Below are 65,003 nucleotides of genomic sequence, written 5' to 3' on the forward strand. Positions count from 1 at the left end.
ACCCTATCAGTGGCAGAGCATAAGCGCTGCACGCAGAAGTTCCAAGCGTCATTTCCTGGCATCTCCAGTTAAAGACCTGCATCTAGCTAACTAAGGCCTAAGAACCTTTCTCTGGCCACTGATCCCAAAGAGCCACTCTGATATTCATTTAATTAACATTGTACCCTGCTTTTCTCCCTCAGCAGCTTACATCATCATTTCCCCCTTCTCTATTTTATTCTCACAACAGCCCTGTGAGGTAGGCTGGATTGAGAGATAGAGTGCGTAGCCCAAGATAACCCAGCAAAATTTCACAGCTTCCACCCAGGACCTCTTTCCTTCTCTTTCTCTCTCTCAGGTACTTTAGACCTCATGGCCTACAAATTTTCGCTGTGGGGATCGAGACCGTCACACTGTCATGTGGGTCCAGAACAGAAAGATGCCGTAGAGTCACCAGCAGGGGCTCCTGCCCTCCTCTGAACAGCAGGAGATCCTCTTATACCTTTCGATCACTTCCTTGGCACACTTGTGAAGGCAGCCAGTGGCCAGAACTGTTCACAGCAGGCACCCACTCCCCTGGCAGATCGGTTTGCTGTGGGACTCTCTTTGGTGTGCCCATCCATAGCAAAGACTATTTTGGCAACATTTTTGACACCTTCAAATATTGCCGTCTCTACTGAGGGGCCACTCAGAAGTACAAAGGCCATGTTACTTGCGGGGGGGGGGGCAGACATGCTGCTGCCCAAGGAAATATTCTGCCCTTTGCGAGGACTGCTTTCCCATTCATTAAACATCCGTTCATCCAAGGATGTTTTCCTCCTGACAGCATTTCCAAGGACAGAATTAATCCCCCCCCCATTCTCTCTCTTTTCTCAGAGCCCCCTGGCTATTAAATATCACTTGAACAACCAGGATATCTTTGTCTGGCGTTTTCTTAGTCCAATGAAACCCTTTCCTATTGCAAGCATTTTTTTACAAAAAAAAGGTTTGTGTTTTTGAAATTCAGCCCGATGGTCAACTTCAAGTACTCTCCAAGGCCGTAGATCCAGAGGAGTTAGCCGTGTTAGTCTGTAGTCACAAAATAGTAGAGTCCAATAGCACCTTTTAAGACTAACCAACTTTATTGTAGCATAAGCTTTTGAGAACCATAGTTCTCTTCGTCAGATGTATCTGACGAAGAGAACTGTGGTTCTTGGAAGCTTATGCTACAATAAAGTTGGTTAGTCTTAAAGCTGCTACTGGACTCTTTACTATTCTCCAAGGCCGGGATCCAAAGATCCAGAGATCAACTTCCTACAAGCTCCAGGCCACCACCAAGCCCTGGCTCATATGCAGGGTGGTGGACGGATCTTTAGAGTGGCCAGTGGGGGCCCAACTTAGCCTCCACCATATGCCTGGCGGAACATCTCTGTCTTACAGGCCCGGCAGAAAGATAACTGTAATGATTTCAAGTAAATGGGTGCATGATGTGTCTTTAAATGCTTGGTTTGAGCTAGGTGAAGAGTGGGGGTGAGAGAGGGAAGAGTGAGTGATGTGATCGGTTGCTGACTGAGAGTGTGGGTGGAGTGAATGCAGTTTAGACTGACAGTGCAAAGAGAAAAGTCAGTCAGAAGAAAGCAGGCTAGCTGTGTGCTGCCTGAATATGTTGAAGTGTTTTATGACAGAAATATAACCTGTGTGGAACCTGAACTGAGCATGTTTGTGAAGGGACACTCAGTCAGGGAAAGGGAGGCCAGCTGTGTGCTGCCCGAGCAGGTTTCATATTTCTGTGAATGAGAGTCAGAGAAAGAGAGGCTGGCTGTGTGTGGCCTGAGGAGTTTAAGCATTTCTGTGAGAGAAACATTGAGTTAGAGAAAGAGGCTAACTGTGTGTGCAGCCTTAGAAGAGATCTGTGTGAATGAGAGTAAATGAAGTAACTTTAAGAACCGAGAACTACATTTATGAAACCGATACGCTTCTTGACTAAAAAAAAGTTTATTTTTGTTTTGTTATATCCCAGTGTAGCTGTCGTTGCTATATCCCATTCTATCCTCAGGGCCACATAGAACCACGAAGGAGCCTGACGCTTAGGAACGTTACCAAAAGGGAAAATTTAAATAAAATATCTTGGAATAATATATTCCTGGTGGCAGCAAACTACCCAGAGGGTGTTAAGGGAAAGATTAGAGGCAAAATCTACCCCAAGGAAAGTAAAGATTGTAACAATAACAACTGCTGCCGGGCCCTGGTTTCCTCAGACAGAGAGTTCCACCAGGTCAGTGTCAGGACCGAAAAGGCCCTGGCTCTGATCGAGGCCAGGCGGGCTTCCCTTGGGCCAGGGACCACCAACAGTTGTTTATTTGTTGAACGAAGCATCCTCTGGGTTACATATGGGGAGAGGTGGTACTGCAGATATGCTGGGCCCAGGCCGCATAGGGCTATATAGGTCAACACCAAAACCTTGAACCGGACCCAGAACTCAACTGGTAACCAGTGCAGCTGGCGTAGTATAGATGTTAAATGTATGTTCCCTAATCGGGACCCTAATCGGGATGTGATGCCTCAGCTGGTATCAGACCTTTTCTATATCCCTTCCTGCAGCCCTCCGTCCAGTTACTGTCTGGTTGCCAGGCAACCATGCTCCCCTCTCAAATCTCCAGGACTCTTTCAACCCAGAGTTGGCAACCCTAAAGCCACTGCCCACCCCTCTGGATTCTCTGTAGTGGAGGGTTCCATGGCAGTTGGAGAGTGGAGGAATTCAGAAGACACCGTTAAGAGATATCTCACTGAGCAGTCATTTCCCTCAGAGCTTCTGGCTCAGACCTTTCCCCGTCGAGCCCTCTAGGTCTTAAATCTGGTGTTCATTCAAAGGACCGGAGAAAGGCAATCCAAGAAAAGCCAGCCCCATCATGAAATGCCCAGCGTTTCCCCACAGGCTTATCAGCTGTACTCTTTCCTGCATCATTCTCTTACTCCTTGTGATTGTCCATGTATCTGCCGTATGGGCAACGTATAACATTTCAATACGTCCCGTTTCTTTCGGTATATGGACCATGTGCTCAGAAGAAGAATGCCGTTTTCTGAAAGTCCGAGAAGGTACAGTAGCGTGGGCTGAGTCTGGGCTTAGAATTTCTCCTGTGATGGCCAGTGGTCCATCTGATTCAGTATCCTGTTTCACACCGAGGCCAACAAGTTGTCCTAGAGGTAGGGTTGCCAGCTCCAGGTTGAGAAATTCCTGGAGATTTGGGTGAGGTTTGGGGAACAGAATGACCTCAGCTGAGTATAATGTCATGAGTCCACCATCCAAGGCAGCAATTTTCTCCAGGAGATCTGATATATATTGCCTGGAGATTAGGTAGGGATGCCAGACCCCCGGTGGGGGCGGGGGATTCCCCGCCCTTGCCTCCCACACCCCGCCCCCACTTACCTGGCCAGCGGGGGGGCATGCACCCTCTGTGCGTGCTCCCCTGCGGAGCTGCGCGCTCCCGCCGATCGGGCCCATTTTGGAGTGGATGGGGCCCGTTTTGGGACGCTGCAGAGTGCAGAAGCACTCCCGCGCTTAACAGCGCCTCAAAACAGGCCCGATCCATGGGTGCATTTTGGGTCACTGTGGCGTGCAGGAGCATTCCTGCCCTCCACAGCAGCCCCCAACATGAGCCCTTGTGGAGCGTGGGCGCTTGGGGGGGGGTGCTGCGTGATGACATCACTTCCCAAAAGTGACGGCATCGCGATTTGCGGGAGCGTGTGCACACCCCCCTTGGAAGAGAGGTAGGAGTCAGGCCCTGATCCCCCGCTGGGAGATTGAGAGGGCCTGGCAACCCTAAGATTGGGTGTCATTCCAGGAAATCTCCAGCCACCACCTGGAAGCTGGGAACCCTATCTAAAGGGCCAATGAATGGGGCACAGCCCCCCCCCCAGCTGCTGCCTCCCAGCATTGGTATTCACAGGTTTACTGCCTCTGAATATGGACGTTTCTTTAGTCACCGTGGCTAGCGGTCACTGCCTTCTCCATGAATCTGCGTAACCTCATTTTAAAGCCATCAACCCTTGAGGCCGCCGTCACTATGTCAGCTGCTGGGGAATGCCGCCATTTCATTACTCTTTGGAAGAAAGAAGTATTTCCTTTTGTCTGTTCTGAATCTATTGTTCACCAACTTCATTAGGTGTCCCTCCCCCCAAGGTCTAGTATTATGGGAGAAGAAGATAAAAGTTCTCTCTGCCCGTTTTCTCCACCCCGTGCGCTACTTTATAAACCTCTGTCATCTGCCTCGCCCTGTGATTGTCTCCATTCCAAACTAAAATTCCCAGATATTTTAGCCTGTCCTTAAAGATTAAAGCTAGGGTTGCCAACTCCAGGTTGGGAGATTCCTGGAGATTTGGGGGGTGGAGTCTGTGGAGGTTGGGGTTTGGGAAGGGAAGGGATCTCAGCAGGGCATATTGCTGTACAGTTAACTATCTGAAGTAGGGTTGCCAGCTCCAAGTTGGGAAATTCCTGGAGATCTGGGGAGTGAAACCTGGAGAAAGTGGGGTTTGGGGAGGGAAAGGACCTTGGCGTGGCATAATTCCATAGAGTCTACCCCCAAAAGTAGCCATTTTCTCCAGGTGAATTGATCTCTGTGGCCTGGAGACCAGTTGTAATTCCAGGAGATCTCCAGCCACTACCTGGAGGCTGGCAACCCTAATCTGAAGTAACAGATATCTCCAGGGGAGCTGATCTCTGTTGCCTGGAGAGTTGTTGTAATTTCAGTAGATTCCAGGCACCACCTGGAGATTGGCAACTCTTGCTCCAGTTCCTTGATCATTACTGTCCCTTTTCTGCAACAGTAACCCCCACCCCCAAAACGCAGAATTACAGACTCACTTGATGCTGATGGGAGAGAACCATCATCATTAAAGAGGGTTCCAGGGTGCCTGCTAATGGAAGGCTATCATCTGGGAATCCCTGCCTCTGGCCTTCAATCCTCAGCTGACTGGTGGATGGAAGCAGGCTAGAAAAAGGTGGGGGGACACGTGCGAGGCGTCTCCCCATGATGGCATCACTTCTGGCATGACCTGGAAGCGCTGGCATCATGCCAGAGCTGATTCTTTAGCCCTCAGCCAAAATCATGGAGTTTGGGGCCAAAAACTTTATGCAAAAATTTTTATGTTTTTGATTCTGCACACGTTGGATAATGCACTTTCAATGCACTTTATCAATCATTTGAGGTGGATTTTTTGTTCCACACACAAAAAAATCTGTTCCAAATGATCTATAAAGAGGATTGGAAGTGCATTATCCAACGTGTGCGGAATCAGCCGCTGAGTGCTAAAGAATCAACCTTGGCAAAACACAGACATTTCCAGGAAGTGACATCATTGCAAGGGGACACCTCTCACTCCTCCCCACTGGTAAATTTTCACCTCCAAACTGGAAAAGCAATGGCTGCACCAGTGGGCAGAAGAAGAAACAACCAGGTCCATAAATGTAAATGTATAGTTTTTAACGAACATGAATTTTTCATTGTATTTTTAATATGTTGTTATCCGCCCTGAGCCCGCTTGCGGGGAGGGCGGAATACAAATTTGAAATAAATAAATAAAATAAATAAAGGTGGAAGAGTTTATTAAGTTTTTTTGATGCCAAGTTTTTACCTCCCCATCTCCCGCCGATTGCCAGGGGGATCTGGCAAGCCTAACAGTCTCCTGTTTTCTTTAGTGAACCTGGATTTAATCCGCAGCTTCATGTTGATCGCTGCAATTTCATGCTTCATTGCAATCCTGTGCTTGGTTCAATGGGATTCCTTCTTTAACTACACCATGGACTATCTCCCCAAAGGCCTGATTGCTGCCATCTGCAACATAATCACAGGTATCGTAATAGATCAAGACGGGTACCTGAGTTTCTACTGTCTGTAGCATTAGAAAAGAGCAAGAGTCCAGTATCACCTATAAGACTAACAAAATTTGTGGTAGGGGATGAGCTTTCGTGAGCCACAGCTCACTTCTTCAGATACAGCTAGAATGTGAGGGCCAAGCTACACATGACGAATGACACTTGAACAGCAAGTGTATTTCTCCATGTTCACTTGCCCTCCACTCAATCCACTTGCCGTTCAAGTGTCATTCGTCATGTGTAGCTTGGCCCTGAGTCTACCTGTCCTTCTGTCATGGAGAGTGGAATGCAGAAGACTGAACATTATGCCAAAGGGAACTGCTAAATTACCACGGACAATAAAGCTCAAGACAATGCATCCACCTGGACTGAATGGAGACCTAGGCTTCCTTTCTCATTACTAATGCTGATTTCTCCACACCCACTACCCCTCTGTATACCCCAGCCTATTCAATCACACTTGCCATTGTCATTCACCGGCTATTGTCATTCAGCTTTTGTAATTACTCCACTCTCCAAGATAGAAGGACAGATGGATTCGCATTCTAGCTGTATCTGAAGAAGTGAGCTGCGTCTCACGGAAGCTCATACTCTTCAATAAATGTTGTTGGCCTCTAAGGTGTCTCTGTCTGGACTCAAATCCTGCTGCTCCCCCTCCAACACAAAAATTCCCTTTAAAGGGAGTTTTCCCACAATCCTCCCCCTTCCATACTCCCACAGTAATTTCACCAGGAAAGGAAGAAGAGAGATTAGTGTTATTTGTTTACTTTGATCTTGATGGCCCCTTTAGCATAGGTGCACCAAGCAGAGTTGCTATCCTCCAGGTGAGGACTAGAGTTACAACTCCCAGAATTACAACTGACCTCCAAACTACAGAGATAGGTTCCCCCGGAGGAAATAGCAGCTTTGAAGGGTGAACTCCTGTCATGTCACATCTCTGCTGAGCTCCCCCTCCTCCACAAACTCACCTCTCCTCTGGTTCTGCCCTCAAGTCTCCAGGAATTTCCAAAGCCAAAGTTGGTGAGCCTAAACAAAGCCTACCAGTGCTGTTTCTGTGCACATTTTCATGCTAATGGCTTTATTGCTCCAGGATCTGCTGTTTGAAATTCAGAAAGAATTGAGATAGGAAGTGGAGAACTGGAACTTTCTTTTGATCAGACAACCAGTTTTGGTTGCCAGCACCTCAGTAGCTTTGGCGAGATGGGGCATGTTGATTGGTGTTGGGCCAATGCCATGGAAGTGATAAATTTGCAGCAGGGTGGTCCTTTAGGATTCCACCAAAACTCTCTAGTTTAACCATACAAGTTCTGTGGAATCCTAAAATAGAGATTGGCATGAACCAGGAAAATTCTGAACTGTGTGGTTCGTGGTTCGTCACGAATCACGAACTTTCACAAACTTGCCCCGATTCACTAACTGGTTTATGAAAATGTCACTTTCGGGTCAGCAGAAGGTCTGCAGAACGCTCATCCCCCTCTTGCCTAGGAAACTGATTTATCGGCTCCAGGCTGTCTGCAGTGACAAACTGAAATATGAATCAAGCTAAGAAAAGAGCTCCCAGAAACTGCTGACCCGGTTCATGGCGAACTTTGGTTCATATTTCGGTTCGTGCCCGTCTCTGTCCTAAAGTGTTGCCCCTACTCGATCACTTCATGATCGTGCCAGCAGTGATGTTGCAGCATCAGAGCAATGCCAATAATCCCGGATTCTTCTCTGCCACTCTACTGAGTGGCAGCAGCTGCCAAGGGAGAAGTTTTCTGCTGGAGCAGGAAACCTGTAAAGGCAGTTGGAGCATAACCCCTGAGCATTCACAGAGTGAAACACAACATTCACAAGGCACAGTGGAAAATTCTTATTTGGAGACTTGAGAGAAGTATCACGACATCGCAAGCCCAATCCTCCATTACCAGTGTTTCAGAATGCATAAATGCATCACACAAAAAGACTGGATTCAGCCATACGGATTGTATTTTGCAGTTTTGTCACTGCGTATGAATGAGCGCATCGATGTAACAGAGGGAAGGAAGATGCACACAAACTGAATGCTCTATGCAAAATTGGGGAGGGGGGGCAAAGAAGAATAGCTTTTGCTGGCTGACAGCTGGAAAACCTTGGGAGAAAGACAGAGAAGAATTTTAACCATAGCACTGTCAGGACTAGACACGTTCTCTTGACAGATCTAAATGATCACTATTCTGTCTTGTAGGAATTTCAGTGCTGATTGCTGTTGTGATATTTGACATCTCTGTGGTTTATTCAAAACCTCCTGAGAAAAAGAAACTTCCCAGACAATGGGCTTTTTACCTGACTTGTGTCATCTGCGTGCTGAGCTTCCTGACAGGTACTGATCGGGCATGGGATTTTTTTTTTTACCTTGCAAACAGAACACAGAACCGGAAATCGGAGCTGTGATTGGCCCTGTGATGTAGATTCAGGACCGGATCTAGGGTTGCCAGCACCCAGGGCAACCCAAGTCTGGCTCCTCATGTGCGTGCATAGCGCGCGCGCTCCCGGCACTGCGTGATGATGTCACTTCCCAGTGTCTCTGTCCCTTGTTTTCACCCTCAGGTATCTACGGCTTGATCGTCTACAGGCTCTCCCTCTGGAAGGTAATGAAGCCAAAGCCAGCCTCCGAAGCGGCTCCAGAATAGCAAGCAACCTGGAAGAGAGCCCTTGTCTGCCCCCCCCCCCAACTGCCCTCTCTCCTTTGAAGTAAGCACCAGACCCTGTTTTTCCTGTTCACATTCTCCAGGACAAAAGTACCCCAACAACAGAGGCAGCTTCCTTCAGACATGAGTCCGTTAAGTGGCTCTTTGCCAAGTACCCGCCAACCCATTAGACTTACCGAGTTCTGCGCCATTAGGGATTGGGATCCTTTCTTTGGGGCTCTGTGCAGCTCAGCAATATTGCAAAGCAAACTTAACTTGGTGGAAGTCGTCAGTCCATGAAAGTAACTCTCTTCCTGCACCTCTCCCCCCTAGTGTTATTTCTCTCAACAGAATATCGACAATGAAGTTTTGTTCCCCTTCCGCACTTACCACTATTAAAGATCGGTTGTTTAGATCTGTTGATGTATTGCACGTTATCTGGTTCATTTAGTGTATTTATTTATTGGCCTTGGTGAGTATTATGGAGCCATCTGCTCCCTGCTGGAGAAACATTCTCTGATTTATAAGGCAGCCTTTTGTGGGGTTTTCTCCCCGGCACAGACGTCGCCACTGAATTTCTCCTGAACTCAGATATGAGGTGAAGCTGCAGTCTTAGGCTCCCACAAAATACCCCAGGAGGTCCCCAACCAGTTTACGACATTGTTCTTCCCTGCATGACCATCCAAAGGTCACCCAGAGAGCTCGCGTGGCAAAATGGGGATTTGAATCTTGCTTTTGAATCTTGCTTTGACACTTGAACCACGAAGCCATTGCAGGCTCAGAGAAATTTACCAGGAAGTCCAAAGACTTCTGATAAAGCTCACAAAAGTTTTCAAGGAGAGATGGTTCATGAAGTATCATTTGAAGCACAATTGCTTCTTAAAAGGAATTTTGCCAAATGTTTTGCATTAAGCCCAGCTTTGACAAAACGTCTGAGGAATTCTGAGGGAAACCAGAAGAACTTGGCTCAGTCTCGTAACATTTCCAAAGAGCGCCCCTAAACAGTATCGTATCAGAAATCACTTTTCCAAAAACATTTGTGCTTTCACAGTGAATTAAAAATGGCCAACCCTCGGCCACCCAGCCATGCATCAGAAACAGATTCATATAACTTGAGAAATGCCAGATTTCCCAACATTCAGAAAGGTGAGGGATCTCACGGCATGCGTAAGGTTACCAGGTCTCCAGTTGTGGGTGCCGTTCATTTCTGGTATTGTGGAAGAGAGTGAAAATCAACCAGAAGTGAAAATTCTGAGACATTTGTGAACTTCCAGTTTTTCTAAGTTAGAGTGATATGAGAGAGAGAGAGAGAGAGAGAGAGAGAGAGAGAGAGATTAAATAATTAAGCGCGATATAATTCCATATGGGACTGAAACAAAAACATTCATCCAAACCACTATTTTTTAAATAGGGGCAAGGTAGGTGTAATCATCCTAGCATTGAGAACAAACTTAGCAAAAATGGCAAGTTATTTAATATTGTAGAAGATAAAATATCCTAATAATGGATGGGAACATTAGGTACTTCCAAAAGGTTGAGTCTGGCAAATGGCTTTTCAGAAGGGATAATTTGCAGTCTTGGGATCTTGGGATCTCACAGGGCCTCACTGAAGCTCTTCCACTTCTCAGTTGGCTCCTGGATAAAGTGATGTCACCTAATAGAACATCTGTTGTCCAGTCAGTTCCCAGGGCTCCAGTTCTAGCTAAGAAAGTAAAATGACTGCAATTGAGGATACGGCCAATTATATGGGAGGCTCCGTGTAATCCACCAGTGTTGGTTCTTTCACTTGTATTGAATTCATCTGCATGCCCGTTTTTTCCTGTTCTGAGTCTAAGAGTTGATTCCAGACCAGGCTGAGTACACCTGGTAAAGAAAGTGAGGAAAATCAGGAGAGATCTTGACTAAAGCTGAAAGATTGCTCTACACGAGACATCTGATAAGTGAAGAACATGTGCCAGGAGATGCAATGTTAGCCAAGAAGGGTAGTTTAAAAGACAGATCCAGCAGCGAGGCAAAGGCTTTGCTAAACACTGGAGCTATGTGAAGGGGTTGTGAAATGCCAGAAGGCTGTTATAACCATTTCAGATCCAAGCCTGGCTCTGGAAGGCAGCTCGAGCCCATTTCCATTCCTCACTGCCCTCTGAATGAGATCCCAGGGTTTTAGACAGAAGAGGTGAAATTGACAGAGCCTTCTGAGAGGGGAAAATGAAATTGACGAACCCTCTGAGGAGTGATCTCCACTGGCTCTGTCTTTTTTAACTGCACTTCTTGGCTAATATTGCATCTCTCTACACTTGATGAACACATGCCGAGGCATCTCGTGTAGAGACTCCAAGAGTCATGGGATAGTTTCATAGCTAGCAAAGGCAAAGAGGGACCAATGGAATCGTCCCCAGAAGTGTCCGCTCATGGAGCAGAATGGTGGCTGGCTTGGGAATTTCATGGAGGTTCGGTGGTGGTACCTGCGGAGGGAAGAGTTTTGGGAGGAAAGGAAACTCAGTAGGAATTTGGTGCCATAGAGTCCACCTTCCAAACCTGCCACTTTCGCCAGGGTAACGGATCTTTCTAGTTTGGTGATCAGTTCTAATTTAAGTAGCTCTCCAGGCCCCATTTGGAGGTTGGACCTTGATGAAATGTTGCGGGGGGGGGGGCTGACACTTGACCATTTCTACTAGGGTCACATGGATTTTGACACTGACTTTGAATCAGCTCTTTGTTTTGGTTCAGCAGTTTTCCCCATTTCTGCAATTCCATGCAAGAAAAAAAAGCAGGAGGTTTACTGGAGGAGGTGGCAATTAAATAATTGTATGTGCCAGGGCTTTTTTTCAGCTGGAACACGATGGAACAGAGTTCCAGAACCCCTTGAAAATGGTCACATGGCCTGTGGCCCCGCCCCCTGATCTCCAGACAGAAGGGAGTTTAGATTGCCCTCCGCTCAGTGGCTCAGAGGGCAATCTAAACTCCCCTCTGTCGGGAGATCAGGGGGTGGGGCCATCGGCCATGTGACCATTTTCTCCGAGGGCAACCCACTGAGTTCCACCACCTCTTTTCCCAGAAAAAAGCCCTAGTATGTACTATGCATGTCAAAGGCACAAATTCCTTTGCTTCCAAAGAATTAATACTGCTAGTTCATAAGATATATAATTAAAGACACATAAATAGTGGGTGTATTTTGGTAAACAGTGGGAGTATTTGGGGGGTGGGGACTTGGGAAGTGACTTTGCAACATCACTTTCAGTTGCATACTTGGAAATGGCATCATGATGCTCTAGGAATATGACCAGTGGAAGTGATGTTGTAACAATGACTGATTCCGCACATGTTGGATAATGCACTTCCAGTCCTCTTTATAGATCATTTGGAATGGATTTTTTCATGCGCGGAACAAAAAATCCACCTCAAACGATTGATAAAGTGCATTGAAAGTGCATTATCCAACGTGTGCAGAATCAGCCAATGTTGCTTCTCACCTCCCATTTTTGCTTTTTTGAAGACCCCAGAGGAGCTTGGAGCCCAGGGCTGGGAGATTGCCTGCTGCCTCCGGACAAATTGCATCCTTACATACACCTCTGCCTGGACTGGTTCCTCTTGATTATTCAGCTTTGGCTCCTCTCTTAACTGGATAATTTTTTCCTTCAGATTACTGACCCAGTTTGCGAATTTTGGTGTTCTTTCCCCCTGTACGATCTACCGGGATACTTACCTAACATGAAGCTCAGAGAACAGACAATGCCACTTAGGGCGAAAGCCCAGTTTGGAACCAGTTGCAGAACACCTGTGTCACTCAGAAGCCTAAGCCAGAAGTACATAACTACTGCGGTACTGAGCACGAAGAATCCTGCAGGCAAAGAGGGCAGCTTTATCAAGGACATGGAAATGTTTTGTTAAAAATCAGAACTCTGCTGTCCAATTCAGCAGAGAACTAGAACTCTGCTGTCCAATTCAGCACCACGAGAACTAGGCCGTTTCCAGACGGCCCCCCGCCTCGCGAAACGTCGCGCGTCGTCGCGCGTCGTTGCGCAGAAAACGCGAAATATCGCGTTTTCTCGCGCGAGTTTTGCGCGACGTCGCGCAAAACTCGCGCGAGAAAACGCGATATTTCGCGTTTTCTGCGCAACGACGCGCGACGACGCGCGACGTTTCGCGAGGCGGGGGGCCGTCTGGAAACGGCCCTAGTCTGAGTAATAGCTGGAATAATTTCCCTTGTTTCGCATATTGGTGTCTTGTTTTGCTTTGAAGGAGAAGAAGCTATGGAGGATACTGAGGGCCGTCCCTCAGCCCTGAGAAACATTTCTTGCAGTTCTGAAATTAATATTAGAAAATTCTTCTAGTTAAACCTGACCTAAAGATAGATCCCTTGAGAGAAAAATTTAATAGGATAGCCTACTCAACCAGATATTGTCTGTGCAAACAAAAACGTGTGAAGTCAATTACACATGTTCTTCTGCATTGTCGTTTGTATGTTGATTTAGGTCACAGGTATTTAAAATCTGTTCTAGCTAGTATGACGGATTGTCCTGATTCGCTGAAAGTTTATAAATTGTTGAATGATTCCTTTCCTACCGAGATGGTGGCTAAGTTTCTCCATGCTGCTTTGAAGTTGGATCAAAGGTTATCACAGAATTAAGTTACAAGGGTGTTTTTTTTAAAAAAAAAATCCATCTGTATTTTAATAACCTGTATTGTTGATATGCCAATAAAGACTAACTTGAACTTGAGAAAAAATCCCATTAGTAAAGCAACAGAACTAGGGGAAACCTGCTATCCACTAGGACAGGGGTGGGCAAATTGTGGCCCGCAGGCCACATGCGGCCCGCTACAGTTTTTTGTGGCCCGCCAAGACAGACAGAAAAATCCGCCTTGAACCGAGATTTCCTTCTAAAATTAAATGTGCTTGCAGCTACAGATATGAAATTAGCACAATAAATAAATTGAATAAAACTACCACTATTTTATTTAATTTATATTTATTGATTTTTATGATACAATTTTTATGATACCTTTTCTGAAATGCAAAGTTAACTAATGAATGCAATCATTTTAAAAGGTGCGGCCCTCCGCTAACCTCCGCTCCCACAAAGTGGCCCCCAAGCCAAAACAATTGCCCACCCCTGCACTAGGAAATAGATTCAAATAATTAAATCTGCTATTATACTCCATAATTTTTTAAAATGTATATGCTGTTATTTCATCCATTGTGATTATAACCATATCCCAATATCCTGCTGTTTCAGGACTCCACCATCACAGATATTCAGTCATAGGATGCATTTATTTTCAAATATTTATACCTTGCTTTTTATCCCAGTAGGTTAGGCTGAGAGAGAGTGACAGGCCCAAGGCCACCCAGTGAACTTTTGTGGCAGAGAAGGGGTTCAAACCTCAGTCTACACTGACTTTAACATACAACATACTCATATAAGTACAGATATGCCATTTTGTGGGTATATCATCTTTCTTTCTCCATCCTTTTTAACTCCCCCCTCCCAATCAGGGGAAGAGTTCTGCAGAACTTGGAAGCAATCTCATTGTATTGTGAATCTCAGCAGATGCTCATAAACGTATCTATGTCAGGGCTTTTTTTTCTAGAGGTGCCGTTCCACCGTGTTCTGGCACCTCTAGAAAATGGTCATGTGGCCGGTGACCATTAAACTTTAAAATCCCCCACTTGCTCCAGCTGACTGGCGCCAGTTAGCTGGAGCAAGGCGGGGAGTTTAGATCACAAGTGGTGCAGAGGGCAATTTAAACTCCGTCCCCTTGTAGGAGCACTCCTGGGGGTGGCTGTTCCCTGTGTGATGATGTCACTTCCGTGACATCATCATGCGGTCCTGGGAGCATGTGCGTGCTTTGAACACACGCATGTGGTACCTGCCAGGAGTTGCCATGTGTGCTCCCAACCCAGTGAGTTCCACCCCCCCTTTCCCACCCCCCAAAAGCCCTTTCTGTTACTACAATTAAAATGGCTTCTACTGCACCTGTGATGAAGTTAGCCACAGAAGAAATCAAGTTCTCCCTGATCTTCCGTTTCATCAAACGAGTTAAAAGTCTCATTGAAGACATGAAGGCGATGAGACAACTACCAAGAGCTATTATCAGCATAGCTCGAGCCATGTTCAGACTTGCTGAGGAAGATTAAACAGAAATATATATATATATATATATATATATATATATATATATATATATATATACAGAATCACATATAAAATCATACAGCTACCATATTTATCGTATGGATGAGCTGAAGATTCCTATTTCTTGTTATGAGTTGGATCCAACCAGTTTTTCCACTGTCATAATGGAAGGAAGGATGACCAAAAAATTGCTTTATTTGGGATCATAAGACCTGCACAGAGAAAAGCCGGGTGGGATAGCCAAGCTTGAGCGAAAAAGCTGCCTGGATCCAATCTGATATTATTTTTTCATCTTTTTTTTGTTAATACTTTCAATTCTCTGCTTCTTTCTGTGGGTATTGTAGATTCACCTGTGTCCTCTATGCATGCCACAGAGCTTTTACACACCATGTACATGTCATTTTTATGCACAATGCGATGGAACCAACCGTTCTCCAAGAAATCTTCCTGCAACCTAAGGAGCTCTTCTCTAAATTTACGTGGTTCCTCCTCCAACTGGAGAGCTACTTAAGTTCGAGGCGGGCTTTTTAGGCTGGAAGAAGTTTTCAAACTTTGCTTAGTGGAGTGGGAGAACAGAATCCCCCCCAGTGTATGCCCATTCATATTAATCATATTGTTTATTTATCTATTTTATACCCTGTGAGGTAGGTTAGACTGAGAGGGTCACCCACCAAGCTTCTACAACAGAGCGGGGATTCAGACTTGTACCTCCCAGATCCTGCTCCTGCATTCTTACCGCTACAGCACCCATATTGCTGATTTGTTGATATAAACATAATGTTAGTTTCAAGCGGGTAGTTGGTCTGCAGTAGAACATCATGATTCAAGTCCAGTAGATTCTTGAAGACCAACACAATTTCCAGGGTATAAGCTTTCAAGCGTCAACCTCCCTTTGTCAGATACCGTAACTGACAAAGGGAGTTTTGTTTGATTCTTGAAAGCTTGTCCGCTGAAAATCTGGAAATGCATATGTAAGCCTGTACTGGAAAAAGGGTTTGGGGCCTAGGACCTAGGCCTGAGTAATAGACTGCAGATACATAGACCAGACTAACAGATAACTGAGCTGTACCTAGGGTTGTTTAATTTGCATGTTTAGCAAAGGCCCATGGGGTATGTATATAAAAAAGAGGTCACCATGACTAAGAGGAGTGGTGTTATACAAGACTAGGCTAGCTGGAAATACTAAAGGGAAGAAGAGCTGCTGCTGCTGTTTGGAAGGCAAAGCTTGTTTCCAAGCTTTGGAGCTAAGATCATCACAGAGCTGAAATGACTGGCTGGAAGAGCTGAACTCTTCTCCCTGGAAGAACTGCAGTAGCTGGGAAGAGCTGAAGAAGCAAGAGCAGGAATTGCTGGCAGCTGAACTCATTGACTGCTTGAGACCAGCGCCCTGGCACAGAGCTGCCCCACTTCATCTTGCTAGGAGAAAAGGGGAACTGCTCCTAGGGCAACAAGCAAGCCCCAGGAGTCAGGCAGCGTCTTCGCAAGAAGAGTCCTGCTGTGGCAAGGCCTGCTAGATATTTGGGACGCTGTTCCAGGCAAAGCCTCTGGCCAAATCTACAGAACTGTCTGCACACTTTACCAGGGGGTTGTGAGTAGGACTGTACTCTGGGGTCGCTGGTTACTGATCCAGTATTATTAACTTTGGGAATGTTTTCATAGTTGTATTTAAATAAATTGCATTTATATTTGAATTGGTAAACATATTGAACCTGGTCCTTGGGACTCTAGGGGTTACATATACATTTTTAAGACGGGAATGTGGTGTGAGTTATGAGTCAACAAGGCACAAACACAGGATCCGGGGTTCGATTTGCACAAAGGAAAAGAAAAATCAAAGGTGATTTGAAAAAGAAAAAAGGCAAAAGCAGTGGGAGATGAGAAATTCAAAACCGTCTCTGTTCTGACCTGTCGCGAGAGCAAGATAGCCACATGTTGCCTTCGGGCAAGAGAACCACAACCCCATGTAGACAACACCTGCCTCGTGGTAGTGTACCATCCAGAAGGGGGATGCGGTGGTGACGATGAGGAGCAAGAGATTGATGGAGGAGAAGACACAGTGAATGGCCATGCAGCAGTTCATTGGGCAGGCGAAGCTCTGCAGAAAGGGAAACAGCATCAGAGAACCTAACCACTGAATTCAACTCTAACGTGCAGTTCAGCCCCAAATCGGTAGGACAGGCATGCCAGAAACAATACTAGTTCACTGTTTGGAATGCATTGCTCTTAACATTGCAATCCGACTCCATTGCGCTCTTTATCCCTTTTAACTGAATATGCCGGGGTTGAACCCGAGACCGTCTGCGTCCAAAGGAAAGGCTTCTCCACTGAGCCACAGCCCCTCCCTAATGTGAGGACTGAACAAGCAAACACATTATATTATATTATATTACCAGGTGACGTGGGAACGTTATGGAACTTATTACTGTTGCCCTATCCAAATTCCCCCTCTGCCTCAGGTCAGGACCACAGGAAATTGGGAAGGGGTGGGGAATAACAGCCCTTCTGCCCAATGCAAAATTCAGTCTTAATCGCAAACACTTCAATTGTCTCCTCTATAGACACCTCCCTCTTCATTTCCTCTTCTCTCTCTGCCATAACTGCCCCAAAGGGTTGCTGGGCTTCTTAGATCCATGGTGAACAGCCATGGTTTGAAACCCGCATTTTAGGGTCCTGGCGGTGGATTTCAGAGAGTTGGGAGGAATCTGGGCTTTCTATTTTATGGCCTGTCCAAGAGGTTTTGCCAGCTGTAAGGTTCCCACCTCAAGCGGGACTCCTGGTTGTACTTTTCAGGGGCCGCAAGGCAGAAATTCAACCGATGGTGTGCCTCTTCCTGTCACAGCAGGTCCCTGCTGCTCAAGTCCTGGATTCTTTAACCTCATGCGCAAAGAACAAGTTGCCCTGTACTGGTTTGTGGTTTTGAGGAGGGGTTTAGGGCTGGGCACGGAAGGACTTGTCCACTTTGTGGCCCAGTAGCAAGCCCTCTTATCCCTTTGTTTGCGATTCGGCCTGAAGTTCCTTTTCTGTCAAGTCTATTGACAGAAATTTAAAAATAAAATAATAGAGCTACCACAATCTTAGTAGCACATGAGCTCAGACCTAAAAGTATCTTAAGGAGACGGTGGATTTTTGAGCGCCAGCTGCTGAAGGTTCCATGACAGTTAGAGCTTTGCTATCGGACTCCGGAACACAAAGACAATCTGGGGAAGTCCTAGAGGCAAGGGAGTTAGACGTGGCTAGGCTTTGCCTGGCTGGGGAAACTATGGCATGAAAATGTTCGAATCACAAATCCAATATACGGGGGAACCCAGGGATGGGGAGAGCAAAGGCAGGCGAGAGGTCACGATGGGTCAGAACGGTGAGTGGAGAGGTCATGAACTGTGGAAATCTAGATCCACAAATTCTCGTGGTGGGAGAATGTACGTAAAACCGAACAACTGGAGAAAGACAAAGATAATCGCTTTCTATGGCCGCTTAAAAAATAACCCCCTCCTACTAGGGAATGAACGGTTTGAAATTCAGGCATTGGGACCTGACCAAAGCTACTGTTCATAAATAAATGCTCCTAGTGAGAACAGAATAATCCCCATTATTTGGAAGCTTTCTAACGGAGCCTCCAGGAAGGGGTTTATGAGATAGATGGTGGAGGGTGGGGGGGGGGGACAAGCAGGTTTAGGAACCAGGCCAGCTTTATGATACAACTATCATTTATCTGTATTTTTCACGTGGGTTTACTCTTTTTACAAAAATGTAACTTTTTGTGTTTTATAGATGTTGGGAGCCACCTCGAGCAGGGGAGGGGCAGGTTAAAATAAAATGTCTTATATAAATAAATGAATACTCCCCCACCTCCTTCCCAGAATACAAAAATCCGGAAAAAGTTCACATCATAATAAAGTACTGGATCTACAGCCGAATCTTGGGCTTCGTGGGCCTCCTGTGTCTATTCTTCACGTTGATCACGCCGAACTGGATTCGGGTAAACACCTCTCTTTCCAAGATCAGCTTGGGTCTCTGGAGCATTTGCATCGAAAAATCCTGTCACACAATTTTGGGGAATTCATGTAAGGAAGTCCCCTTCCCCCTCTCTCCTCCCCTCCTCCTTTACCTCAGCCCCCCTCCCTCACCCTCTCCTCCTGTACCCTTCCTTCCCTTAATCTCCCTCCCTTGTCCTCTCCCCTGCCCCCTCTCTCCTCCCCTCCTCCTTTTCCTCAGGCCCCCTCCCTCGCCCTTTCCTCCTGTACCCTTCCTTCCCTTAACCTCCCTCCCTTGTTCTCTCCCCTGCCCCCCCCTCTTGTCTGTTCCCTCTCTTCTAGCTCAGCTCTGTAAGTCCACCTGAGCTAGTCTTCAAAATCTGGACTTCGTACGAGTATTTTCTCTGAAAAAGTCAGCTTGTAAGGATCCAGGTGAAGCAGCTACCTAAGGCAGGAAGTTTGGACATGATTTAGGGTGGCCAAATGGGAAACAGACTAATCTAACTCAAGGGTAACAATCCCCTGTAAGAGTTGTCCCGTGCAAGATTCGCTGAAATGAACTGGAGCTGTCTCTTGAAAGAAACCCTGGTGTCACTGTTGATTGGGGTTGGGGAGATGGACTTACCACAGATATCCTGTAACTCGAAAGCACTTCAATGATAAACAGCACTGAATGGCTAAGTCCTCCTTAAATTAACGGCCACACAAAGATCACCGTGTGGTATTAAAGGAGATGCATGGAGAATTCAGCAGGCAAAGGTGGGGTGGCGAATTTTTATAAACCGTTTTTATGCCCCGTTGGGATTTGTCATGACCTCAACTGCAAAGGACGGTCTTAAAGGATGGAACCTCATAGGTGTGTGTTGAGAGCTGACATTCCTGCACCTACTTTTTGTCACTGGTCTTTGATCCTTTCCCAGTAATTCTCACCACCTGCCGGATCCTGTCGTCAATGAGTACATTATGCGGCTTGGTGGCTGTTTCTGCGGCATTGATTTCCAACCCCAGATTAAGACAATCCAAGTGGCCTCTCATCACCAGCCTTGCCACAGGTAAAAAAACAAACAAGAAAACAAACCGTCCGGGGTCTGAGGCACAGCCCCCGGACTTGCCAAGAGGAACAGGCCGGGGGACAGCTGGGAGGCAGCTACTCTGCCGCCACAACAGACCAGGTCCCAAACTTGCCAGCAACAGAGGGAGGTAAAGAAGTACCCAAGCCTCAGAGGGCTAGACGGGGCAGGTAGAAGCCAGCTAGCCCCACCCTCGGCTGGGAGGCTGGGAGCCCAGGCAGGGAGAGTGAGGATAACCAAGAGGGGATCAGACCAGAGGGAGAAAGCCCAGGAAGCAGGGACAGCCAGCCAGCAGCAAGACAGTCAGCAGCCTTACCTGCAGTAAAGGACAGCACAGGGCCGTGTCCCAGCCTGCAGGCAGGCTAGAAGGAATCAGCCAGAACCAGGGGGGGCTGAAAGCAAAGCAACCACAGGTGTGGCTGCCTAGGACAGCCAAGGCTGTGGCTAGTGTGCTGGGGGCATGGCTGGTAGGTGGAGCCAGGAATAGGTGAAGGGATATAAGGGAAGGTTGGTTGTTGTGGGTTTTCCGGGCTGTATTGCCGTGGTCTTGGCATTGTAGTTCCTGACGTTTCGCCAGCAGCTGTGGCTGGCATCTTCAGAGGTGTAGCACCAAAAGACAGAGATCTCTCAGTGTCACAGTGACACTGAGAGATCTCTCACTGTGACACTGAGAGATCTCTGTCTTTTGGTGCTACACCTCTGAAGATGCCAGCCACAGCTGCTGGCGAAACGTCAGGAACTACAATGCCAAGACCACGGCAATACAGCCTGGAAAACCCACAACAACCATTGTTCTCCGGCCGTGAAAGCCTTCGACAATACATCGATATAAGGGAAGTCCACCCACAGGGCGTGGTGAGGAGGAGGTTAGGAGAGTGAGAGAGAGAGAGGATGGAAGGAGGAAGTGCTAGAGAGATGAAGGAGAGGAGGAAGAACGAGGAAGGAGGAGGCAAGAAGGGTGGAAGCTGTGGAAGGCTGGAAGTAGGAGGATGCCACTGGGACCCTGACAGATTGAGCAGGCATGTGAGTGGTAGAGAGGGAGCAAGGGTGATGTATATCTTCCCTCCTTCCACAGAGCAGAGACCTGGGCAGCCCCTGTCCATAGCCAAGGACCGCAGATCAGACACAAACAAACAAACAAACCTTGTCCCTTTGTTAGGTCTCAAATGGACTTGAAGGTCACAGTTTCACCAAACGAAGCCCCAAATGTTGAGCAAAAATGTTGAGCACATGGAAGGCAATAAATTCACCTAAAGCTCAAGTCTACCTGTTACGGTGATCAGATTGTAACTCAGATGCTGAATACACACACCCCCTTTCCCCTGCCTTCCTATTTCTCCTCTGTTTTTTTTTGGGGGGGGGTGCATTCTCTTTTTGGAAGGTACTGGGTTTTCTTACTTTCAGGGTCAATCCCCAGGATTTTGTGCAAAAGTCTTCCATATCACTTAAAAACAAAATTGTTCTAACTGAAGATGCAGGGATTAGACCTGAGACGTTCTGCATGCAAAGCAGATGTTTCCCACTGAGTCACGGCCCACAATGCACCAAGGGGTTTTGGCACCCTAGGTGAACAACTCCCCGCTCTCTGCAACACAGAGTGGTTGTGCTGACACGAGCCACTCTCACTTGCCATTGCATCCTCCACCCCAAGCCCACCCCTGACTAGGTTTGCCAGATCCCCTTACCCTCCCAGCAGAAGGGGGGGGAACCTAGCACTCACCCCCGGGGCAGTGCAATGATGTCACTTCCGGGAGTGACATTGTCATGCCACCCCAGGAGCACGCCCAAAGGCCTGTACCCTGCCTCCCCTCCGCCCCACCATCCAGGTGAGTGGTGATGGGGTATGGAGGGTGGAAGTGGGGCATACCCCATCCCAGAAGGGGGGCCTGACAGCCTTACCCCAGACCCAGTAATAGATAAAGGCCCCACCTGCCCCCTGTATGCGTTGGCTTGGTGCTGCAGCCCCCAGAGCTGCCAGTTGCTATGGCACCATATCTCCAAATCCCACAGCAGAAATTATGACAGAGGAAGGCCGCATCTGGATGCCTTAGGGTGGTATCACCCACTATGGCCAATCCAGCAATACTGTGGAGGAGCTAACTTGGCATCCTTTCAGCTCTGGAGCTGATGCCCTAAGCAATTGCTTAGGTATGCTAGCTCAGTTTGTTTGGCAGCTCCTACAGCATCTACGAAGTGGATTTCCACAGACCAAGCCACTGATTCTTTCTTTCTTTCTTTCTTTCTTTCTTTCTTTCTTTCTTTCTTTCTTTCTTTCTTTCTTTCTTTCTTTCTTTCTTTCTTTCTTTCTTTCTTTCTTTCTTTCTTCCTTCCTTCCTTCCTTCCTTCCTTCCTTCCTTCCTTCCTTCCTTCCTTCCTTCCTTCCTTCCTTCCTTCCTTCTTCACAGGACTAATATCGCTGGTCACCATCCTCGTGTATGGCCTGTCAATGATCGACAAAATGGGCTTTTCAGATGATGAGGAGAGAATTTTTTCTTATTCTTTCTCCTTCTCCTTTTTCGGGGGTTGCATTGGCTGTATCATGTTCCTTATTAGTGGTGAGTGGCTCCTGTATATTTGGTGGAAGAGGGAAAGAGAGGAAACGAGAAAAGGTGGGTAGAATAGAAGGGCTGAATTAACAGGTGATGAAGAAAGATCGTACATAGCTATTAAAAAAAAGCCGAGAAGAAAAGAAACCTCTTTTCTGGCCAACTGTTACAGCAACATAAGTAATATAAGGGATTTGGGAGCTCTGGCTCTTAAAAGCGCATACCTTGGAAATCTAGTTAGTCTTTAAGGTGCTACTGGACCTCAGTCTTGCTCTTCTAACTACAGCCCAGCTTGGCTACCCACCTGAAACTATCACGGTGGAGAAAAAAATCCCACCATCTCCCCTGTCCTCATCTTCCTGCAGCCCACCCAATGCACAGACCCCCCCCCCCCATTATGAGATTTTCTTCCCTTTCCCCAGTGTGGGACTGTAGACTTTTATGGAGACTGCAGACGGCACAGCAGAATTGCATTCACTATTTAGGAAAGAAAATCGACTCTTTAGAAAAGAAAAACGAGTCCTTTACAAACAGGAAGAGGAGAGATAGCATTCTAATCAAACTAGCTAAACCATGGGTGAAGGTAGAGAAGAGCCTGTCTTGCTCTCCTGGTTGCAATGGAGGAGAGACAGAGCCAAGCTACAAGTGACGAATTACACTTGCCTGGCAAGAGAACAGATTCACGTGTATTCCTCCCTGTTCACTTGCCATTCACTTGCTCTCCACTTGGAGCGCAAGTGAATGGCAAGTGAACAGGGAGGAATACACGTGAGTCTGTTCACTTGCCAGGCAAGTGTAATTTGTCACTTGTATCTTGGCTCAGAGAGAAGGTGTTAGCTGGCAGGACGATTCCCCAGGATTAGCAATCTACCCATCACAGGGACAACTCCAGAACAGTGGGAAGGAAGGATACAGAGAGTCCTGGCTTACCCCTCTGTGTTGTTACTACAGAACAGAAATGCCTATGTATTGGCAACAGAAATCAATAGATAATAGGACCTGTACCTTTAAGCACAGACTTATGGGAAATGTAGTCTTTTAACCCTTTTTAGACATTTCCTCTGGGGAAGAGCAGGAACTGTCTTTTATTATGTCTCTTCCACTTAGGGTTGCCAGCATGGGAGCACTCCCAGGGTGGCCCACAGCCCACGCAATGATGTCACTTCCCATCACCTCTCGAATGGCTATCATAATAAAACTCTCCAGAATCAGCTGGCTCAGCTGTAGTATGGAATATTTAAAAAGATGAGGATTCTCCATCTCCATCCCTCTCTCTGGCCATATAGCCCTGTTATGATGACCCTTACTTTCTTTGGGGTAGATTTTGCCTCTAATCTTTCCCTTAACACCCTCTGGGTAGTTTGCTGCCACCAGGAATATTATATTCCAATATATTTTATTTAAGTTTTCCCTTTGGTAACGTTCCTAAGCGTCAGGCTCCTTCGTGGTTCTATGTGGCTCTGAAGATAGGAATGGGATATAGCAATGACAGCTACTCTGGGATATAACAAAACAAAATAAACTTTTATTTAGTCAAGAAGCGTATCGGTTTCATAAAAGTAATTCTCGGTTCTTAAAGTTACTTCATTTGAACTCATTCACACAGATCTCTTCTAAGGCTTCACACACAGTTAGCCTCTTTCTCTAACTCAATGTTTCTCTCACAGAAATGCTTAAACTCCTCAGGCCACACACAGCCAGCCTCTCTTTCTCTGACTCTCATTCACAGAAATATGAAACCTGCTCGGGCAGCACACAGCTGGCCTCCCTTTCCCTGACTGAGTGTCCCTTCACAAACATGCTCAGTTCAGGTTCCACACAGGTTATATTTCTGTCATAAAACACTTCAACATACTCAGGCAGCACACAGCTAGCCTGCTTTCTCCTGACTGCCAACCTTTCTCTCTCTTCTCAGTCTCAAACTGCCTTCACTCCGCCCACCCTCTCAGTCATCAACCAATCATATCACTCACTCATCCCTCTTTCACCCCCACTCTTCACCTAGCTCACACCAAGCATTTAAAGATACATGCACACATTTACTTGAAATCATTAAAAGCCCCCTCTGAAGTCTCTGGGAGACAATGTAAAGGGCTTTCCTTACATTGCAGACCTGGGCTCCCTTCCCTTCCACAAGGAAAGGAAAGGATGCAGACATAATCTTACTAGGACTCCATGGGCTGCCTAAATGGGCTACCTAAATTGCAATAGATTTGCTCTTGAAAGAACTCCAGTGTTGGCTCAACTCCACAGGCCCAATGAGGTCACTATAGTGAGTAGGGTTGCCAACATCCAGGTGGGGCCTGAAGACTCTCCAGAATTAGAAGGGGTCTTCAGACTACAGAGGTTGGTTCTCTTAGGGCCAAGCTACACATGACAAATGACACTTGAACGGCAAGTGTATTTCTCCCTGTTCACTTGCCCTCCACTCAATCCACTTGCCATTCAAGTGTCATTCGTCATGTGTACCTTGGCCCTTAGAGAAATGGCTGCTTCAGAGGGTAGACTTCTTGTTACATCGCCAAAGTCCCTCCCCTTTCCAAATCCTGCCTTCAAATCGCCACAAATATCCTGACCCATTTTCAAGTACTTGAAGGGCTGTCACGTAGAGGATAGCGCCAAGTTGTTTTCCATTGCCCCAGAAGGTCGAACCAGAATCAATGGGTTGAAATTAAATCAAAAGAGTTTTCATCTATACATTAGGAAGAACTTCCTAACAGTTAGAGAGGTTACTCAGTGGAACAGGCTTCCTCGGGAGGTGGCGGGCTCCTCTTCTTTGGAGGTTTTTAAGCAGAGGCTTGATGGCCATCTGACTGCAGTGCTGATTCTGTGAACCTGGGCAGATCATGAGAGGGAGGGCAGGAAGGGTTACATCAGTGCTTAGTTCTCGTGGCCCTGTCTTACATGCCCAGGGTAATGCTAATCACCACTTTGGGGTCTGGAAGCAATTTTCCCCAGCCCAGTTTGGCTAGGGATCCTGACAATGTTTTGCCATCTTCTGGGCATGGAGCAGGGGTCACTGAGGGTGTGCGGGGGAGGTAGTTGTGACTTTCCTGCACTGCACAGGGGGTTGGACTGGATGACCCTGGAGGTCCCTTCCAACCCTATAATTCTATGATTCTAACCCAGAGTTGGTAACCTTAGTAGTTGGGGTGAATGTATGAAAATGACTGTGGAGCAGCACATAGGGGAAACCACACTATGGGATCCTTGTCAGTGTTCATCAACAGTGTTTTTTTCAATTTCCTCACAGGCTTCCTGTTTGCTATGATAAAAATCAAAGAAAAATCTATGATATCCCCCACGTCTCAGGTCAGCCCCGAACAAACAGAGCAGACTCTGTCCTTAAGAATGAAGCCACAAAAAACAGCCGGGAAGATTGATTCTGGCCTAGTATGTGCACATGGAGTGATGTGAACCTAAGGTTGCTTCTTCCCAGAGAAAATGCCCAGGAAGGAATACGTCTAAAAGTGAAGCTTTGCCACTCTGACATCATTGCTTTGTGGATATTTGTCTCCAGAGAAGGAGCGTGTTACATCGGACATGGTCCCAAGGAAGAAACACAAGACTGGAAGACAGCCAGTGAGCAAGAATGGTGCACAACATGTTTGAAGGAGCATATGGATAAGCCTGCTTCCTTGGAGAAGTGTGACACCACCACCCCATTATCTGACCAAACACTGTTGCAAAACAAGACAAGAACCATTTTGATACTTGTACGGAAATGAAGGCGTCATCCAACTTGTAAGGCTTTGGCTTCCAGGATATATCCCCCACCCCAGGCACACACCAACTAGTTGCATTGATAACTCTTTGACAATAAAAGATGGAATTATACAGTGCTTTTTTTCTAAAAAAATGTTTAGGGGTACTCTCAGTTTGACTTACCATGGAAAATCACCATTTTATAGTCCAAATCGGAAAAAATAAATGCAATGGGCAAAATTACCAAGAACATGCATTACCTCATATTACACAGCTCACAATAACTTTCAGATTGGCTTGAGGTTGTATTCACTAACATCTCCCTGATTCCTCTGCTTGCTTTTGGTGTCCGTCGCCAGATGTCCTCCTTTCAAAAACCATGAATTTACATACACTGAAGGCTTAAACAAACTCAAAGGAGGGCCTACCAATGTTATAAACATTAAGTTTGCTACAGTGCTTAATTGCAATGAAGCTCTTGTTGGAGTCACTATTAAATTCATCTGTGAGAAGCCACGTTCACACTCACTTGTTGAAATCAATATTGCCAACCAAGCCCCCATGTGCAAAACAACCAAAGAGTTTGGGTATAGACAAACTCTTTGCACTCTTTCCGCAAAATGTACACAAATACACAAATTGGTTGCTGCCATTGGGGGTAGCAACAAGACTGACTAATCACCGTGCTAGATTCCAACTACCAGAGCTCCGAGTGGCTTAGCGAAGACTTGTTTGTATTTGTCGGCACCCTGACGATCACCGATTATGCCAGCGATCTTGGTGGCGGGTTCGATGCTCAAAGACGTTCCATTTTTTGTAAGACAAACAGCGCTCCTATTGAGTTTAAATATAACTAAACATCTTTGTTGCCAACATACGCTACATAAAACTTAACAAATCACATAAATATCCATAATACGTTTGGAATTGGTTTAGCAGGAATTCCAACATCTTAAAATTTTTACTTTCTCCTGTTAGATTCACAAAATGATTAGGGGTACGCGTCCCCCTGCGTCCCCCCAGAAAAAAAGCATTGGATTTATATAAAATCTGCAGACTTTGCCCCTTCTTTGTATATATTTTGAGGGCCATGGCAGTGATGAGAGTGGGAAGGATACGATGAGGCTAGGGGTGCCAGTCTCCAGGTGGTGGCTGGAGATCTCCCGGAATTACAATTGGTCTCCAGGTGACAAAAATCAGTTCCCCCTGTTTCGTACCTTATCTTGTTTTAGCTCAATTAGTAAAGGAGAATACACAGGAGTCCTACTGAGGAAAATAAACATAGGCCTTTTTATTTGCTTATAAGCAAGGTTTTGTAGAAGACAGCATTTCTTCTCATATGTCTTATTCCATTTCCAACCTCCTGGAATTATAAGTCCTATTCAGAACTCAAAAGAATCTCTGCTTGGGTTTACAAGCTCTTCTCTTTGCAACTGGAACAGGATTTAAATATTCCTTATCTGGTAAGCCTTGGATCAAACTCCAATATACTGTGATGTCTAATTATAGTATAGGGAAAAAAGCTCCTTGAACTGATCAGTTTTTCAGAGCTATAATGCTACAACAGAAGAATTTATATCTTCAGGTCAATTAGAATAAGTTATGTAAGTTACAGCCTTGGGACTACATTGGTCCAAGCAAGTGACCACCCCCAGTTCACATTGGAAGAACAATTCTGGACATCATTGCTTATCACCTCAAGATTATCTTGTCAAGGAACATCTTTTATTAACAAGATTTTGTGCTTTGCAGGCAAAATACTATCTTTGAAGCTACTTAGGCTCCCTTCTGACACCTGGGAGCTCTTCATGTCCTTGATGCGTCTTGCTAGTCTAGGGGAAAGGACGCAAGTCCTTTTCTCTGTGTCCTTGTTTTCTAGAGCAAAGTTCAGCTGGTATTCTACAGCTACTTCTAGCATGATTAACTAAGAAAGAGATTTCTCTTATTTGCCTTATGGGTATGGCATAGTGCATAGTAATATAGGTGCCTCTTGCTACCAGTAACCTAGCCAAGGGTACATATGTGGGTATCCTTTCACCAAAACTTCAAATAGCAGGCACCTCATAGTGACCGGCATTTGCACATGTCATCTGCCTGGGCACTTTACCCCAGTGTTCACTCTCTGCTTTGCACAGTAAAAATACAGTTCAATCACATGAAAATAGGAAAGGCATATGAAAATATTCTAGTCCATTAAATTCACTTTTTTCACATGGAAGGTGGATTATATGGCATTATACCCAGTGGAGGCTCCTCCCATTCCCAAACCCCACCCATCCCAGGCTCCACCCCCAAATCTCCAGGAATTTCCCAACATGGACCTGGTGTCAGGCTATGGATGACAGGCAGGCTATGGCAGATAGATCCCTGTACCATTGTAGCAAGAAATCCAGGCTCTTGGTTAAATCGCTTTATTCAGAAATCAGATCATTTCCACAGATATGTCCATAGAATTACTCAGAAGCAAAGTAAGCATCTAAGCAGTAAGAGCAGGTCGACAGGAATAGTAACCTGTGGGAAAATCCTTCCTCTTAACGCACACATTTGCTCCTTCCCCCTCCCAACCGTAAAACAGGACTTTTGGCGTGAACCCTTCCTGAGAACGTCTCACATATTTGTACTATCAAGTCAAGACACTGAGAAAGCAAGAGATCAAAGTTGAGACATAGCAGCGCATGGGAGTGAGCAGTATACAAGGTCAGAAGCACTGAAAGTTTCTACAGTTCGTTAGATAAGGCACCTGGAGCTCCAATAAGCCTGTGAAAGGAAACAGTCATGGCATTGGCAGTATGACATCAAGATATAGCATGAAACATTGGTTCAGAACCAACAGGTCAGCATTAAGTATTGGCATGGATGGGGCACAGACGTGACACCTGGCAACCCTAAATGAGGCAGAGAATACCAGCATAAGATTTAGACTGGGCTTCCCAATCTTGTTGACCTTGTGGGCATTTTTAGAATTTTGCAAACACAAAATGGCCACCATAGAGTGGTGTGGCCTCTCCGAAAACAGCTGCCATGGGATACTGGGCCCAACTACAAAACATTAGGAGGTTGAAGCCAAGCATCCTCCTACACCCGTCCTCCAGGTCAGTTGTTTCTCGGTTCTCCGGCTCCAGTGAGGTGAAGGAAAGTGGGATTGGCTCTTTGCTTCGGGGAAGAAGCAACTGGGCACCAGGAAACTAACTAGTGTGTGGGAATCAATTATTTAGAAATTGCTTTTTTTCCCTCCCTCCTGCCACTGTTGTAGAGGGGGGCAGCTTGAAAAACTTGCTGTTCTTGGGGGAAACTTGCAGTCCTTGGAAATCTAGTGCTTTCTATGTGATCCTAAGAGGCCCAAAGCCTTTTGGAAGGAGTATGAGAACCTAAATTGGTTGCCTTCTGCATTTTGCTGCCCTTGGTCTGCCCATATGTACAGCTGAAATGAAGCTGATCCCCAGATTCTCTTTGACCAAATTTTACTGGACATTTCCAGGATATTTTGAATGTTTGAGTTAAAAACCTTAAATTATATTGCAAAATAAATATTTATTATACAGTGTACACCATACTAAACCACGCAAATTCGTGGCCTGTTCTGCCTCAGGCCCAGTTCAGAAGAAGCAGACAGATACAGTCCGATGAGGAGAAGAAACTGAGTTACTTTATTCGAATAGAGAGAAGACTGTGGATACAAGGGCAATAAAAGCCCAGTAAAACCAACCATTCTTCAGAGGTCTGAGAAACATTACATCAACTTTTATCACCTTGGGTCCATTATGTATTCAGTAAGTTATTGGTTGAGATAGTTACGTGTACATATGACTTAGCATCATTCCATTGGTGTAGCATAATTAGGGGTTGTCCCCTCACTCAATTAACACTTGTAAAAGTTGTTTATCATTTCAAAGAACAAACACTCTTTCTTTGGCAACTCTGATATCAGTTCAAGTATCCATTGGGCAGATGTGTGTTATTTTCACAACTAGCCCGGATCCGTTCCCATCCTTGATGTAACTAGCAGGACAACTACCCATTGTTAATTTATTCCATTACATGATATAGGTGCTGAGCAAAGAACATTTCCCAGCATTCCTGAAACAAAGGCTTTAATACAAATGCCCCAATCTATGGCAGGATGATGACCATCTATCTCTTGCAATAACCATCTATCTCTTGCAATGAGGGAACTGAGATTCTGCAGGCTTGGATCTTAATTGTTTTGTTCTCACAGATTCTAGAAATGCAGTTCCATTTTCTACTGTCAGCACTTTTATTAGCTTGCAAGGACAAGAGAAAGATGGGTAAGGGGTTTCTCTTAGTGTGTAAAGACAAAAATCATAAAACATGATTACATCTACATTCAAATAGTCATCTTTCTGATACACGTTTGTGCTATATCTAGAGTTGCATAAAATATCACTCAGGGCCCCTGAGGGCCCCTGCTTACTGCTCAGAATATAGGGGAGGTCAGGGCTGTGTCCCAAAATACCCATATTAAAAACATAGGGCCTGAATAGCAGGCTACACACATATGCTTAGAATAGGTATAACGTTCTTCAGATACAGTTGATGATACTGGCCATTTCCACACATTGAATAATGCACTTTCAATGCATTTTAGCAATCCTTTAGAAGTGGATTTTTTGTTCCACACATGGAAAAGCAGTTTCAAATGTTCAATAAAGAGTATTGAAAGTGGATTATCCAACGTGTGTGGAAGCAGCCATTGTCAAATGACCAACACTAAACCAGACCGCCTGCCCGATGACATCACTTCCCCAAAGTGATGCCGTCACACAGTCTGGGATCACATCTGCATTTTGAATGCACGTGAAGACATCTAAATAGGTAAGTGCCAGGTCTCCTGCCTCCTGCCCAGATGGTAAGGGGACCAAACAACGCAGATGCTATGGGTCATGATGAGGAGGGGGGATTCATTAAAAATCTCCCCCAAAGATTTGGGGGGGGGAGTTCCTGCTGCTCCCTCCCCCCCCCCGAAATCCCTGCCCCTCGATTTGACCCCTGGGGGACTTGGCACCCGTACTCACAGCTGCTATGAGTCCTAAGAGGTGGAGTTTCCCATTTCAAAGTGAAATGTAAGGATTAAAAATGTGAACGTGAGGGCTTTGAATTTCAAAACGTCTTGGCTGAAGGCGGGGCAGCCTTATCTGTAATCTTGTTGGACTTCAAAGCTTTTTGAATGTTTGTTTTCACTCGTGTATGGACAGTTGGCTTACAGTGAGTGTTCCGTGGCAGTTGCAGGCAATGAAGAAAAAAGGGGCGTAACCAGAAACAAGGAGACATCCAAAGATCATTTTGGGGGTGAGGAGATACGAGCGGCCGGCCAGCCTTACGGTCCAAGAGCATCAGAGGTTCCTGCTTCGTTTGAATCCGGTTCTTAAAACCAACTGTTCCAGCTGTTTTTTTTAAAACTTGGCCTCATTTTGGGGTAGGCCTAAAAGATGAACTATGGGATGGCACCAGCTCTTGGCTGCAGGATGCACCGTCTTCTCACTTATAATGCTCATCATAGTCGTCACGAGCCACAACTGGATCGTCGTAGAGTCCACCAGTCAGATGTACTATAGCGGTGTCTGGAAAATCTGTGCAACGGTGGTGTGTGATAGTGTCTATGCCAAAAAAGGTGAGAAACCCCTAGACTCGCTTCTCTCTCTCCCCCATAGTTGGTGCCATGGCTCAACAATAGACAGGGACCTCTTGGCTAGTCACGAGGGGCTCCTGAAGGAGGCAGCAGAACACAGTTGGGGAGGGGCTGTGACTCGACGGTAGAGCATGGGCTTTGCTTGCTCAAGGTCCCTGGTTCAGTTCAGTCCCCGGCATCTCCTGTTAAAAGGATCGGGTAACAGGTATTGCGAATAGGGTTGTCAGGTCCCTTGAGTCCCCCAGTGGGGGACTGGGAACCTGGAACTCACCCTCTGTGGTCTTCGGTGTCTCTTTTTTCCACGTGTGATGACGTCACTTCCAGGAAGTGACGTCATCACATGGGTCAAAGGGTGGCCCAGCGTGCGCTCCTGTGCTCACCAAAGGGCTGAATCCCCGCCCCCTGCAGGCCCAATTTGGCCCAAAACGGGTCCATTGCAGGGCGTGGGCGTGTGCTGCACCACCGGGGTGTGCCCCAGGGGGCACGCCCCCCCCCGGTGGCCAGGTAAGTGGGGTCGGGGGGGAGGGGGGGGAACAGGAGATCCCCCAGCCCGGGCAGGGAATTGGCAACCCTAACTGAGAAAGACCTCTTCCTGAGACCTTGCAGAGCCATGGCCACAGCAGACAATATTTACTAATCTCCGCACACTACCAGTCTGACTTGTATAAGGCAGTTTCATGTGGTCTTGTTAAGGGTGTTGGAGAAATGACAGCCTGCTAAGAGTCTACTGCTTAAAAAAGTAGTTTAGTCCGCTTGTACCCTAGGGGGAACATTCTCTAATGCTCAAGGTTTATTGAATGTTTTCTCTTGCAGTGCAGCCTACCTCGTGTCGTTTTCCTCTCTCTGCTGTGTGTTTGTGCTTGTGCTCTGATGGCCTCTCTGTTGCACTCATGGCCTGTTGTCAGTTATTGTCTTTTGCACAAACAGCACTAAAAGCAAATTCCAAAGCATGGATTGGATTTAGGGTGACCAGCCTCCAGGTGGTGATTGGAGACCTCCTGGAATTACAACTGGGCCGATTCCAGACGTCCCTCCACATCCCGAAACGTCGCGCGTCGTCGCGCGTTGTCGTGCGGAAAACGCGAAATATCACGCGAGAAAATGCGATATTTCGCGTTTTCCGTGCGACGACGCTTGACGACGCGCAACGTTTCGGGATGGGGAGGGCCGTCTGGAATCGGCCCTGATCTCTAGATGACAAAAATCAGTTCCCCTAGAGAAAATGGCTGCTTTGGAGGGTGGACTCTATGGTATTATGCTGTGCTGTGGCCCATCCTCTCCCCCAAGCCCACCATCCCCAGGCTCCACCCCTCTAATCTCCAAAAAATTTCCAACCTGGAGCTGGCCACCCAAATTAGATTATTTCCCAAATTCTACTAATAAAGGGGAGGAGCTGTGGCTCAATACTAGAGTATCTGCTTTGTGTGCAGGTTCAGTCCCCAGTATTTCCTGTTAAAAGGGTCCAGTAATAGACGAAAGAACTTGACCTGGAAAGTCTTTACCAGAGTAGACAATACTAACCTAGACAGAGACAGATTCTTTCAGATATTTAGCCTACTGCAAGATAGTCATAGCCAACTTCATGTTGTAAAGGATAAAGAGTAATATTAGCACAACTAAGAGCTAAGAGTCCAGAATTTGGACTCTGTGTGTGTGTGTGTGTGTTCACACGAGCGTGCGCGGTATGGTTGCCAACTCTGGCTTGGGAAACTCCTGGAGATTTGGGAGCATAGCCTTAGGAGGACAGAGTTAGGAGAGGAGGGATCTCAGCCATAGAATTCACCTTCTGAAGCGTCCATATCCTCCAAGGGAACTTAGCTATAGTTTGTAGATCACTTGTACTTCTGGGAGAACTCCAGGCCCTGCCTGGAGGTTGGTACCCCTAGAATGCAGAATCACTTTGCTTGCCCCTCCTCCACTTCTGACCTGCTCCCTTTTTCTTCTCTTCCCCCATCACAGGTTACTTTCAGCTCATCCGAACACTCTTCGTCCTTGCCATGTTTTCTACATTCTTCAGCTCCTCTTTCATGTTATTCACTTACCGCTACTTACCAGCTTTTAGGTCATCCCGATTCCTGTTTGCGGCAATAGGCTCTTTCATCACTGGTAAGAGTGCTGCATTCCGACAGGGGCAGAGAACGGACACCTTATACTGAGAGTCAGATCCATGGCTACCGAGAACCACCAGTTCGGGTGCCTGGAAAAAGATGTTCTCCGGACACACGCAAGGGAACTCACATGTGAACGAGGGAGAGAAAAGGTTCTTTAGGAATCTATTATTGCTCACTTTCATCATTTGCTTAACTGAAAAACAGAGCAAGCAATCTTCCTCCAACAAGAGAGTACTTGCTATGATTTCAAGTGAACAAAAGGTTAAAAAGAGTGACAATGGTTTCCTAGAAGGGCTTCTCGCCATTGCCAATTTTTTTTTGCAACCATGCCCTATTGTATCTTCCTTCCTGAATGTCCTGTTGTTAACAATAACAATAATAATAGTAATACCCAAGATTATGGGCACCAAGCTACACAAGAGCATGAAAGCAAAACAAGGAAGGTGGACTGCCTGTCTTCTTGGAGTCCCCCAGAGAAACCCAGGTCCAAGAACTGTTGTACCCCCCACCTTCTCCACAGCCGTAGTCGGTCCATATTGGGGCTAGTCTAGTGCTTGACAATCCCCCAGTTTATTCATTCTCAGGTAGGGAGGAAAAAACTGTAACAGGTGAGAGCCTAGAGTGGGCTACTGTACATGGCTGATGAGGGGAGGGCTACATTTGGCTCAATGGTTCACAAATTCAGCAGGCCTGGTTATTTTCACGTGCAGTAGCCTATCAATACATTGAACAAAGGTCTTTTCGAATCATGAAGAAGCTTTCTATCTATCTGTCTGTCTGTTTGTCTGTCTGTCGGTCGGTCGGTCAGTCGGTCAGTCTCTGTCTCTCTGTGTGTGTCTCTGTCTCTGTCTGTCTGTCTGTCTGTCTGTCTCTCTCTCTGTGCAAAATGTGAGTTCTACTCCTGTGCTGTAGCTCTAGCTACACGATCTTGTCTGGAAAATTAAGTGGGGACCTACGGATAGTACTTTCGATCGGGACATTCGTCGATCTAACCTAGGGCTCCCAAGCCTGTCTAGGCAAATGTAGGGAGATTTGAAGGATGGTGCCTGGGGAGAGTGGAGTGTGAGGAGGATGTGATATCACTTCTGAATGACTCCCTAGGAATTTCCCTTAATCTTCATGGTAAAGACCATGAAGTCTATGGGAGATTCCTAGAATGTTACTGAGAAGGACATTTTTTTTTTCCTCAGTTTTTCTGGAGCGGGAGATTAGGGCTGGAGCTAGAAAATTCCCCTTTGGTCTGGTCAATTAGGAAGCTTAATTTAGCCCCATAGTGTTTCCTCTGACAGGCAATCAGAGCTGTCCGTGCTTTCAGGAAAAGGCCTTTCTCTGTCCTTCCCCCTGCACATGAGAGTGCAGCTCTCTTCCGCCATATCTTCCCCAGGATTCTTGATGTTAATTGCTGTGACTGTTTACACCATCTTCATCGTCAAGCACGGAATCTCCCCAGAAGTTCACGTTACCTACCAGTGGAGTTTCTACTTGGCTTGGTGCATCGGGCCTTCGTTTGCTTTAACAGGTGAGGAGGACAATGGAAAGCCCGCTGGTCGGGAACAACCAGATCTTAAGATGGCTGCTTTTGCTATCCCTGCCAAGTCCCCGAGAGCCGGGGGCAGTGGAGTGTGATGCTGAGGGGAGGGGAGGGAAGGGAAGAGTGTATTAGAGGTCAGGAATAGATGAAGGATTAAAATAGCCCAGAATCAAACCAAGGCATGTACACATGGCGGGAGAACATCTAGTGAGAGTATCCACCACGTCAATACCTCTGCTGACCTGCTTCAAGCCAAGATGTCCCCGAACCACCGTCAGGGCCTAAAGCTAGCACCCTACAGGGTAGCGGCCCACCAGGAACCTAAAAGGACAATCCATCCATGGGTAAGAAGCAGGAAGCAATATGAAGTGTGGTGCACAGATGCTCGGTCAACTCTCTAGCCAGCCATCTCTGGTTCCTGAGTTTTCAAGCTCCTCCTACTCACCCAGTGAAGTGAGAGTTGGTTTTCATTTTTTTTACTTCTCTTTCAATGCCTGAAACAAACAGTTTTCCCGGGAAACAGTGATTCCATAAAGTCATGAGAGCCAGAAACTTCCTTTGACAAAAGATGACAGAGAACGTTCAGATGGTCAGATGCGAGTTTTTGCATTTCATGTTCTGGCTAATCCTTTGACCCTCCCTCCTCGCATCTCTTCACAGGTTTCTTATCTCTGATGGCGTATTACTTCATGCCGGTACACCGGATCAGCTTAACAGATGACGACAGCATAAACCAATCTCCCAGCTCAGAGCTGAGAATTATCTCAATGGAGAGCTGTCACCGCAACTCGGTGATGCTCAACATGGCAGAATTCTGATGGGCCAACGTTGTGAAAAGGCTGGAGAACAGATGGGAGCGGGGAGTCACGGAAAAGAGTGCATGAATGTGCAAGGTGTGGTAGGGGCGGAAAGGTCTAAGGTCATCTCTGGAGGCCTAAAATGGCCAAAACCTAACTGAAGGGGCACGCCTGTGTAGAGGCCACATTCAGCTATCACAAACGATGACAAGCGCTACCTTCGTTGATTCTGAAGCTGGTACACTCCCTTGCTTTTGTTCCCTCTCCCATACACAGAAACACTCCTTGCATTTGTAATAAATAGCGATCCCAGACCTCCAGTGGGAGTAGGGATTCCCTGTTCCTACCCTCTGCTCCCCGCCACCACTCATCTGGCCGATGGGGGGATAGGTGTGGGAACAGGCCTCCTGGGCACATCCTTACACTTAGCAGCTGGCAGATTTGGTCCACGGTGAAGCGCAGGAGTGCTTCTGGCCCCTGCACAATGATATCACATCCCGGAAGTGACATCATCACACTGCCCTGGGAGCACGCATGTGTGAAGATGCCCAAAAAAGTGAGTGCCAGGCCCCCCCTTCTTGCAGGGAGGGTAAGGGGACCGAGCAACCCTAGTAATAGACAAGGCCTGATTTCACACATCTAGGAAGTGGGGTTGGAATAAAGTGGTAAAACACTGAGGGTGGTTACAAGGAATTATACCATTGTGCACTGCAAGTCCAGGATCATAGAAGTTCCTCTATGTTAAAAACTGCCTGCAAGAAGAAAAACAGCACAACCTTTCTCCTTACAGTGCTATTTATCTAGTTGTAGGGAATTTTGCTTGCAAAGGGACAGTCAGAGCTAGAATCCATCACCTGCAGTCTGACATGACACCTGCCATTCCACTTCCTCAACATTCAAGCGCCTGGTTTCTCTGGTGTGTCTATGAGCCAAGCTACAAGTGACGAATGACACTTGCCTGGCAAGTGAACAGACTCATGTGTATCCCTCCCTGTTCACTTGCCATTCACTTGCGCTCTACTTGATCAAGTGGAGAGCAAGTGAATGGCAAGTGAACAGGGAGGGATACACGTGAGTCTGTTCACTTGCCAGGCAAATGTCATGCGTCACTTGTAGCTTGGCTGATGACTCTCTCTCTGTGCACATTGTGCGGGTTATGTGTGGGTTTGATCTGAACAGGGTTGTCCTCAAACCCTGCTGCCACCTCAACACCACTCATCTGACCAGCTGCTGGAAAGCCATCAGAAAAGGGGGAGCAGGCATGTGGGCAAAATGCGTGCAGCTGTGTCCCCTGGTGATTACATCATTTTGGTGTGACCCAGAAGTGACAGATCACTCCAGGGCCATTTAAAAAAAAAAAACAGCCCAAAACATAGTGAAAATGAAAAAGTGGATATCTGTTGTCTTCAGCCCATCCCCAGGTTTTTAATAGGAGGAACCTGGCCACCCCAGAATTGAATGGCATAGCTTTTGAAGTGATTCAGCCCATATGATTGCTGAAGACTTTATACCAGCAGGTCTTCTGAGTGTGTGCGCATGCGTGCTTGCAACATTCTAGGTATTCCTAGGGACTATAAAAGGAAAACTTCACTACAGTTATGACTGAAACTGGAAAATCCCCCCACCCTTCCCTTCCAAAGCTTCCCACTGACCTGGTCTCAGATATTATAAATTGTTTTCCATTCTTTGCAGCTGTCTAGTAGCTGGGGATTGCCCCAAGTCCATCCTCTTATATTTTTAATGATAAAAGTGGCAAACAATATACAGATGATGATAATACGATAACCGCCATGCCGAACAACCAGAAGTTGGAGCAGAAACCAGCGTCTTCCAACCATATTACAAGCAAAACTACCCACCTTACACAATCCACAAGACGGGGATCAGGATGTAGAGAAAGCAGCCTTGGTTGTCAAAAATAATTTGAATTGGATTGCTATGTAAATTGAAAAATCTGCATGAACAAAAATAGCTCCAAGAAATAAATGTTCTGTCCCAGTATATTTCTTTCATCTTCGATTTTTTAAAAAAAAACAACAAGATTGAAATTTAAAACTGGATTAGGAGACTATTTATAACAAAAACACTCCAGTTTCATGAAAAAAATATATTTAGGCTTGTTTCGACCTTTGTTTAGGGGGGGGGGCGGGAATCCTGGCTCCAAGTCTCTTAATACAAGACGGCTGGGCTCGTGTTTGTCAAGTGCCGGAAGATGCAATGTTAGCTGGGAAATGTAGTGTGAAATGACAGAGCCAGTAGAGATTGTTCTGGAGGGGATGGATTCTATCACAAATCTCTGCTGCCTCTGGCATGCCAGACTGTCTCCCCTTCTGGAACCTTTTGCCCTGCCACCTCGCTGCTTAAAACTTTAAATTAACCAAGCCGTGGCAGAGTAATGCAGGTTAATCAAACAACCTGGTCTCAGGGACACCATTTTTGGTTGGGAGGGAGAAGTTCAGAAGTGTGGGAAGATTCATAGCAAGGTTCATTCTTAGACGAATCCAAGATTTAATTGCATCGTGTAATTTAATGTTGCTATTTTGTTTTGTGTATCTTATGATAACAACAGCAATGTTTGATTAGGGATGTGTGCTTCGGGTTTCCGATTTGGGTAAAATACCCGAATTGGACCTGATCTGTAAAGATTCGGGATATCCGAATCGGGGCCAGCATGCTGTAATGCTTCGGAAAGCTTTGGGGCTGAGTTTAAAGGGCCCCGCCACTGCTTGCTAGCAGCGGCGGGGCCCTTTAAACATCAACCCACCCCGAGCCCGGCTGCACACTCCTATGTTTGATTTAGGAAATTACTTCATTTATACCCCAACTTTCTCCCCAATGGGGATCCAAAGCACCTTACTTTATTTATTTATTTATTTATTTATTTATTTCGATTTGTGTTCCACCCTTCCCACAGACTGCAGGCTCAGGGCGGATCCCATACATCTAAAACACACAATAATAGTTTACATTAGATACATTTAAAATCACTTAATAATAAAATATTTTAAGTATTTAAAAAAATCTATATAAGGCAGCACCAAAAAAATCCATTGCTGTTACCCATCAATCAATAGTTCACATTCAGCTGAGCTGCCATTAGATGGTGGATGGCTCTATACAGGGAGGGACTCAATGTCCTCTATTTGGCCGATGGGGGCCTGACTCAGCCCCGACCATACGCCTGGCGGAACAGCTCCATCTTACACGCCCGGCAGAAGGATAGCAGATCCTGCCGGGCCCTAGTCTCATTTGACAGAGTGTTCTACCAGGTTGGAGCCAGGACTGAAAAGGCCCTGGCTCTGATCGAGGCCAGGCGGACCTCCCTGGAACCAGGGACCACGAGTAGTTACTTATCTCCTGATCGGAGTATCCTCTGGGGCACATATGGGGAGAGGCGGTACCGCAGATACGCAGGTCCCAGTCATCATACATCATATCTTCTCCTCCATTTTGTTCTCACAATAGCCCTGTGAGGTAGAGTAGGCTGAGAGAGTGTGCGAGTGGCCCACGGTCACCCAGTGAGCTTCCATAGCCAAGTGTGGGAATTTGAACCTGGGTCTCCCAGATCTGAATTCAAGACTCTAACCACTATGCAGCACTGCTTCTTCATGGTAATCAATCATTTGTTTCTTTCTTAAGGAAGGGTTTTGTGCCTATAGCTTGCAACACCCACATTATGATACAGAACCAGCAAGTGGGCAGACATATGTCTAGTTTATGTAGTCTGAAATCCAGGTGCTTGTCTCCTATCCTGCCTAAGCAGTGTCCCAAGATAGCCTCCACTCTTCTGTCCATCAGACCAGATCTTTTCCAGCCTCGCCCACCACTAGCCAAGAAAGGAAGATTCCACGTCAGTTGGAACAAGCCAGGAAGTATCCATGGGGACAATGGAAACCAGAACTTTTGAAAGAGAATTAGCAGGGGGAGGGGAGGAGAAGGTCTACTGGACCATTATCCATACATACAGATCACTTTTCCAGAAGGGAAGCGATTTCCTGCTGCTGAAGTGTGTGGGAAAGAGAGCTTGGTATATGTACATCTCCCGAGTTTCCCAAAGTTGTCTCCCTCTTGGCCAAGATGCCTCCATCCAATGTCCCCCAGTGGCTTCAAGGGAAGTTGCCCTACCGAGCCACCAGCGCAGCTTCCACCTGCATCAGCTTCTTTCTTCTGTCCATCTCGCTCTTTAGCCCTTCCTGGATGGAGGATATCGCCCCAGAAACTAGCAAGTCTTCTCGCCCTGCTGAGGGGGCTTGCAAAGAACTGGTCTGCAATCAGCTGGACAAGGAAAGTGGTATGATGTTCAACCTCCTGAGCTTCTCCTTACCCATGCCCCTTCTTATTTTGACACAAATAACAACAACAACATTTGATTTATATACCACTCCCCTTCAGGACAACTTAACACCCACTCAGAGCGGTTTGCAAAGTATGTTATTATTATCTCCACAACAATCACCCTGTGAGGTGGGTGGGGCTGAGAGAGCACCGAGAAGCTTTGACTGACCCAAGGTCACCCATCTGGCTTCAAGTGGAGGAGTGGGGAATCAAACTCGGTTCTCCAGATTAGAGTCCCGCTGCTCTTAACCATTACACCAAACTATGTTGCCCGAACCCAAAGGACACTTCCACATAACTGGTGCTTAAATGGCTCTATGAATGTCCCACATCTCCAGTACGATAGCCTGTGCTTCACATACACAGCCAACGTGTACAAGGTTCAGGCATCATAGCCAATCCTAGCCTGAAATGCTGATATTTTCATGCTCTCAAGTACTGTATCTACTCAACCAGCCCAGGGCAGAGCTTTTTCTTAAAATGATAAACCAAATTAATTCCCCACTTGGCAGATTTCAAGAAAGCTGCAAGAATCCTCCTGGTACTTGCCACTGCGGCAGGTTTCACCGCAGCATTCTCTTTGTTCGTGTCCTGCCAAATCTTCAGACCCTGTGGGAGGCTGTCCAACATGCTGGTGTCCTCGGTGGCCAGCTTCACTACAGGTACGTTATACACAAACACGTGTCCTGAACGGCTCCTAGGCCAGACTCAGAAAAGAAGCAGACGGCAGAGTCCAGTGAAGAAGGTAAAACTGACTGGTTTATTCAAATAGATGGAAGAGAGTGGGTAGAGGGTGTCAGGCCCCTGAGAACCCGAGTGCTCTGCAGAGGTCTGAAGGCCATTACATCAACTTTTATCACCTTGGGTTCATTAATAAGAAATTATACATCCAGTAAGTCATTGGACAAGGTAGTTACGTGTGCATATGACCTAGCGTCATTCCATTGGTTTGGCATAATTAGGGGTTGTCCCCCTACTCAATTAACACTTGCAAAAGTTATTTATCATTTCGAAGAACAAACATTCTTACTTTGGCACCTCTGATAGCAATTCAAGTATCCATTTGGCGGATGTGTGCCATTTTCAAAGCTGGCCAGTATCTGTTCCCATCCTTAATATAACTAGCAGAACAGCTACCCATTGTTAATCTGTCCCATTACATGATATACGTGCTGGGAAGAGAACATCTCCCCAACATTCTTGAGACAAAGGTTTTGATACAAGCGCCCCAATTTATTGCAGAATGCTGGCCATTTATCTCTTGCGATGTTGCCAATGAGGGAATTGAGATTCTACAAGCCTGGATCTTGGAAACCCATGAATATCTAATCTCTGTGTGGAGCACAGAAAGCAAATTGCTTTGTTTTCACAGATTCTAGAAATGCAGTTTCATTTCTACTGTCAGCACTTTTGCTAGCTTGCAAGGACAAGAGAAAAGTGGGTAAGGGGCTTCTCTTAGTGTGACTGTGTAAAGATCCAGGCTCCTTTACAGACAGACAAAAATCATAAAATATTATTACATTTACATTCATATGGCCATCTTTTATCTAATACATGTTTGTGCTATATCTAGTGTTACATGAGTGTCACTCAGGGACTCTGAGGGCTTCTGCTTACTAGGAATTTGGGGGCTCAGGGCTGTGTCCCACAGGTACGAGACCTTCCTTCCAAAAAAGGGGGGGGGGAAGAATCTTGATACGACTATCTGTACGATCACATTGAGAGTGTTTTTGTAGGGTTTTATCAACATGCACGTGTGGGATAAAACACTACAAAAAAGCATGCTCAATATGGTAACTTAGAGAGCTGTATCTTTTGGGTGTGGCAATTTAACAGTGAATGGGCATCACATGGGCAGTAGTGACAAGGAGGGGAGAGATGTGAAGAACCCCAAAGGTGTGCTAAATCATGCGTGCACACTGGTCTATAAAAACCGTAGAAAGAACATTGGAATCCTTGAGGAGTGCCTGGTTTTCAGAACTGAGCCTCATCTCAGGAAGCAGGTTATGATGAACTTCCAGATTAAATTAAACCCAATTAGCAGGGCAATATTTAAATCCTTGGATGGAGCTCATAGCTTTGTTCTTGGCCTGTAACAGGTGCATTCGGATATGCCAGCATGGCCTTGTATACGGTGGATGATTCTTGGAAGGAAGTGAGCTCTGTTGGCCACGTGCATTTCACCTGGAGTTTCTGCCTTGCTTGGTTGGTGTTCACTCTCTACTTCATGAATGGTGAGTTTTCAGAACCTGAGAGGCAGGTTTGCTGGGGGAGGGAGATGCCTCAGGCAACAGATTCTGGGAACCATTAGGCGTGGCAAAGCGGAGAATAGATCTGAGCAGGGCTTTTTTCCTGGGAAAAGAGGTGGTGGAACTCAGTGGGTTGCCCTTGGAGAAAATGGTCACATGGCTGGTGGCCCCGCCCCCTGATCTCCAGACAGAGGGGAGTTTAGATTGCACCACTGAGCACCGTGGAGGGCAATCTAAACTCCCCTCTGTCTGGAGATCAGGGGGCAGGGCCACCAGCCATGTGACCATTTTCTCCAAGGGCCACCAGCCATGTGACCATTTTCAAGAGGTTCCGGAACTCCATTCAGTGTTCCAGCTGAAAAAAACCCCTGGATCTGAGCCATAAGGCACAATCCATCAAGAAATTCTTGCACACCTTTCCATGCACAGGAGGGCTTCCAAATGGGTTGTGCCTAGAGATGGCAGCCTCCAAGTCATGGCTGGAGATCTCCTGGCATTGCAACAAATCGGCAGCCAGAGAGATTATTTATCCTGGAGAAAATGGCTGCTTTGAAGGATGGACTGTATTAGGCCCCACCCTGCCCAAACTTCTTCCTCTCCAAGGTTCACCCCCTCTCCAATCTGCAGGAATTTCCCAACCTGGAGATGGCAACTTGTTGGAAATGTTTAGCAGAATGACTAAATCACAGCAGAATAATGCTGCTCAGACATGTGTGTGATTAGCTTCTAAGAAAAATTTAATTCTAGAACAAGAGAAAGGGTTGTATGGAAAAGAAAACAGCAATAGTCTCACTAACTTATCTGTCTTGTTCTAATATGCTCCTTGTTTCTTTGTTCCCTCTTTGCCTTTCTCTTGATCTAAGAATAAACTAAAAGTTTTCCCCAAAGCTCCACACTTTAAGAGGGAAAAGTTTACTTACTTACTGCCAGCACCTATATCCAGGGCCGGCACCACCATTGAGGCGGTGAGGTGGGTGCCGTGGGTGTTGGGGCGCTGGAGGGGGCACCGGAGGGGGTGCCAGGGGCGGAGGCACATGCCACAGAGCTGGCATGCCTGGTCTGTGGCTGCTACAGCTGGCCAGCTCCACGCCACCGCTGCCGCCGCCACCACACACCCCCGGCCGGGCGCAGCAGCCATGGGCCAGGCACAGCAGGTGGCCAGGGCGACGTGTGGAGTGTGGGCTGCCTCTGCGCGCTGCCCCAGCCACCCGCCAGCCAATGGGGCCTGGATTTTGCTGCATGATGACATCATCACGCAGTCCGGGGGTGCACGCACGGTGTGCGCACACACTTGGGGATAACCACAGGCGCCAGAAACCCTGGCACCAGCGGTGCCTATATCATGTAATGGGACAGATTAACAATGGGTAGCTGTTCTGCTAGTTATATTAAGGATGGGAACAGATACTGGCCAGCTTTGAAAATGGCACACGTTCGCTAAATGGATACTTGAATTGCTATCAGAGGTGCCAAAGTAAAAATGTTTGTTCTTCGAAATTATAAACAACTTTTGCAAGTGTTAATTGAGTAAGGGGTAGCCGTGTTAGTCTGTCTGTAGCAGCTGAAAAGAGCAAGAGTCCAGTAGCGCCTATTAGCCTAACAAAATTTGTGGTGGGGCATGAGCTTTCGTGAGCCATGCCTGAAGTATCTGAAGAAGTGAGCAGTGGCTCACGAAAGCTCAAACCCTACCACAAATTAGTCTTATAGGTGCTACTGGACTCTTGCTATCATTAGGTTACAGGAACTTCAGCTTTGCCCTTTCACGATGAAGGGATGACACTTGCAAAACCCAACACCGCCCTAAGTGTGCCCCAGGACCATTTGCGTGTCCATTTATTCACGTCTATTTGTTTAGATATTTATACCTTGTTATATGTTGTTGCTGGAAGGGAAAGCGGCATGGTATAGTCTGTGCCATGGACAGCCGAAAAGACAAATAAGTGGGTACTAGATCACATCAATCCTGAATTTTCCTTCAAAGCTAAAATGACAAAAGTGAGGCTATCATACTTTGGTCGCATCGCGAGAAGACAAGATTCTCTGGAAAAGTCAATAATGCTAAGAAAAGTGGAAGACAGAAGGAAAAGAGGAAGCCCTAAAAGGAGATGGCTGGACTCAATAAAAGAAGCCACGTCCTCCAGTTTGCAGGATCTGAGCAAGTCTGTTAATGATAGGATGTTCTGGAGGTCTTTCCTTCATAGGGTCGCCATCGGTTGGAGGCGACTTGATGGCACATAAAACACATACACACATAGTCTGATCTCATCAAACCGTGAATGCTGAGGGTTGGTGCTTTGTTAGGGGACCACCAAGGAAGACAGCAGTGGCAGGCAAACCCACTCTGTTCCTCACTTGCTTTGAACACCCTGTGTCATGGCCGCCATAAGTCAGTTACAACTTGATGGTGTATATTTATGTACATATATGTTGTTAGTGTAAATTGTTAGAATTGTAAACAGAGTTGCCAGGCCCCCTCAACCTCCGGGCAGGGGATAGGGGCCTGGCACTTACCTTGCGGGAGAGGGGGTTTGCACGCACAAAGCGCGTATACCCCCCCCCCACAGGCGTGATGACATCACTTTAGAAGTGACATCATTGCACAGCTCCTGGGGGCACGTCCAGGCTCTGCAGGGGCTCAAAACGGGTCTGATCCACGCTGAAACAGGCCCATTTTTGAGTGCTGAGGAGTGCAGGAGCACTTCTGCACTATGCAGTGCCTGAAAACGGGCCCGTTCTGCCATGGATTGGGACCGTTTTGAGGCGCTGCAGAGCGCAGGAGCACTCCTGTGCTCCACAGTGCCCCCAATCCGGGCCAAAACGGGCCCAATCCTGGTGGCTGCACAGGAGCACGCAGCGCCACGGGGTAGCCCACAGGGAAGGTGCACCCCCCAGTTAGGTAAGTGGGGGCAGGGTGGGGGAGCGGGGGCCTGGATCCCTAGTAAACAGAGAGATAGTTGCAAGGGGGTATGAAACACACAATCTTCATTTGAAGCTTCCTCTCAAAGCCGGTCTGTTCTGTGCAAGTTGCATGTATGTGGCTATGCTGTTTTCTTCCCAATACAGCCCTGTGTGGTGGGCATATTCCCCAGTGTTGGAATAGGCGACTCAGCCTGCCTTTGGACACTGGGGGGCACTGCATGTCTCTTTGAATATAATGTATAAGTCTAGCAATCTGCCACTCTTTTGTCTAAGGTGGGAACGCCTACTGACTCCTCCTCTCTTGCCTCTGTGCCTCTTGGGAAATCTCGCTCTCCACATGGTCTTCCAAAGAGGAAGGGTTTAATTCCTCCATGCTCCTCTATGGAGCTTTTTTGGTCCACAAACCCACATCTACAGCCTAGCTGCCTACACTTTCAGGCCGTGGTATTAGAATAGGGAATGGAACTCTTTAGATTAGGATCTTTCCCTTCTTATTACCAGAAGATATTGCTATGGAAGAGATCTGCTACAATATACTGTAAGCTTTATCTGTCTATGATTTTGTCTGAAGGTTAATTAATTACTTAGCACGTTTTTAAGGGTTTAAATGCTTCTGCCTAAATATCTCTGCTATGTTACTCTGCTATGTTACTAAACTAAACCAAACTAAGTAAGTCAGCATGACCGATAGGAGTTTTGGACTTAGGTCTCCCCACTTCACCCAACCCTGTTTCACACTGGCTTGGAACAGAGAGCTAAATTAATTATTCCATCGTCCCTCTGTTTTTCCTTTCCTAACTGCTCAGGTTTCTTTAGCTTGGTAACCCATAGCCTGTACCCAGTCACTAGCGTCGGATGGCAGAGCAACCAGATCTTCTTGGAAGGGAGAGTGCGAGAACGTGCTGCTGGGGACAATGTGGCCGTGGGGTCCCCGGCCCTTCCTGGACACGAAACTTCTACCGACCCGGCAATCGATGCCTTCCCAGTTCCTTCCATCTGTGTTAATTCAACCATCATCTAAGTTTCCCCGCTGGACGCTCCGCGTGGACCATGGGATTGAATCAGAGCACCCATTTCTGCTGCAACCAAGACAAAGCAACCTGGGGTGTTTTTGTCTTCCCGTCGAGCACGGCTTGTCTATCTGAATACAATGAATCACTTTGTTTTTCCGAGATTGGAATGTGGTGTTATAGGAGCGGGTGTGGCCTGTCGCATGTATGTTCATCTCATGCTCGTTTGGTAGCCAAAAAGATGTTTTTTTAAAAAAATTGTGCTTAAAAAATTGGAAGAGCCTCATTTATCCATGATGAGAGTAGGGATCCCAGTGCTGCCTCTGGCAGGAGATTTGGGGAGGGACGATGCCTGGGGAGGGTGAAACTGGGGGAGGAAGTGATGTTATTTCTGGGTGACACTCTATGCTGCCTCCCCTAGTCTCTATAGTCTTTACCACAGAGACTAGGAGAAATTCCTAGAATGTCACTAGGTGGAGGCTGTTTTTTTCCTCCTACTTTCAGTTCCTCAAGGGTAGGAAATTGGAGGCGGAGGCTCCCTGACCCAGGCAGGTAAGTGGGAGTCCTATATGAGAATGGCCAAAGGTAATTGTATGCTCCAAGATAAAATACCTCTTTCATAACCTCCTAATTTTTCTTTAAAATTGGGGTGGGGTTTAGACCAGGACCAGCTTCTGTTGAATTGCAGGATAAAACTGGACTAGGATTGTTCACAAGCACACACACACATTCTCTCCCATCCCCAGGTTTTTTATTTTCCTGTCCTTTCTCTCTTTAAATAACTCTGGGGCAGAGACCGGGTCTGGTTTCTTCATTACCACTCTACTCAGAGAAAAGAGGAATGCAGCCACTGCTTAGCAATGAACTGTTCAAAAAAGGTAATTATGGGCCAAGCTAGAAGTGACAAATTACACTTGAATGGCAAGTGAACAGACTCACATTGCCCTCCACTCAATCCACTTGCTGTTCAAGTGTCATTCGTCACTTGTAGCTTGGCCCTCACATGTATTTCTCTCTGTTCACTTGCGCTCCACTCGATCACTAGGAATACATGTGAGTCTGTTCACTTGCCATTCAAGTGTAATTCGTCACTTCTAGCTTGGCCCTGAGTGAACCCCCCCCCCTCCACTGTGAATTAGCTGGTCATTCTCTAACTCAGAGCCAAGCTACAAGTGATGAATTACACTTGAACGGCAAGTGAACAGATTCACGTGTATTCCTACCTGTTCACTTGCCATTCACTTGCGCTCCACAAGTCTGAGTCTGTTCACTTGCCGTTCAAGTGTAATTCATCACTTGTAGCTTGGCTCTCAGTCTATGGGCCAAGCTACAAGTGACGAATGACACTTGAATGGCAAGTGAACAGATTCACATGTATTTCTCCCTGTTCACTTGTGCTCCACTTGATCATGTAATGATCAAGTGGAGCACAAGTGAACAGGGAGGAATACACGTGAGGGCCAAGCTACACATGACGAATGACACTTGAACGGCAAGTGGATTGAGTGGAGGGCAAGTGAACAGGGAGAAATACACTTGCTGTTCAAGTGTCATTTGTCACCTGTAGCTTGGCCCTCAGTCTGTTCACTTGCCGTTCAAGTGCCATTTGTCACTTGTAGCTTGGCTCTATAGGAGAAGACAGATTACTACACTCTTCAAGGTTTCCTTCTATTTATTTCAGAAAATTGTTCTCCTGCCGGTCTGTTACAAAGGTGCAAATTCGATGTATATTCAAACCATACAGTCGAGACATGGAACAATTTCCCCCAAATGGAAAAATTCATTTTCAAAAACCATTAAAACAAAACAATGGCCCCTTGTATAAATGCCCAGAAGCGACTGACTGGGGACCTTCTGGGTAGCTCTTTTGCTGACAACCAGAGTCTTCTGGTTTGTTATGCTTCATCTTGCACAAAGTTTGCCATTTATTATCCACACAAAGTAATATACTTCATTTTAAGCCATGACTTGCTGCATACGTTGCAGTGGTTTCTTGGAACACTAACATTGCCTCTTGCATGCTGCAAAAATGACTTCCAAGGCAGACCATAGAGGTCACCAGAGATTGGCTTCCTCTTGGAGGTTCAACTTTCTTGCTTATCAACTTTCTACTAAAGGTAGGACAAAACCGTTTCCTGCTGCACTCTGCTGTTTTTACCTGTACCATCCATTCACTCGAGTTTTCCCATCCCAGTACCTCTCCTATATTTACTAAAAGCCTTCCCAAAGGTGATGTTTAGGTGTTTGAAAAATCCCATACTTGCAATAAGCATGTGCAATAAACATATTTCCCATCGTTTCTCATCCTTCCCGCTTATATCCTCCTCCATTTTTTTTTTGTTAACTGGTGAATATCAACGTCAGAAATGAACCAGTTTGCCAGAATGGCAACTGTGAATGTTATTTATTTATTACTTCATTCATACCGCCCCCCTCTTCTCTGCAGAGGGGACCCAGAGCAGCTTGCAACATTTTCCCCATGTCCATTTTATGAGAACAACAACCCTATTAGGTAGGCTAAGGCAAAACACCGCATCAAAATTTGTGCAATTGACTTGGCTCGTTTTATTGATGTGTTGTTAACAGTACAACATGTTGATATCGACTTGGTTTTACTGCCCCATTCGGTTTGTTTCCATTTTTCGAGTTGTAAGCTGCCTCAAACAGGTTTGGAGCCATGGTGTTCAGTGACTCGAAATAATTTTTAAAAATCTGTGCTACATCATAGTCCTTTTCAGGCAGTTTGTTTGGGAGTGTCCAGCCACACGTAACTGGCGTGCACGTTACCAATGATCCTCCCCATACAAGCAGTCACCATGTCATTTGAAATGCACACGGTGTATGCGCATTTCAGGTGACATGATGACCATGCATATCAGGAGAATTGCCGTAGAAAAGAGCAAGAGTCCAGTAGCATCTATAAGACTAACAAAATTTGTGGTAGGATATGAGCTTTCGTGAATCACAGTTCACTTCTTCAGATACAGCTAGAAATTGCAAGCAGCATGCACTCCTGGTATGTGTGCAGGGCTGGATCGACGGGGGGCAGGGGGGGTAGTCTGCCCCCAGTGCTGCCAAAGAGGGGGCGCTGGGTGCAGCTGCCAGCCGCTTGGAGTGTGCAGGCAGCAGCGCAGGGGGCTGGGAGGCTACCTGCGCCATTCACCTGCCCCGCAGAAGTGGGGACGGCCAGCTTGCTGCACGCACCCTGTCCTGAGGGGCAGGCAAAAGGCAGCATGGGTGGCTGGGAGGCCACCTGCGCCATTCACCTGCCCCGCAGGACAGGGGGCGACCGGCTTGCTATGCGCCCCCTGTCCTGCGGGGCAGGCGAATGGTGCGGACAGTTTCTCAGCCACCCATGCTGCCTCCACCAACTCCACGGCTCGCCGGGGCAGCCAGTGTGCCGCATGGACGGCAAGCACCTTCCTGTGTGATGTCACAGTAGTGACATCACACAGTGCCGGGAGCGCATGTGCGCTGCACACAAGCGCAAGGAGCCGTTCTTGGGTTGCCCTGGGTGCTGGCAACCCTAGATCCGGCCCTGTGTGTGTGATTGGATGTCCCAATCATAACAGCAGAAAAGGCCCATATATCCTATTTTAAACTGCTGCTGCTTTCTCCCAAATTTATTAACAGAACTGCAATTTTGTTTTAAAAGGGGGTGAGAGAATTCTCTGTTAGAAAAAGCTAAGAAGGACACAACCTGCGAAGGATTCCAACTCACCCAGCGATGGCACAAATCACTAGGGCTGGCGGATCCTTAGGACATGGAAGGAATGTCTCTGGGTCCTTTCACCTCCCACCCACCCCACTTTTGCTGTGTTCTGCAAAAACACACAACATCCACATACAGGCAGGAATGCGATTGTCCAAGCCTTCCCCCAACGTGTAAGTGGGCTTGCATCTTAAGGGATAAGATGGGGGAAATGCTGTGTTAGAAAAAGCTAAGATGGATGCTTGTGGAGGATACTAGCTTGCTCATCTACACCTTCAATTGTCACCTGTGATTTCTATCCCTCGTGGAACTCAAAGCACAACACTCTGCCAGATTTGGGGGGGGGGACAGCATTTCCTGTAGCTAAATGTGCTGTAAGATGATCAATTAAAACACAGGTGCGTACACATTGCTGTGGTCCATTGCTCATACACTGCATCCTGATATGGAGAGAAATAAGAGCAGGGGAAAGATGGTCCCATCTCTTTCCACACCAACCCAACGGGGGAGGGGGGTGCAGGAGCCAGGATGCTGCAAAAAGGTGGCAACCTCAGTGGTGGGAGCAGGATGCAGCCGTGACTGTTTCAGCAGGCGGTGACGTGTATCCACAGAAGCCACAGACACAGACGTGTTAACACACTGGCCTCAGCCTCTAAAAACTTGCAACAGAGCTCAGGGTGGGGGTGAGGGAGGCGAAACGGCCGGAAGGAATGCATGAAAAGAGAGGTGGGAGGAAAAGTTGCAATTAATGCACAGAAGAGATGCGACAGATCAGACGGGAAGACCTGATTCCTCTGGACATGATCTTGCGCCTTTGAAGGGCTTCCTTCCCTGAGCCCAAAGTATCTAGGTAAAGATTCTTTCTGCAAGGAGGTCCAGGTAAGGAGGGGAAAACCCAGGTCCTCTGTAAACCTCTGTGGGACGGATTACGGTTGGGAGATGGGGTGGAATTCCAATGCCATAATACCCCTCCACATTTTGCAATTCCTCCCCTTTTCAATTATAGACAAAGATTTCAACTCTTCTTTAATACCCAGGCAGGAATGGGGGGGAAATGCAGCCACAACTTCTTCCATCTCGTTCTTCCTGTATCCCCAATAGGTTAATCAAAAACAAAGCTGTCGCGTGAGGACAGGGAGAATATTGATTGAGGCAGTTCGTGGAGCAGGGAGAATTTGCACCAGGGAATTTATCAAAGATGTCAGAACTTTCTCACGCAGCTATGAAGGATACAGCACAGCAGACTTGTGCTCTTTTGAAACTGGCTGCCCTCCCAACCCCACCAGGGCTGGCATCAGCACATGGCAAGGCGGGGCAGCTGCCAGGGCCCTGCTCCTGCATCTCCTCCGATGCCTGTACTCGTACCCTTCCACTGCCTGCTTGAGAGCACTTTGCCACCTTTGCTCTCTGCTGCCCTGCGCTGCTGGAGAAGGGCATGTGGGTGATGCACAAAGCACTGGCATTCCAGGTGGCCATGGCAGTGGTACTCCTAGCTGCACCCACCACCCAGCACCATGCAGAAAGGGCATGCAGGAAGTGTGGGCAGCTGTGACTGCAGTTGGGGGGAACTTGTGGATGGGCAAAGGAAAAACACACAGGCAGGTGGGGGCATGGGATTGGGCAAGAACGGGAGACTAGTAGTGGGCACAACGGGCCCCCTGAGCACTCTCTGTCCAGGACCGCCCAAAACCTGGAACCAGCCCTGACCGTGGCCCTCCCCACATCTGCTGAAGCAGGCCATTTTGCCCTGCAGAGGAAGTGTGCGTGCCTGAGCTGGGAGAAGAAGCAGGTGGAAGGATTCATGGCTGCATCCTTGTTTATTTATTTATACCCCGCTTTTCTCCCCAGTGGGGACCCATGGTGCTATACAATATTGTTCTCCCTCCTTCCATTTTATCCTGACAACAAAAACCCTTGAGGGCAGATTAGGTTGAGAGAAAATGATGGGCCCAAGGTCACTCAGCAAGCTTCCGTGGAAGGGGGAGGATTCAAAGAGGGACGGTATTAGCCACAGGGCATCTGGGGCAGGCTGCCCATTGCTGTCCACATTTCCCATGATGAGTGGGAAGAGGGAGACGAAAAACGGGCCATGCTGCCTGCTTGCTCCCTCAGGGGTTCAGACGGCACAGCAGCAAGATGGCCCCTTCTGGAGCTCAGGCAGTGGGAGACTGCCATGTGTCCTTTCACCCCCATAAGAAGGGAAAACAGTACAGTAGAGATTTGGGGGCACCTGTTCGGACTTTTGCCCTGGGCTCCAAGACTACCTCATACTAATCTTCTTGAAGAACAGTGACAAGTGGAGAGCCAAGCTAGAAGTGACGAATGACACTTGCCTGGCAAGTGAACAGATTCCCGTGTATTCCTCCCTGTTCACTTGCCATTCACTTGTGCTCCACTTGATCAAGTGGAGAGCAAGTGAATGACAAGTGAACAGGGAGGAATACATGGGAGTCTGCTCACTTGCCAGGCAAGTGTCATTCGTCACTTGTAGCTTGGCTCTTAGGGCCAAGCTAGAAGTGTCAATTTACACTTGAACGGCAGCTGAACAGACTCACATGTATTCCTCCCTGTTCACTTCCACTCCACTTGCACTCATGATCGAGTGGAGCGCAAGTGAACAGGGAGGAATACGTGTCTGTTCACTTGCCATTCAAGTGTAATTCGTCACTTCTAGCTTGGCCCTTAGCATGGTCTGTCAGTGTGGATATGGCCCTATTAGATTTGCCAATCTCCAGATGGGGCCTGGAGTTCTCCCTGGAGAATTACAACTGATCCACAGACATCAGAGATCCCTTCCCCAAAACGGCAGCTTCGAAGGGCAAACTCGATGGCATCACATACTTGTTGAGCTCCCTTCCCTCTCCAAACCTCCACCCTCTGCAAGCTCCCCTGTCAAATCTCCACTCCAGACATTTCCCAACCCAAAGTTGGCAGCCCTAGGCCCCCCTCCATGGGTGAGGCTCAGCATCCTCCCCTGTCTTTTGAAACGGGACCTGTTCTGAGGTGGGAGGAGCTGATACGTGGGGGGACGGGTTGCTAATGGCGTCTTCAGGCTGAGGGTTTCTGTTGCTGTCACAGAGCCATCAAAGGTGTGAGAATGCCTCAGGAAGTGGCTTGAGGAACGGCACGTACAGTTATTCTGCGAGAGGCTGCGGCCACGGGGCCCACCCCCTTCTCTCCCACCACAATGAGCCGATGCACTTAATTACATACTTAGCTGTGCCGCTGGTTTTCAAAACCAAAAAATGGCTTGTTTTAATGTTAATTCAATGTTGCTTTTATGGCTTTCTAAATAAATAAAGGTCTGTTGGCAGCCTGTATGAAGTCTCCTAAATGGCATCACCAGCCCTTCTCCCCCTCGCCCCAATTGGTGCATTCAATTCCTTTCTCCCATTCCTTTCTCTCCCCCAATAGACTCCGTTCTCTTGGGTCCCAGGCAAGAAGCACCAACGGAATCATTTGTACCATCAAAAGATGCTGGTTTGTAGAATCTTCACCTTGCTGGTTGCCTGCCTTAGCATCATCTGTCTGTTGATAGCACTGGTTACTGACTACTGGCTGGTGGCCTACGGAGCAAAGGACATATCCTACAATGGACTCTGGAAGACATGCGTAGCAGGACGTTGCTTTGCACCCGCTGTGCCCGATGGTAAGGAGCATAGCAGCGTGGCCTCAAACACAGCCAAGGGTTCCCAGTAGAGGAGATGGCGCCGAACCTTGCAAAGAAGCTCCCCCAGTTGCTTTTATTTATTTTTGGCATCAAGTTCCAGCCAACAAATGGCAACCTCATAGGGTTTTCAAGGCAAGAGATGTTTAGAGGTGGTTGGCCATTGCCTTCATCTGTAAAGCCACACTGGGCTTCCCTGGTGGTCTCCTATCCAAGTATTAATTAGGGTAGTTTTCAAGATCTGACGAAACTGAGCTAGCCTGCGCTATCTAGACCACGGCCTCAAAGTTACTAGTCGGGGGAAATGTTTACCCACTCACTCGCCCACCCACTATTTTTTTAAGTTCTAATATATTTTTTTCTTATTGCTAGGTTTTCCCCATACATTTTCTCTTTACAAAATCTGGGTAGGAACCAAGCTACGTTTTTCACTAATGGGAGGGGAGAATTAATTTCTGCTGATTTGCCCCTTCCTGCTGCAGACCCCCCTCATTTGCCCCTCATGCCATTCGCAAGAGTCCCTTGTCCCCCAAGAGAAGCATTTGGGGGGAGATCGGTGAACTGTAGCATGAGGCAGAGACAGCAATGTTCTGATCCACTGACAGAACTGCCTTATGTTCGTGGAAAAATGTAGTCTAGTCACCTGGAGGAGATTCTCATTCACCATCGGAGACCAGGTAGTGGTCTTTTACAAACCTGGATCAAGTGAAAGAAGCTGTATTCATACAACCAAAGCCATTTTGGATCTAAAGGTCCAAATCACACTCCAATCCATGATAAAACATAATTTTAAACATGTGCGCCTTAGGCAGCTGTCTCACTCTACCTCATGACAGGGCTGGCCTGGAATAAGGTCCGTATCAACAGGTGCATCTATCCCCTGGTGGGTAGCATTCTAGGACTGGTACTTCCCCATTCAAAGACCACCCCAGCCAAAGAGCCACCCACAGCTGGCATGGTACTATTCTCATGCCCAGACCACTACCTACAGGGCTCATTACGAGGAGGAACGTGCAGGAATGCAGTTCCGGCAGGTCCCCAAAGAGGTCACATGCCAGGTGGCCCCGCCCACCTGACTCTCGACCATTTTGGGTCAGTTTCAGCCTGGATTGGGGCCAAAACAGCCCGGATCAGGCCTCTGGGGATCACTGTCCCACTCAGCAGTGGCGTGATCCTGACCATTTTGGGCCCCTTTTCAGCCATTTTCAGCCCCTTTTTGCCATTTGGGGCCCAATTTCAGCCCTGAATGGCCAGGATTGGGTCCAAAACAGACAGGATAGGTGATGTCGGGGGTGTGGCATATGCAAATCAGTTATGCTAATGACATACTTCTGGTGATGTCAAGGGGCGTGTCATATGCTAAAGAGTTATGCTAATAAATTATGCTAATGAGTTCCTCCAGCTCTTTTTCTACGAAATGACCCCTGACTACCTATAAAATAAAAGCTGCTTAGCTTAACTGATAGGTTAGTTAATGAAAGCTTTCCTTGATCAATCGGCAAGGTCTGGTTTGAATCAGCAGGGTTTTGAATTAAGGACACCCAAGTCTACTTTTGCAGTCGTTTTGGTTCCGGTGTGTCATGTGAATAAGGAACATGAGGGGAAACGTGTTAACCCTCTGTTCCCCTCGTTTTGCTTGCAGGTTACATTGTGGCCACACGTGTGCTGCTGATCTTGGCTTCCCTGGCAGCGTTGGCATCCACGGTTTGTCTTGTCGCCTCGTTCACACAGTGCACCCCCCACAGCATGCATGGACCCTTAATCGCTTCAATTACTGCATTTGTGGCTGGTAGGTTAGCAAAGATACTGGCTACAGGTGGGATAGAATGTGGTACTGGGGGGGGGTCAAATATGCCACCCCGGAGCACCTTCCAGTTCAGGGCTAAGGCTCTGGAGTCAAGGCGCTGGAGCCAACAATACTAGAGCAGAGATCATTCCAGTAGAAGGCTGAGAGGTGAAGCGAGCCCTCCACTTGATATCAGCCCTGTTCACAAATTAGAGTGGATGCATATACATCCTGTGTTAGAAACACAGAGCTGGAAGGAAATCCAAGGGTCATCTAGCCCAGCCTTCTGCACAGCGCAGGAAATGCATGACTATCTCCCCCCTCCCCTCCCCTCCCCTAGTGACCCCCGCTGTATGCCCAGAGGAAGGCAAAAAGCTTCCAGAATCCCCAGGCAATATAGCTGGAGGAAAATTCCTTCCTGACCTCAGAGTGGCTATCGGCATTGCCCTGGGCATATAAAAAAAGACCATGAGAGCCAAGCACTCCCTTCACGCCCTCCTTTTCCCGATCTGCATCTTACTACATAAAAGAGTAAGCGTGTTCGAGATGACTCACCTCGATTCCACTGCGCAGGCACGCTCATGCGCCCCTAGTGGGGATAAGAGGTGTGTCCTTGCAGCTGGCAGGCACAGGAGCACGTCAGCCTGACAGCTCCCCTCCCCTGCCAAACAGTGCTGGCAGGCGCAGGCAGGAGTCCATCAGGCTGCCTGCTCCCCTCCCCTGCCACGCTCCTCGCGCCTCCAGCTGCCCAAATGGGTCTGGCAGGCGTAGGCAGGAGTGCATCAGGCTGTCTGCTCCTCTCCCTCCCCCCCCCTGCCTCACTCCCCGTGCCTCCAGTAGGGTTGCCAGCTCCAGGTTGGAAAATACCTGAAGATTTTGGGGGTGAAGCCTGGAGAGTGCAGGGTTTGTGGAGGGAAGGGACCTTAGCATGGTATAATGTCATAGTCTACCCTCCAAAGCAGCCCTTTTCTCCATGGGAACTGATCTCTGTGGCCTGGAAACCAGGGCCGATTCCAGATGACTAACCTTAAGTCGCTTCATGCCGCCCTCTTCCGGATCGCGACGGGGAAAATGCGAAATATCGCGTTCCCTCGCGCGAGTTTTGCGCGTCGTCGCGCAAAACTCGCGCGAGGAAACGCGATATTTCGCATTTTCCCCGTCGCGATCCGGAAGAGGGCGGCATGAAGCGATTTAAGGTTAGTCATCTGGAATCGGCCCAGGTGAAATTCCAGGAGATCTCCAGCCACCCCCTGGAGGCTGGCAACCCTAGCCTCCAGCTACCCGGTTCCGCCCAAGCTAAATGTGGCTGTCTCATTTCCTATGATGCGCCTGCCCCCTCACATTGGGGCACTGGGGAGAGGGCGATGCCAGGCCTGGCCTTGCCCTCCATCCCCATCAGATCAGGCTAATAGAGGTGGCAAAGCCTGGCCCGCCTGCCCTGCCCTTTCTAGAGCCCGTTCTATTTTTTTCTCCACAACAGGATTTGTTACTCATATATTCATACGGAGTCATAGTAGCATCAGTACTGTCAGGTGACCCTCTAGCCTCCTTTAATACCTCCAAGGACAGCAAGCCCACTCCCTTTTTTTAACGTGCCTCGAGTAATTATTGTGTTACATTTAATGCATGTACAGCAATGTGTGGTTGATAATCTGCTATCCAGGTACCAGTCCCTGGTTTCATTAATAAAGTGAATGCATATTGGCTCTTTCTTACAAATACGTGGCCGGGTATACAGGCAGATTGCATTTGTGTTTGCTGGACCATGGAAACAGGGATATTGCAGCGGCCAAAAGACAAAGTTGTATGCCTGTGTAACCTTTGGGGTTGGATTAACCTTTTATCTGCTTCTTCGCAGGATCCTGCACTCTCATTGCCGTTACTGTGTACACAGCTGAATCCTGGGAAAACAACAATGCTAGTATCCAGCGCACTTATGAATGGTCCTTCTACTTAGCATGGACAACATTTCCCTCTCTTCTATTGACTGGTGAGTTCAGAGGTCAAAGGGTTTGGTTGCAAGAAGCCTCAAAATGTGCAGGAAATGTAACCCAAGTGGGGTAATTATCTTAACAGCAGTCATCGGCTGATTCTGCACACATTGGATAATGCACTTTCAATGCACTTTATCAATCATTTGAGGTGGATATTTTGCTCCCCAAAGAGGTCACATGTCAGGTGGCCCTGCCCACCTGACTCTTGGCCATTTTGGGCCCGTTTCAGCCTGGATTGGGGCCGAAAAGGCCCGGATTGGGCCTCTGACGGGTGGTGGATCGCTCTTCCACTCAGCAACAGCCCGATCCTGACCATTTTGGGCCCCTTTTCAGCCATTTTCAGCCCCCTTTTGCCATTTTGGGCCCCATTTCGGCCCTGAATGGCCAGGATTGGGTCCAAAACAGCCAGGATAGGTGATGTCAGGGGCTGTGGCATATGCAAATCAGTTATGCTAATGACACACTTCCGGTGATGGCAAGGGGCGTGGCATATGCTAATGTGTTATGCTAACGAGTTATGCTAATGAGTTCCTCCAGCTCTTTTTCTCCTAAATGACCCCTGTGAAGCACAAACACATCCCTCAATGTCACCTCCAGGCAGGACAAACATTCCCAAAGGCACACTGCTCATGCCCTTTGTCATTTGGCCGGCTGTCCCTCTAGACAGTGAGAAGAAACTCCGCATATGCTCAGGAGCACTCAGTCCTAGGGGGAGGCCAGAATTTTTCAAAACAGAAAGTATGCCTAAGAAAGTAACCACGCAGGCTCTGTCTTCACGCATCCGCCTTGCTTTTCTTTCTCTCTTGTTGCAGGGATATTCAGCCTTGTCCTGTACAGGCGCTCACCTGCTTCTGGCTACGAGACTGTGTGAGCACTCACAATCAAAAGACGAGAAACTTGGCAACACAGACAACAGACAAAAGCAAAAGTCATTCCCTATCTCTTCCCGGCTCTGGAAGCACCTTTGATGCTAGCTCATTTTTATCCTGCCCGTCCTTCCAAGAAGGCCTGCTGAGAACCAGTGTGGGCTCTCACCTGTATTCCCTCCCATGCTACTGAGATCCAAACATCATTGGAAAGCAAACCAATTCCCAGCGTGCCCAAGGTGACCATAGCACCTGGAACGTCGTTTCCTTCTTGAGGACCCCCCAACCAAGGAAATTAATGCAATAAACACAGTTCTCCTTACACACAATAAATTATACACAATAAATACTGCCTGGTGCAATAATTATGCTGTCTATGCAAACCATGAGTGGTCAGGGATGCTTGTCTTCATCTGGGGAGCTAAAATGGCACACCCGTCACTTACCACCAATCAGCACGTTCTTTATACTGAGGATGCAAAAAACTAGTTCGAATTTTTAAAATGGGGAGAAGTTCACTTTATTTTGAATGATATTTGCAAATTTTGTTAGTTGACAACTAATGTTTACTGCCCACAGCACAGTTACTCGGGAACAAATCACGCAGAGTCCATGGATCTTGTCTCCTTTGCTCTCTCTGTGATTCTGGAGGTTCCTTTATTAGGGATCAGGGAGAAGAGCCAGCGAGAATCTTCTTCACTTTCTTTCTAAACCCATCAAAAACGGGTTCACCCATTACTGCACCTGGTAGATTCAGGGTAGGGTTGCCAGCCTCCAGGTAGTGGCTGGAGATCTCCTGGATTTACAACTGGTCTCCAGGCCACAGAGATCAGTTCACCTGGAGAAAATGGCTACTTCGGGGGGGGGGTATTATGCCATGCCAAGGTCTTTTGCCTCCCCAAACCTCACTTTCTCCAGGTTTCTCCAGGTTTCACCCCCCAGATCTCCAGGAATTTCCCAACTTGGAGCGGGCAACCCTAATTCAGCTTCTTGGAGCTGGCAACCCTAATACAAGTGACAAATGGCACTTGAACGGCAAGTGAACAGACTCACGTGTATTCCTCCCTGTTTGCTTGCACTCCACTTGATCAAGTGGAGCGCAAGTGAACAGGGAGGGATACACGTGAGTCTGTTCACTTGCCGTTCAAGTGCCATTCATCATTTGTAGCTTGGCCCTCAGATGAACTGAAATGCAGCAAGGGAGGTGTGATCTTGGGACAAGGAGATGCTGAGCAAAGTGGCGGCATTGTTCTCTTTCTGTGAGAGTGGAAGGAATCTGTAGGGGTTCTGGAATGCTTAAGTTACTATGGAAGTACCGGTCTCCCTTTATTCATCAACAGAGTCTATGGGTTTAGCCTGAAAGGTCATAGAGTCCTATGCAAAGGAACGAATCCCAAGGCTTGACTATGGGTGGGTTTCATTCCCACCCTTCCAAACCCATTGGCAAGATGATCGGTCTCCCTCTCGTGCACTGCTTTTCTGCTGTCTCCAAATGTCCACTAATCTTGTGGTTCAACAGCCTGAGCGACCTTGAGAAATGCCGCCTGGCCGGGGTCGTCCTCTCTTGTGTGGCTACAGTTCTTGCAATGGTCGCTATCTCGACGGAATTCTGGGTCAGGCGATTTGTCCGGGGGATCTTTGTGTTCCGGGGCCTGTGGAAGGACTGCCAGATGGGGAGTTGTGCCCACCCTGCAAAAGTGCCACGTAAGGGCAATGGAATTCTCAGAACTTTGTGCAAGAGGCCCATGGCAAGGCCCAAATATTGTTTCTGTTGCAAGACGTTTCTCGAGAACAGACACATATGCAATGTTTTCAGGACAGCAATCTCTGAACATTAGAGACGTATACATATATATTTTCCCCTACGTCTTGTGGTGAGCTCTGGAAAATTCTGCCAATTTTTAACTTGGGGGGGAGGGAATCTAGCTGCTGAAGGCACCTATTGGCTAGCGCTAATGTTTTTACCAACACATTATTCCTTCCCTTGATGATTAGGGGAGTTTTGCAACGTTTTTTAACAGAAGGACAGTTTAGTATATGAATAGGTGCACCATTTTAAACAAATGAGGAGCCAGACAGTCTTCATGATGTACAAAAGTGATGGCTCTTCCCAGGGCTTTTTTTCTGGGAAAAGAGGTGGTGGAACTCAGTGGGTTGCCAGCACAGGGGGCAACTCTTGGCGGGAGGTGGTGCCCCCGGTACCACATGTGCATGCGCAAAGTGTGCACACGCTCCCAGGACCAATGACGTTACTTGGGGTCAGCTGGGACAAGGGGGGAGTTTTTAAAAGTTTAAATCACCCTCGGCGAAAATGGTCACATGGCTGGTGGCCCCACCCCCTGATCTCCAGACAGAGGGGAGTTTAGATTGTGGCAGCGCGGAGGGCAATCTAAACTCCCCTCTGTCTGGAGATCAGGGGCGGGGCCACCAGCCATGTGACCATTTTCAAGAGGTTCCGGAACTCCGTTCCACCGCGTTCCAGCTGAAAAAAAGCCCTGGCCCTTCCAGCAATGGATTTGCCTTTCCGTAGGTTCATCATGAGTGATGACTGATCTTAAAATCATGTGGAGGGTCTTTGCTCTAATTTCCCAGCATCAGAGATCTTGCACGTTTTTTCACATTGATGCCCATGTCTTGCCTGATTTTCCCTGAGCCCTCTTCATCGTCTTTTGGATAACTGATAAAATTGCAAGGAAAAAGGCAATGCCGGATAAAGCCCACAACATTCTGCTAGAATCCCACTCCTATAGGTCAGCGATCTTGTTAGTTTTCCAATAATCTTTTCTGTCACCTACTTATCCCCTGCCTGCCTGCTGAGGATCCGACTATCAAAGCCACTTCTCATTAAAAATTTTATCTTGTAATTGTTCCATCGTTAGGGTTGCCAGGTCCCTCTCCCCCCCTGCAGGGAGGCTAGGGTACCTAGCACTTACCTTGTGTTGGGCACGAGGGTATTTTTCGGGGCTGATACGGTGACATCACTGGGCCGGCCATGCAAGCGCTCCTGCACTCCACGCAGGACTGATTTGGCCCGCAGCCAGTGCGACGATGTCACTTCCGGAAGTAACGTTGCTGAGCCCCCAGGGAGCATGCTCACGGCACGTGTTCCCTGGGTGCCTGCTGGTGGCTAATCGCTGGGCAAGTGGTGAACAAGGGGGCAAATCCTCGGGAGTCTGCCTGCCACCAGTGGGCACCTCTGAACCCTATCTATCATCATGAACATACACAGTATAATAACAACAGTGTGCTTATATACCACTCTTCTAGACAGATTAGTGCCCCAGTCAGAGCAGTAAACAAAGTCAGTGTTATTTTCAGGGCTTTTTTTCAGGGGGAACGCGGGGGAACAGAGTTCCGGAACCTCTTGAAAATGGTCACATGACTAGTGGCCCTGCCCCCTGGTCTCCAGACAGAGGGGAGTTGAGATTGCCCTCCGCGCTGCCAAGCGGCACAGAGGGCACTCTAAACTCCTCTCTGTCTGGAGATCAGGGGGCGGGGCCACTGGCCATGTGACCATTTTCTCCGAGGGCAACCCACTGACAAGTGACGCCTGACACAGGTTGGACACATGTCAGCTTCCCTCAAGTTTTGATGTGAAATGTAGGCATCCTGGTCTTACAGCTTGGGTCTACATTTAATTGAAGTTTACAGAACCCCCACCAACACACACACCCAGCAGAGGGGAAGGGGGGCGCCTGGCGAGAGCCCGACGCCTGCACTCCCCTCCCGACCGCATGTTCTCCCTCCCATAGACTGCCGCTCTGTAAACTTCAATTAAATAGCCAAGCTGCAAGACCAGGATGCCTACATTTCCCATCAAAACTTGAGAGAAGCTGACAAGTATCCAACCTGTGTCAGGCGTCATTTGTAGCTTGGCTCTGAGTTCCACCAACTCTTTTCCCAGAAAAAAAGCCCTGGTTATTATTATCCCCACAATACATCCAGGGAGCTGGGGCTAGGATTGCCAGGTCCAGGTTGGGAAATTCCTGGAGATTTTGGAGGTGGACCCTGAAGAGGGTGGGGTTTGGGAAGGGAGGGGTCTCAGTGGGGTATAGTTCCATAGAGTTCACCCTCCAAAGCAGCCATTTTCTCCAGGGGAACTGATCTCTGTTGCCTGGAGATCAGTTGTAATTCCGGGAGATTTCCAGCTATCACCTGGAGGCTGGCGTGCCTAGCTGGGGCTGAGGGGAGTGGCTTACCCTTGGCAATCTGCTGAACTTATGGCAGTAGCAGGATTTGAACCAGCCGAGTGCTGACTTGCATCCCAGCCACTTAACCACTGTGCTACAGCAGCTCTCAAAATAATAATAATAACGGTGCTTCTACACAGATTAGTGCCCCATACATTTATGAGCAGTAATTTGGCTGGTTTAAAAGTGAAAAGCAATACGTAAGCCCTTCACCTCATCAAAGGGGACATAAAATAATGAGCCTGGAGCCCTTTTGTACAATACGGCACCGTCACTGGAAATGTTACATTTGGACTTCCTGTTTGGGATCCATGGAGGTCTAACGCAGCTCCACTTGCGGAGCTGACCGGACTGCCGTTTTAACCGGCCGGCGGGGTGAAAATAGCCCGTGGCCGACTGCTCTCAGGCGGGGAGCAGGCAAAGAATGCTCAAGACCCTAGGGTGAGCTAGATCTCGGACGAGGGGGGGCTCTACACAACGAGTCTCCCCCCGATCCTTGAGGTCCCACCTTGCGACGGGTCGGCTATAATCTCTGCGGCAGTTTTGGGGCCAATTCGGCTGGCATAAGACCTACATACCCAAGCATCGATTGGGGGAAGAAGCTGAGAGGAGAACTTAAAATTGAAACAGCGATTACAACCCGAGAAAAGTGAAGAGAAGGTAAAGATCATTATCTTCTGAGACGGGACAGATTGATAAAAACAGAGAGGAAAAAAAGTAGATTTTTAAACTGCAACAGACTAGTGAAAAGGAGGGGAAGACTTGGCAGAAATCGAATTTAAAAAGAGACTAAGTTTAAAGAAGTTATTAAAGAAATGGGACTATTGTTTTGAATACCTGTGGCTTTGGAGCTGTGAGAAAAAGACACCATCGCGATATCTGCTGTGGGAAGACGGGAGACAGGAAGTGCGTAATAACAATAGAGTGGCTGGAGAGAAGCGGCCCTTGCTGGAGGGCAGGAAGTAGGGAATCGCCATTTTTGAAAGGGGAAGGGTCGCGGCTTCAGCGGAAGAGGAAGTAGGCCATCTTGGATTACAAAATCATAGAGAAACCATAGAGAAAAGACGCCCGACATTTTGGACTCTTTAAAATTTAATTTCTATAAGAAGACCGGGACATTTAAAATAGAAAAACGTTAAATTTTACGCCACGGAGTTAAGGAAGAGAGCGGATTCGTGGGAGCGAGCTAAAGCAAGCCCCACGATGTCAAAAAAAGAGTGGCAATCGGCAATAGAAAACCTGGACAAAAACCTGGACAAAAAACTTTTAGATATGATTAAAGAACTTAAGGACACGAAATTGGAGCTGATAAAAGAGGTTAAAGAGGTTACACAGACAGTAAAATCGGAGCTGTCAGAAGTGAAAAAAGGTATGGAAACAATACGAAGTGAATTACAAGGAACGCAGCAGAGAGTTAAAACAGTAGAAGACGCGATGGAGAATTTAGCAGACACGCAACAAACAGAGATGAGATTGGTGAAGGGGAGAATGTCAGTTGCAGAAACTAAACATATGGAGAAGCAGCTACGTTTTCGTGGCTTGCCAGAAGTGGAAGGAAAGTCAGCGCAAGAACAGATGACTGAGGTGTTGGCTGAGTACCTGGGGAAGGAGGAGGAGGAAGTTGTGGCTATCCTAGATGTGGCATACCGTGTGAATTCGAGAATAGCAACCCAGAGGAAACTACCAAGAGATGTGATTGTGCAGTTTACAACACGAAATATGAAAGAGAGGATTGTGACAAAACAGTTTCAAGATCCATTGGAGATTGATGGCAAGACGATTATTATAATGAAGGAACTGCCCAGATCAGTGTTACTGGACCGGAAAAAATATAAAGTGCTAATTCAGATTTTGAAGGACATGAAAATCAGGTACAGATGGGAGTTACCGGAAGGAGTGTCCTTTGAGTTTGGAGGGGCCAAAAAACGCATCAGATCTGAGCGAGAGATGGAGCGATTTATTAAGGACAATGAAAAAGACTTACCAACAAGATCATGAGTATGGAGTGTAAAGTATTATCTTGGAATGTAAATGGACTAAACTCACCGAATAAGAGGAAAAATACTTTTCACTGGCTACTAAAACAAAAATGTGACATTGTTTGTTTGCAAGAGACCCATATCAGAAAGCAGGATGTAAAATATTTAAAATCTGGAAAATTGGGCAAAGAATATGTAGCGGCCTCCAACAAGAAAAAAAGAGGAGTGGTGTTGTACATAAAAGAGGAGCTACAGCCAAAATTTGTTATGAGAGATGTGGAAGCTAGATTTGTAGCAGTGGAATGT

The 65,003-nt window shown here is 47.3% G+C and overlaps 2 protein-coding genes across 3 annotated transcripts; both read left to right on the forward strand.

Annotated features, from left to right (window-relative positions):
* The first annotated feature begins 31,358 nt into the window (after positions 1-31,358).
* LOC129342953 (protein NKG7-like) lies at positions 31,359-36,011 on the forward strand. The gene is made up of 4 exons (XM_054998910.1): positions 31,359-31,533; positions 33,511-33,657; positions 35,047-35,181; positions 35,854-36,011. Exons 1-4 carry the CDS (start codon positions 31,359-31,361, stop codon positions 36,009-36,011), a joined length of 615 nt encoding a protein of 204 aa, XP_054854885.1.
* A 14,959-nt stretch (positions 36,012-50,970) lies between these two features.
* LOC129343599 (protein NKG7-like) lies at positions 50,971-58,850 on the forward strand. Of its 2 annotated transcripts, none has more exons than XM_054999897.1 (5): positions 50,971-51,065; positions 53,630-53,864; positions 55,525-55,671; positions 57,527-57,658; positions 58,475-58,850. In XM_054999897.1, the coding sequence occupies exons 2-5, from the start codon at positions 53,690-53,692 to the stop codon at positions 58,531-58,533; spliced, it is 513 nt and encodes a 170-aa protein (XP_054855872.1). In that variant the 5' UTR covers positions 50,971-51,065; positions 53,630-53,689; the 3' UTR covers positions 58,534-58,850. The 2 variants fall into 2 exon arrangements, with proteins under 2 accessions (XP_054855872.1, XP_054855871.1); XM_054999896.1 differs by having other exon boundaries at positions 50,984-51,094.
* Positions 58,851-65,003: the final 6,153 nt, after the last annotated feature.

This window comes from Eublepharis macularius, chromosome 15 (genome assembly GCF_028583425.1).
Source record: "Eublepharis macularius isolate TG4126 chromosome 15, MPM_Emac_v1.0, whole genome shotgun sequence".
In the NCBI taxonomy this organism is placed as follows: domain Eukaryota; kingdom Metazoa; phylum Chordata; class Lepidosauria; order Squamata; family Eublepharidae; genus Eublepharis; species Eublepharis macularius.

What these genes read in the sequence shown, in the direction of transcription:
- LOC129342953 (XM_054998910.1), top strand. Translation starts at nt 31,359, where the DNA reads ATGGGATGGCACCAGCTCTTGGCTGCAGGATGCACCGTCTTCTCACTT. An exon ending in AATAGGCTCTTTCATCACTG is followed by an intron (nt 33,658 to 35,046) that starts GTAAGAGTGCTG and finishes TATCTTCCCCAG; the next exon opens with GATTCTTGATGTTAATTGCT. An exon ending in GCCTTCGTTTGCTTTAACAG is followed by an intron (nt 35,182 to 35,853) that starts GTGAGGAGGACA and finishes ATCTCTTCACAG; the next exon opens with GTTTCTTATCTCTGATGGCG.
- LOC129343599 (XM_054999897.1), top strand. Translation starts at nt 53,690, where the DNA reads ATGCTGGTTTGTAGAATCTTCACCTTGCTGGTTGCCTGCCTTAGCATC. An exon ending in TGCACCCGCTGTGCCCGATG is followed by an intron (nt 53,865 to 55,524) that starts GTAAGGAGCATA and finishes TTTTGCTTGCAG; the next exon opens with GTTACATTGTGGCCACACGT. An exon ending in AATTACTGCATTTGTGGCTG is followed by an intron (nt 55,672 to 57,526) that starts GTAGGTTAGCAA and finishes GCTTCTTCGCAG; the next exon opens with GATCCTGCACTCTCATTGCC.